Below are 72,089 nucleotides of genomic sequence, written 5' to 3'. Positions count from 1 at the left end.
AAGGGCTCATGGGAAGGGGAGGAAGTCTGCTGACCTCAGAAGGCTCATGGGGGAGGACCAGTGATAGATAATAGGAAAGGCTATGCTCCAATCGGAATGTACATCCTGTGTATAGGCACTCCCCATTGCATTGTTCGGTGGGAGGGGATTGACTTTATTCATGTGGGGGGGCGTGTGTGTATTTTTAATAAAACCAGGGGCTGAGTCTGAAACCGGGCCTTATGTGAATTCAACCATCATCCTGAGAGTGTCGTGTGATCATTCTAGGGTAACAGAGCTCTAATTCCCCATATCTCAACAGAAGCTAAAAGTAGCTGGATGGGCAGGAATCGTGTAGTTTAGCTGCAGTCATGGTAAGCGAGATTCGCACAGCTTTAAGGGGGATTTCTGCGCATCCAACTGCGAGTACTCACGGTAAGGAGAAATTCGTTAAAGCGAATTTCCAAGACAGGCATATCGAGGAATCAATTGGGCAGTCCACCCTCGGGCGGAGCCAAGTGATGTCATTTCCTGCCTGGAACTGACACAGAAAGTGGTCCTGGTGAGCGATATCTCCTGCCCAATCAGGTGCTTGATAGGCGGACATATTATTGATTGTCAGAGCATTTATTATAAATAATATTATTAATATTAATATAATAATACAATTATTTTGAAGGACGTACTTCAGTATTGCTGACATTTGTGTTTTGTTTGGAGTTCTCTATCCAGCCAATCAGGAGGTGGAAGATCTGCCCTCCAGAGGATTCCCTCCCCTCCTCCTGACCAGGCCATTTTTTGCATTATGGCCCTGCGTTACTTTAACTGACAATTGCGCACTCATGCAACGCTGCACCCAAATTAAATTTACGTCCTTTTTCCCCACTAATTGAGCTTTCTTTCAGTGATATTTGGTCGCCTGTGTGTTTTTATTTCTTTTTTGTGCAATAAAAAAAGACCAACAGTTTTGAGAAAAAAACAATATTTTGGACTTTAACATTAAACATGTCCAGTAAAAAAATGTAAAAATCAAATTTCATCATAAATTTAGGCCAAAATATATTCTGCTCCGTGTTTTTGCTGAGAAACCTGAATACGTGTAAATGAATTGGTTTACGTGAAAGTTATAACGTTTACAAATGGCGGGATAGATACTGGGACTTTGTTAGATTTCAGACACATAATACTTCTTTAGTGTCTTGAGGCGATTATGAATGAAGAGCCGTTGAAATAAAAAATGAAGTGTGATTTTATTCTATCACACAATGGCTTAAAATGACAATGTAAAGCGTATCACGAACAGTTCCATGTAGATAAAACTATTGTAGAAATATCAAGCAGAAGTTTAAAGAAAAAGTCACTATTGTCATAACTGTCTGACCATGTGCAACGTCCATCTTCTTCTTGTCCTTCACGAGACTTTCGGGAAGAAGCTGGAAATAGACGGAAGTGACGGTCTTGTCTTTCAACAAGCACCTGTTCCAGCTTCTCATACGTGTGTGTGTGTTATGTATGAAAGAGTGTCAGTGTTAGCGTGTGTCCCCCAACTGTCCCTTATGGACCTTTTATACAGGAACAAGCGTCATACCTAGTGATCTCAATACCTTTTATGGAAATCAGTACTGCTAGCAAAGCAATATCATAGAAGGGAGGGGACGCTACACACATGATGTTTTTGATTGACAGGTACAGATGCTGATGTACATAATACTATAAGCTGATGATGTAACCTCAGCTATTCATATTTAAATAATATAACTTAAGAACATATCAATGTATAATCACTATTCTATATATGTATCAATGTTAGAAGCGTATACTAAATACACACAGTTACTATTAAAATACATAATGTAATAGTAAGTCTATAATGAGTACTCCCAATACCCTTGACATATTACTAGAGACTTCTAACCAGCTATGCCTAAATCTAGTCTTCAGCTGGTTTAGCTGGTCTCAGCTAACTCATTCATATTTACTGTCTCAGCTTAACTTATATCTCAGCTATTTTACTGAAGAATTAAATAATATCATCGGTTTAAGGCGACAATTCACACATTTAAATATTATGATTAATCATAAAAACCAAATATTTTGCAAGCTTGCCATCGATATAAGTGCCGAATCATAAATTTGATTTCTTACAGACTTTTTTAAAAATCATTTTTATTAGCAATGGTGGCATTCAGCAACTTACAGCGGGTCTGTGGTGGACATTCTGACACTGGGGGGGAACTAACTTAGCGTCACAGACATCCCCTGTGACACCAATACAGTGATCAGTGCTAACAAAAAAGGCCCGACGCTGTACTAGAGGCACTGGGCAGGAAGGGGTTAACATCTGGGACAATCAAAGGGTTAACTGCTGTGTTACTCTGTGCTGTGCAGAGCCATCCAAAGCAGTGTGCACAAGCTGACAGGGAGGAGAACTGTTTTGTTTACAAACAGTTCTCCTCCCCGCCGGAGATCCTCAGCATTCACCGGGCAAAATCATGCACATATATATGTGTGTGTGTGTGTGTGTGTGTGATTTTGCCCGGTGAATGCTGAGGATCTCCGGTAGTAAACCCTTTGATTGTCCCCAGATGTTAACCACTTCCTGCCCAGAGCCACTAGTACAGCGTCAGACCTTTTAATTAGCACTGATCACTGTATTGGTGTCACTGGGGATGTCACACACACACACAGTGAAGGAAATGTGTATTTGCTCCCCTGCTGATTTTGAATGTTTGCCCCTCACAAAGAAATGATCGGTCTAAAAATGGAATGTTCGGTGTATTGTAACACTGAGAGACAGAATACAGTTGCAAGAAAATGTATGTGAACCCCTCCCCGCCGGAGATCCTCAGCATTCACCGGGCAAAATCACATATATATACAGTGAAGGAAATGCATATTTGCTCCCCGGCTGATGCTGAATGTTCGCCCCTCACAAAGAAATGATCAGTCTAAATATCAAATGTTCAGTGTATTGTAACACTGAGAGACAGAATACAACAACAAATTCAGCAGAAATCCTTCTAACAAATGATGACTGATCTGGATGTTCATGAGGGAAAGAAGGATTTGATCCCTTATCATTCAGCAGGATTTCTGGCTCCCAGGTGTCTTTCATACAGGTAACAAGCTGAGATTAGAAGCAGTCTCTTAAAGGGAGTGCTGCTAATCTCATTGTGTTACCTGTATAATAGACACCTGTCCACAGGAGCCATCAAACCATCAGATTCCAAACTCTCCACCATGGCAAAGACCAAAGAGCTGTCCAAGGATGTCAGGGACAAGATGGTAGACCTACACAAGGCTGGACTGGGCTACCAAACTATGGCCAAGCAGCTTGGTGAGAAGGTGACAACTAGAGATGAGCGAATCGAAGTAGGCGAAGTGGAATTCGAGTCGAATATTGGAAAATGTTCGATTCACGCCGAATCCGAAAAATAGCCTACTTCGGACGCGCGAATCGAAATTTTTCCTAAAATGGCGGCGGACATGTGCGGCGACGGAGCGGGGATGTCTGGGAAGGCGCGCAGACAAGGCGCGCTGACCCATAATGCATTCCTTAATGACATGTGATCGCATTAGCCAATCAGCAGCCAGCCAGCCAGCACTGTGTAATGGTCGAGCTATAAATAGCGGCCATTTTAGAATTCTTCATTTGCCTCCAGTCATTCAAGAGAGGCAGACCTCTCTGTATTAGGGACAGAGTTAGGGCCACAGAAACGTTACTTGGGGACAGAGAAGCATTACTCAGGGACACAAAATTGTTACTGAGGGCCACAGAACCGTTACTTAGGGCCAAAGAAACGCTAGTTAGGGCCACAGAATTGTTACTCAGGGACAGACACAGAATTGTTACTGAGGGCCACAGAACTGTTACTTAGGGCCACAGAAACGTTATTAGGGCCACAGAATTGTTACTCAGGGACAGACAGAATTTTTACTGAGTGCCAGAGAATTGTTACTTAGGGCCACAGAAACGTTAGTTAGGGCCACATAATTGTTACTCAGGGACAGACACAGAATTGTTACAGAGGGCCACAGAACTGTTACTTAGGGCCACAGAAACGTTATTAGGGCCACAGAATTGTTACTCAGGGACAGACAGAATTGTTACTGAGTGCCAGAGAATTGTTACTTAGGGCCACAGAAACGTTAGTTAGGGCCACAGAATTGTTACTCAGGGACAGACACAGAATTGTTACTGAGGGCCACAGAACTGTTACTTAGGGCCACAGAAACATTATTTAGGGCCACAGAATTGTTACTCAGGAACAGACACAGAATTGTTACTGAGGGCCACAGAATTGTTACTTAGGGCCACAGAACGTTACTCAGGGACACAGAATTGTTACTGAGGGCCACAGAACTGTTACTTAGGGCCACAGAAACGTTAGTTAGGGCCACAGAATTGTTACTCAGGGACAGACACAGAATTGTTACTGAGGGCCACATAATTGTTACTTAGGGCCACAGAAACGTTACTCAGGGACACATAATTGTTACTGAGGGCCACAGAACCGTTACTTAGGGCCACAGAATTGTTACTCAGGGACAGACACAGAATTGTTACTCAGGGACACAGAATTGTTACTGAGGGCCACAGAACCGTTACTTAGGGCCACAGAAACGTTACTCAGGGACACAGAATTGTTACTGAGGGCCACATAACCGTTACTTAGGGCCACAGAAACGTTACTCAGGGACACAGAATTGTTACTGAGGGCCACATAACCGTTACTTAGGGCCACAGAATTGTTACTCAGGGACAGACACAGAATTGTTACTGAGGGCCACAGAACCGTTACTTAGGGCCACAGAATTGTTACTCAGGGACACAGAATTGTTACTGAGGGCCACAGAACTGTTACTTAGGGCCACAGAATTGTTACTCGGACAGACACAGAATTGTTACTCAGGGACACAGAATTGTTACTGAGGGCCACAGAACCGTTACTTAGGGCCACATAAACGTTAATCAGGGACACAGAATTGTTACTGAGGGCTACAGAACCGTTACTTAGGGCCACATAAACGTTAATCAGGGACAGACACAGAATTGTTACTGAGGGACACAGAATTGTTACTCAGGGACACAGAATCGTTGAATTAAAGAGTATGTCAGACAACATGCAGAGGAGTGGCAGAGGAGGAAATGTTTTAGGAGCGAGCAGACGTGGCAGCAGAGGAAGGGGTCGAGGCAGCACTAGTCGCAGCTAGAGGCCAGTGCTCCCGGTGTCATCCAGCTGTCGTGTCTCCACCGACAACCCTGCCGTCATCGATTGGTTGGCTCGGTCGTCTTCCTCTTCCCAGGTCACCTCTGACACCTACAGCCAACGGTCGGTGGGTACGTCAGACACAACCATTAGTTGGCATGGCCCGGGAGCAAGCCCACTGAAATCACGTGTCCTCTACCTGCCCCTGTCCTTTGCTGTTCCCTCACCAAGCGAAGTATCGCATGCTGTGGGCTCAGCCCCACTGTACAGTGAGGAAGAGCTAACAGAGGGCGGTCAGGAACGGGGGGAGACATCCGCCTTTTCAGCAGCCAGGCGAAGAAGTACTGGCGAGGAGAGTGGCTCGGTAGCCGGTCTAGAGACAGGTCTGTCTCCTGACCCAGACGCAACCGAGGGGGCTAGTAGTGAGGCGGAGACCCTACTTGATGATGAGGAGGTTGATCGCACTTGGCAGCCTCGTCGTCATCAGGTAATTTCTTCCGCATCATCAGGAGAAGAGGGTGCCAGCTTGGCAGCGAGCGAAACAGTCGGTGGGTTGCCCAGGAGGCAGCAGGGTCGCATCAGTGTCAGTGGAGCCAAACGTCCACGGAGTAGAGCACCAGCTCCACTGCAGCCTACCACCACGGCCAGTAGTGGTGCCGATGCGCACGGAGGAAGTAGCAGTCAGCCAGTGAGGAGTAGCGGGGGCAAAGTTTCCTACTCGGATGTGTGGCAATTTTTTGTCAAGCCGCCCGAGGAAGTAAACGTAGCCGTATGTCGACTATGTGGCCAGAAAGTCAAGCGTGGCCAGGGGGCCCATGTTGGGACTACAGCGTTGCGTCAGCATATGCAGCGTCGCCATTTGGTGGCCTGGGAAAACCGTGATAAAGATACGGCGGTTCTGCCTGCCCCAGCCCCCGCTCCATCACCCGCTCCGTTACTTGCTCCGTCACCCGACGTCAATCACCCTCTATCAGCCAGTCAAGGCTCCGACACCTCTGCTGAGGGGAGTTGTCGCTCGTTGGCATCTTCCGCTCGTTCAGATGCTCCTTCTCCTGCTACTCCTCTTCTCGGATTCCGTCAGCAGTCTTTCTTGGAATCCGTTTCCAAGAGACAACAGTTTGCGAGCACGCACCCGACGGTGCAAAAGCTGAACGTCCTCCTGTCCAAGTTGCTGGTGCTGCAGTCCCTCCCTTTCCAACTGGTGGACTCAGCACCTTTCCGAGAAATGATGGCTTGTGCCGTGCCGCGGTGGAGAGTGCCAAGCCGTCATTTCTTCGCCAAAAAGGCAGTGCCAGCCCTGCATTCACATGTAGAAGAGATGGTGGGCCAGTCTTTGAGCATGTCGGTCTCTGCCAAAGTGCACGGCAGCGCCGACGTGTGGAGCTGTAACTACGGTCAGGGACAGTACATGTCATTTATGGCCCACTGGGTGAACGTGGTGCCGGCACAGCCGCACCAGCAACTTGGACAGGTCACAACGCTTTTGCCTCCACGTTTGCACGTCCTTGGTCCAGCAAACATGTCCGCCTCTACCACCTCTTCTTCCGCCGTGTCCTCAGCCGCCACCCCCGTGCCAAGTCCCATTACCCGACCGGCATATCACATGTGCAGGGCGCAACGGTGTCACGCTGTGCTGCACCTGGTATGCCTTGGCGAACGTAGTCACACAGGGGAGGAACTTCTGAGTGTAATGAACAGAGAAATCGACATATGGCTGTCTCCGCACAAACTGAAAATCGGAACCATGTTGACCGACAACGGAAAGAACATGGTGTCTGCTCTGCGTCAAGGAAGGTTGTGCCATGCGCCATGCATGGCTCACGTGTTCAATCTGGTTGTCAAGCGGTTCCTAAAATCCACCATCCCACTGCAAGACATCCTTAAAATGTCACGTAAACTTTGCATGCATTTCAGCCATTCCTACACCGCAAAGAACACCCTCATTGAGCTGCAGCGGCAGAACGGAATTCCACATCATCGCCTGATCTGCGACGTTGCAACAAGGTGGAATTCAACCCTACACATGTTAGACCGCCTTTACGAACAGCGAAAGGCCATCACCGATTTCCTGATGTTACAAGCGGATAAAGGTACTCCCCTGTGTAACTTCGATGTCAGCCATTGGCAGCTCATGCGTGACACCTGCCGCTTGCTCAGGCCCTTTGAGGAGGCCACGCTATTCGTGAGTCGGCAGGACTATGGGATGAACGACGTCATTCCTCTGTTGCACGTCCTGGAACAAATGCTGTTAACAATGGCTGGTCAGGGTGCGGTAGACGTGGCGCACAGATCTCAACGCCACATGACCCCTGTGGGGGCAGGACAGGAAGAAGAGGAGGAGGTAGAGGAGGACATTTGTGCTCAGGAATTATTGAGTGAAATGGGTGGTTTTTCCACTCAGCGGACAGGAGTGGAGGAGCAGGAGCATCTGGTAGAGGAGGAGGAGGAGGAGACAGAAGACCCAGACGCACCGTGGCAGTATGCTGTGGAGATGGAGGCAGGGAGTCCCTCGCATTCCTTGGCACAAATGGCCCATAGCATGCTCGCTTGCTTGCGTAGCGACAGCCGAATAATAACCATCAGACAGAGGGATGACTTTTGGCTGTCCACCTTGTTGGACCCTCGCTACCGTTCCAAAATGGTGGCCTTTTTCACACCTGCTGACAGGGAGGGCAAAATTACGTACTATAAAAACCACCTATGTAGTCAGTTGGTCTCTGCCTTTGTGCGCCAACGTCCATCCTCAGACACTGTGGGCCCTGTGCGCTCGCGTTCCGCTGCCATGGCAGCAGGGGAGGGGTGGGGTGGTAGGAGCAGTGGCAGCTCCACCAGCAGCGGCTGCCTCAGTCTGCAGTCGATGATGAGTAGCTTTCTTCACCAGCGCAGTGAGGAAACTACGAACCAGCCGCAGCAGCAGCAGCAGCAGCATCAGGTGGACCTGGAGCAGGAGCTCAAACAACAGGCTTGGGCCTACTTGGACAGCACCCTGCCAACCGAGGTAGACAATCCCCTTGACTACTGGGCAACGAAACTTGACCTTTGGCCCCAACTAGCTGAATTTGCCCTTGAAAGGCTGTCATGCCCGGCCAGTAGCGTGGCATCGGAGCGCGTGTTTAGTGCGGCAGGAGGTATTGTAACTCCGCGGAGGACACGACTGTCCACCCAAAGTGTGGAGAGACTCACGTTTGTGAAAATGAATCAGGCGTGGATTAGTCTGGATTTCAAACCACCAGTTCCTGACACAACTGACTAAATCCGCCATGAATCATGCCCCTGCCATGTGCCACTTTCAGGTCTCCTCACACACTGCTGGTGTGTTCAATTTTTTGTCATAGGGTGCTGGCAGATTACGGGCCTCCCATAGCTGCTGCCAGGCCCCTAATCTGCCATGGGCCCCTATTCCGCCTCCTCATGCTGCTGCCAGGTCCACAGTCTCTCATGGGTCCCTGTACGGCCTCCCATTGCTGCTGTCTCCATCGCCACACTCTGCCATGTGCCACTTTCAGGTCTCCTCACACTGCTGGTGTGTTACATTTTTTGTCATAGGGTGCTGGCAGATTACGGGCCTCACATAGCTGCTGCCAGGCCCCTAATCTGCCATGGGTCCCTATACCGCCTCCTCATGCTGCTGCCAGGTCCACAGTCTCTCATGGGTCCCTGTACGGCCTCCCATTGCTGCTGTCTCCATCGCCTCACTCTGCCATGTGCCACTTTCAGGTCTCCTCACACACTGCTGGTGTGTTCAATTTTTTGTCATAGGGTGCTGGCAGATTACGGGCCTCCCATAGCTGCTGCCAGGCCCCTAATCTGCCATGGGCCCCTATACCGCCTCCTCATGCTGCTGCCAGGTCCACAGTCTCTCATGGGTCCCTGTACGGCCTCCCATTGCTGCTGTCTCCATCGCCTCACTCTGCCATGTGCCACTTTCAGGTCTCCTCACACACTGCTGGTGTGTTCAATTTTTTGTCATAGGGTGCTGGCAGATTACGGGCCTCCCATAGCTGCTGCCAGGCCCCTAATCTGCCATGGGCCCCTATACCGCCTCCTCATGCTGCTGCCAGGTCCACAGTCTCTCATGCCATGTGCCACTTTCAGGTCTCCTCACACTCCTGCGTTTTTCCATTTTGTCATAGGTTGCTGGCAGATTAAAGGCCTCCCATAGGTGCCGCCAGGCCCCAAATCGGCCATGGGCCCCCGTACCTCCTGGTCACGCTGCTGCTGGTCCCACAGTGTGACCTGGGTCCCTGTACCGCCTCCCATTGCTCCCACTCTACCATGTGCCACTTTGAGGTCTCCTCACACTCCTGCGTTTTTCCATTTTGTCATAGGTTGCTGGCAGATTAAAGGCCTCCCATAGGTGCCGCCAGGCCCCAAATCGGCCATGGGCCCCCGTACCGCCTGGTCACGCTGCTGCTGGTCCCACAGTGTGACCTGGGTCCCTGTACCGCCTCCCATTGCTCCCACTCTACCATGTGCCACTTTGAGGTCTCCTCACACTCCTGCGGTTTTCCTTTTTGTCATAGGTTGCTGGCAGATTACAGGCCTCCCATAGGTGCCGCCAGGCCCCAAATCGGCCATGGGCCCCCGTAACGCCTGGTCACGCTGCTGCTGGGCCCACAGTGTGACCTGGGTCCCTGTACCGCCTCCCATTGCTCCCACTCTGCCATGTGCCACTTTGAGGTCTCCTCACACTCCTGCGTTTTTCCATTTTGTCATAGGTTGCTGGCAGATTACAGGCCTCCCATAGGTGCCGCCAGGCCCCAAATCGGCCATGGGCCCCCGTAATGCCTGGTCACGCTGCTGCTGGTCCCACAGTGTGACCTGGGTCCCTGTACCGCCTCCCATTGCTCCCACTCTGCCATGTGCCACTTTGAGGTCTCCTCACACTCCTGCGTTTTTCCATTTTGTCATAGGTTGCTGGCAGATTAAAGGCCTCCCATAGGTGCCGCCAGGCCCCAAATCGGCCATGGGCCCCCGTAACGCCTGGTCACGCTGCTGCTGGGCCCACAGTGTGACCTGGGTCCCTGTACCGCCTCCCATTGCTCCCACTCTACCATGTGCCACTTTGAGGTCTCCTCACACTCCTGCGTTTTTCCTTTTTGTCATAGGTTGCTGGCAGATTAAAAGCCTCCCATAGGTGCCGCCAGGCCCCAAATCGGCCATGGGCCCCCGTAACGCCTGGTCACGCTGCTGCTGGGCCCACAGTGTGACCTGGGTCCCTGTACCGCCTCCCATTGCTCCCACTCTGCCATGTGCCACTTTGAGGTCTCCTCACACTCCTGCGTTTTTCCATTTTGTCATAGGTTGCTGGCAGATTAAAGGCCTCCCATAGGTGCCGCCAGGCCCCAAATCGGCCATGGGCCCCCGTAACGCCTGGTCACGCTGCTGCTGGTCCCACAGTGTGACCTGGGTCCCTGTACCGCCTCCCATTGCTCCCACTCTGCCATGTGCCACTTTGAGGTCTCCTCACACTCCTGCTGGTTTCCATTTTGTCATAGGTTGCTGTATGGCCTCCCATTGCTGCTGCCTCCACCGCCACACTGTGGCTCCAAACTCTGGTTTTGGCCCCGTGACTGGCCAAATGAGTGAAGTGTGCGGTGATTCTAAGATCGACGGCATTCATCTGCATGTCATACTGACTGACAGTATTATTTCTCTTCCCCAGCAGACTCCAAGGGCATTTAAATTAAAGGTACAGTGTTCTGCACTAATATTAAGTCTCTCTGAAGCCTAGAAACACCCTTTTTTAAGTTAAATTCACAGCGAATATATTCGACTCGAATCGAATATTTTCCACGAATTCGCCGAATCAGTCGAATCAAATTTTTGAATACTTCGCTCATCTCTAGTGACAACAGTTGGTGCAATCATTCACAAATGGAAGAAACACAAAACAAGTGTCAGTCTCCCTAGGTCTGGTGCACCATGCAAGATCTCACCTCGTGGAGTGTCAATGATCATGAGAACAGTGAGGAATCATCCCAGAACTACACGTGAGGATCTTGTCAATGATCTCCAGGCAGCTGGGACCACAGTCACCAAGAAAACAATTGATAACACACTACGCCGACAAGGACTGAAATCCTGCAGTGCCCGCAAGGTCCCTCTGCTCAAGAAAGCACATGTCCAGGCCCGTCTGAAGTCTGCCACTGAACATCTGAATGATGCAGAGGAGGACTGGTGGGAAGTGTTGTGGTCAGAAGAGACCAAAATCAAAGTCTGTCTTTGTATAACTGTCATCTAGGGAACATGTCTGGATCCCTCACAAAAGGTTTTAAACCAAAACCCAGCAGAATAAAAGATGATTTATAGTAGAATTCTCCCCTCATCTCTTGGATCTCGGAGTCCCTCACATAGTAGATATATATCAGAGTCCTCCAGAATATGAGATCATTTATAGTAGAATTCCCCCCTCATCTCCTGGATCTCGGAGTCCCTCACATAGAAGATATATATCAGAGTCCTGCAGAATATGAGATCATTTATAGTAGAATTCTCACCTCAGCTCCTGCAGAGTACAGCCAGGATGTTGGAGTCCCTCACACAGACGTCTCATTCCAGAGTCTTGGAGATCATTATCTGATAAATCCAGGCTGGTGAGGGATCGGTTAGTGATAAGAATGGAGCGGAGATCATCAGAGCAGGAGGAAGTCAGACCACAGTCATCAAACCTGCAGAGACAAATACAGACACATGAGAGTATATTAGGGAAAGAACCAACAACTCTTAGGGTATGGTCATCATAAAACTCATAGAAAAGAAAGAAGGAAGAAGATAATGGGGTCCCATCATCAAGGTGAGAAAAGTCAGTAAATCCCCTTCTGATGATCCATGGAAGGGGGAGGGGTGTAAATCTCTCCAGCAGTCCATTCACTCTGTAGGAAGCTTGTCTCTGGAGTAGAATGTCTCCCATATCATTACTGAGATCACACAGAGAAATGATGAGCAGATACTGAACAGGAGCAGACAAGGCCTGACATAGGGGGACTCAGGGGGAACTTGGTCAGTGTTGTCATAACATTAATGTAACAACTAATCTGGGTCACGGCACCAATGTTGTCCTAAATTATGAACACAACTATAGCAATCCATAAAACAGAGCGGATGAAGATATTTGCAACAGACAGTTCATATCAAACATGGAGATCCAGCCCTTCTCCGGAGGACCAGGGTGCATTTATATATGTACTTTTCCCGCAGCAACTAATAGTTGTATTCCAGAGAGATGCATTTATTCGGATAAAGATATTTGTTACAGATGACAGAAATCCGGCTGAATACTTGTAAATATTACAATGAACAACACCCCTCAGAGTCCCATGTAAGATCCTTCATATCAAGCATAGAGATCCGACACCGTCCATCATATGTCCGATCTGTAATATGCACCGAGGTCACTTCCATGCATGCAATAATGGGAGTTATGATCTATACCTGTGCTCCCATATTAATGACAGGAAGAAGCTCCTCTCCCAGCGGAGGTACAGACGAGGCAGATGACAGGCAATCATTAGAACCCTTCAGAGAACCTTCCTGTGTCCTGTCATCTGTGTCTCTTAACCAAAAAGAAGCTTCCTTGATATACACATTTTTCCCATTCAGTACAATGGCAAGCACTCTGATTGGCCACTTTTAGTAGCATGTTTGATCTCATGTGTCTAGACCTAGAACAGCTGTATGCATAGATTTTAATTAAAAGGTTAAATAGATACTACTTGTCTTGTTTATGGCAAATCTGCTCTCCTCACCATAAACAAGCACACCATGAATATGTGAGACCTTTCCCAATCTATTTGCAGATAACCTGCTCTGAAACTTCCCCCGACTCTCCACATATGTACCCAAACACAGGTTACCCCAACACAACAAAGGGAAGGTCATTACCGGGTACATATATTAACATAGTAAGGAGTCCTTGGCTATCCTTTTGGTGTGTAAAATATGCACTTCATCTGGCCCACTATGAATGCCAACCTCACATCCATGAATGTATATACAGTACATTTCCTCATATTATATATATATAGTTATATCTATGATACACACATTTTATATGCCTACAACATGTAGGCAGTAAGTCTCATTTCTCAGGAATGACTCTCATTTCTCTGTAAGCGGATGCACTTTATATGGCACCTCTCAGCCATTTGCAGTTTCTGTTCTTCACGTAACTATACTGATGTAAGGGAACAAGAAGATCTCCGCAGCGCATGAATGTGCACATGCGCAGGATCCCGACAAGGCATACAGGCAGGCGGGCACTAGGACCCAGACGTGCCTGTCACCAATGACGACGCCGGGCAGGCACTAGGACCCAGGTGCGCCTGTCGGTGCTGGGCGGGCTATTTAAAGAGCACCTTGATGATGATTCAGTGCTGACTGGTCTTCAGCTCCCCCCGTGTCCTGCTTGTTTCCTGTGAGATTTCCTTTAGTTCTGACCCGGCTTGTTCCTGACCCAACTCTGAGTACTCTCCTGCCTCCCCCCCCCCCCCCGGTTCCTGATTTCGGCTCTGTTCCTGACTCTGGCATTTCCTCCTGATCCTGTACTGCGCTGCCCGATTGTTATAACCCTGGCTATCCTACGACTCCGTTCCAGTTCTGTGTCCTGGCTACATACCTTGCTCTGCTGTGCATCTGGCAATCCACTGTACCTGCCTGGTCTATCTCCACAGTACCCAAATCAGAGGATATCCTGCTTGTCAGGGTCATCATCTGCAAGAGCCGCAAGCAAAACTGGCGCTCTTGTCCCCCTGGTCCTTAGACGCCCTCTGTTCCAACCTCAGCGGGCTCAGGATTAGTGACACAAGTGAGGCCGACCTCGTCAATTCAGTCTCCCATCAGGTATGTGACAGTACCAGTCAGCCAATGATGGAGTCTGAAAGGGAGGCCTCACAACTGGGGGACATTCGCCAAACTGTGACTTCCTTGTCCAGCATCATACAGGACCTGCAGAGGAACTTCCAATACCTGGAGAGCAAACTGCGAACCGATCCTAATGTCCTCTCAGACACAGTAACCTGTGGTACAGCCACTCAAACCGAGATCAGCATGTTCCCTGAGACCTCTGTCCTACCGGAACCCCGGGTCCCTACGCCTGAGTTCTTTTCTGGAGATAGACAGCAGTTCAGGACTTTTCATAACTCCTGTGAGTTATATTTTTCTCTGCTCCCCAGGACCTTCTCCTCACCAATTACTAAAGTGAGGTTTGTCATCACCCTTCTGAGAAAGGAACCCCAGTCCTGGGCATACCATCTCCGTGAACAGCATGATCCAGCCCTAACCTCTGTGGATTCATTCTTTTCAGCAATGGCACAAGTTTATGCAGACCCCTTCCAGCGCCAAACTGCAGAGTCTATGATCAGCAAACTACAACAAGGCCAAAGGCCTGTGGAGGATTATGTCACTGACTTCCGTATCTGGAGTTCTGATACTCAGTGGAACGAGTCTGCTCTCTGTCATCAGTTCCGCCTTGGTCTTTCTGACACCCTAAAGGATGAACTGGCCCGAGTGGGGGTACCAACAAGACTGGAGAGTCTGATAGACCTAACGATCAATATCTATCGTTGGATTCGGGAAAGGTTAAATGAAAGGACCAGTGGGAAACTTCTGTTATGCCCTAAGGTTGGGCCAGCTATGAATATGGTCCCGTCTGAGTTGCCCACCAAGCCAGCTAGAAGGAGCTTCTGGAGACCACAGTTATCCACAGCAGAACGTCTCCGTCAGCAGAAGTCCAATCTCTGCCTCTACTGTGGTGAAGCGGGACATTTCGTGGCTACCTGCCTGATCAAACCTCACAAAACTTCTCCAAACTGCTGCTACATGATGCACCCTCAGGGTACTGACCGAACGCACTTCTCCTTCCAGCTGCAATTACAACTGGCCGAAAGGACTATCACGGTCCCGGCTATCATTGACTCAGGTGCCTGTAGCTGCTTCATGGATTCTCGTTTTACTACACAGAATCAGATTCCCTTCGCATGAAAACACAGAGGCTTGCAGTTCATCTGGCAGACGGGTCTGGTATTAGTTCTGGTCCGATAACAAAATAAACCTTGCCAATCTTTTGTTATTCTCAGTCGGGACACCAAGAATTCTTATGTATGGACATTATCACTTCCCCAATTTTTCCAATCATCCTCGGTATGCCTTGGCTAAAAGCGCATAACCCAACCATCAATTGGTTGACCGGAGAGATCTCTTTTCCTTCTGAATATTTTCAGATTCACTGCACCCTCAAAGAGACAGGTGGGACAACCCATCTCCTAAGCATTCATTCTGACCCTGAAACCATGAAGCTTGTCCCTACGGCTTACCACAAATACCTGGATGTGGTTAATAAGAAGAGTGCCAACACCCTTCCTCCACATAGGCCCTCTTGAGACCCTATATAGACTATCGGGACCTGAACAAAATCACGGTCAAGAACCGTTATCCTCTTCCTCTAATCCCTGAGTTGTTCCAAAGATTGTGAGGAGCATGCTTTTTCTCAAAGTTGGATCTGAGGGGTGCTTACAATTTAGTGAGAATTCGAGAGGGAGACGAATGGAAGACAGCTTTCCGGACCAGATTTGGGCACTTTGAGTATCTGGTAATGCCCTTTGGTCTCAGCAACGCATCAGCAACCTTCCAACACCTGGTAAACAATGTTTTTCGGGACTACCTGGATATATTTCTAATCGTGTATCTGGACAATATCTTGTTTTTCTCATGTTCCATCGAAAGTCATCGTGATCATATAAAAAAAGGCACTGCATAGACTACACCAACACCATCTCTATGCAAAAGCTGAAAAATGCGAGTTCGAGAAACAGTGTATCCAATTCCTCGGGCTGGTGCTCACTCCTGAAGGCATCTCCATGGACCCTCAGAAGGTGTCCGCCATCTTGGAATGGCCCATACCTGAAGACAGGAAAGCTGTGCAGCGCTTTATAGGCTTCACAAACTTCTATAGGAAGTTTATCAAGGACTTCTCGGGAATCCTAGCGCCAGTGACACAGCTCACTAGGCAACATGTGCCCTTCAAGTGGACTCCTGAGGCCCAAGCAGCCTTTGAACAGCTAAAAACCATGTTCACAACTGCACCCATCCTGAAACATCCTGATCCTGCCCTAGTCTTCATCCTCAAAGTTGATGCTTCAGAAAATGCGGTAGGGGCCATCCTGTCACAAAGGCAGGGGCCCAAATCCCTTCTGCATTCTGTTGCCTTCTTCCCCCTGGAAATTGAACATTTCTGAAAGAAATTACAATGTGGGAGACAGGGAATTACTAGCCATCAAAGCAACATTGGAAGAATGGCACTATTTACTAGAGGGAGCAGCCCATCCTATTCTCATCTTTACCGATCACAAAATCTAGAGTACCTGAGAACTGCAAAATGACTCTTGCCAGCCAAGAACTTTCTACTTCTGCAAACGGATCTTGTAACTCAAATACAAGAAGCCATGGACAATCTCCCACCTCCTGCAATTATAAATCTACAATTTAAGGATGGCCTGTACTTCCACAAAGGACAGATCTTTGTGCCCAAAGGACTTTGAGCACTTATTCTCCAGAGATGTCATGACCACCCCTTAGCAGGTCACTTTGGAATTTGCAAAACATCAGAGTTAGTATCTCACTCCTTTTGGTGGCCTAATGCAGCAAGAGATTGCCAGGACTATGTGAAATTGTGCACAGTTTGTCTGAGGAATAAGTCTGATAAAGCCAAAACTTGGGGCCTGCTGGAATCCCTGCCTGTACCAGAAAAACTTTGGAGCATGATCTCCATGGATTTTATTGTGGAACTCCCCCATCTGAGGAGTTCACCACTATTTTAGTGGTAGTTGATCGTTTGTCCAAGATGGCCCACTTCATTCCCTTGAAAGGGACTCCTTCCACTACAGAAACAGCTTCTGCTTTCATCAGGGAAATTGTAAGGCTTCATGGTGTTCCCTTAAATATTTTATGGGATCGAGGGGTACAATTTACATCTAAAGTTTGGAAGGCTCTGTGTGAGGCATTAGAGATCGAGTTACACTTCTCCTCTGCTTATCATCCTCAAACAAATGGACAAATGAAGAGACAAATCAAACGCTGGAGCAATATCTCCGATGCTTCTTCTCATATTCACAGGATGACTGGGCATCACTCCTTCCTCTAGCAGAGTTTGCATATAATAATTCCATCCACTCAATCCCCCTTTTACTCTAACTACGGATACCACCCCTCCTTTCTTCCAGAAATACCAGTGGAGGCCGCTGTCCCGGCGGTAGAAGAAAGGATGGAGTTTCTCAGGAGGAACAGCAAAATTTTACAAGAAACTATTTCTGAGGCCCAAGGGAGTAACAAAAAGTTTTTTCATAGAAAGAGAAGGGGCAACTTGAAACTTAAACAAGGGGATAAAGTCTGGCTGTCCACAGCTAATCTGAAATTAAATTGTCTATCCAAAAAGCTGGGTCCGAGATACCTGGGACCATTTTCCGTCAAGAGAAAGGTCAATCCTGTAGCATTTGAATTGGAACTACCAGCTAACCTAAAGATCCACCCGGTATTTCACTGCTCTTTACTAAAACCACATGTCCCAAGTGGGTTCCCCAACCGGAATTCTGAGGCACCTGCTCCACTGTTGGTGGATGGAAATAAAGAATACGAAGTGGAGGCTAGCTTGAGCTATAGGAAGAGGGGTGGACAGACCCAGTTCCTCATCAAGTGGAAGGGTTATGGACCTGAAGATAACTCCTGGGAACCATCCACTAATGTCCATGCCCCACGAATAATTCAAGTCTACCTCCATCGTCATCCTGAGAAACGAGCCCTAGTGGGCATCCGTAGGCTGCCCATAAGGGGGGGGCAATGTAAGGAAACAAGAAGATCACCGCAGCACATGAATCTGCACATGCGCAGGATCCCGACAAGGCATACAGGCAGGCGGGCACTAGGACCCAGGCGCGCCTGTCACCAATGACGATGCCGGGCAGGCACTAGGACCCAGGCGCACCTGTCGGCACTGGGCGGGCTATTTAAAGAGCACCTTGAGGATGATGCAGTGCTGACTGGTCTTCAGCTCCCCCTGTGTCCTGCTTGTTTCCTGTGTGATTGTTCCTGACCCGATTCCGAGTACTCTCCTGCCCCCCCTGTTCCTGACTTCGGCTCTGTTCCTGACTCTGGCATTTCCTCCTGATCCTGTACCGTGCTGCCCGATTGTTATAACCCTGGCTATCCTATGACTCCGTTCCAGTCCTGTGTCCTGGCTACATAGCTGGCTCTGCTGTGCATCTGGCAATCCACTGTACCTGCCTGGTCTATCTCCACAGTACCCAAATCAGAGAATATCCTGCTTTTCAAGGTCATCATCTGCAAGAGCCGCAAGCAAAACTCTGGCGCTCTTGTCCCCCTGGTCCTTAGACGCCCTCTGTTCCAACCTCAGCGGGCTCAGGATTAGCGACACAAGTGAGGCCGACCTCGTCAATTCAGTCTCCCATCAGGTACGTGACAACTGAGAAGAGTAGAATGTTTCATTGGTTATCCTGGTTTAGAAACACCTGTTGTGTTTCTGTATATTTTCTCTTGCTTTATATTAAACCTTTAGAAATACTTCTTTTACACTTCTGTGTGGAGAGCTTTATTTCCCCGGATCTGGTGGTAAGAGATAAACAAAGACAGGTTGGGCTACAAACAGACAGAAATTGATTGTATCCCCTCGTAAATCACCTTATGATGTCTATACTCCCCAACAGAACTTCTGCCTAGATGAGTCCCTCAATAATTTTTCTGGCCTCCTTGCATTCAAACAGAATCTCCCCAACAAGAGTGCCAGATCTGGGGTCAATATGTAGAAGACCTATGAGGGGGGGCGTGGTCTGCCGCGGCTGGAAGATGGCCGCTTAGCTTGAGAGCTCCCCCCGGCCGGAACCCTCTTCACCACCACGCAGAGGAGCTGGGTGAGAGAGGGCTGTCTCACAATGGGGAAGACGGACCGGACATCATCTGGTGCCAGATCACGATCCCCACGGGGCCAGGGTGTGCAGGGGAGACATATACAGGAGCTCTTCCTCTCCCAGCAGCAAAGAGAGGGGCCGCAGCCATCTCTTTCTCCCTCTGCATCCCCCTCCCCCCTCCTTCTACAGCCGCTGACATGGCTAATTCCTCCTGCTCTGCCATGCACGCTGCTCCGGACACAGTGCCCCAGCATGACATCCCTTCTGCCTCCCAGTCCCTGTCCTTAAGGGATCTTCAGGCTGTGGCCACGAACATCAAGGCCACCCTGACTGCTACACTCACTGCCGCTCTTGGTGATTTGCGTGAGGATATACGGGCAATGGGTTCACGATTTTTGGTGATTTGCGTGAGGATATACAGGCAATGGGTTCATGATTGGATCAGGTGGAATCTGCCTCCAGGCAAAACAGGTCCGCCATACTTGATATACAGCAAAAATCAGCGATACACGCTTCTACTATCAGGGAATTTTACAGGCATATTGAGAATTTAGACAACCGTGGCCGCAGACATGACATTAGAATCCGCGGTCTCCCAGAATCAGTGGAAACTACCGATATCCCCAAAGCAGTAATGGCCATATTTAATGACCTCCTCGGTCGACCGCCAGCAACCCCGATTGACATAGAACGTGTGCACAGAGCGATCCGCCCTAGGAGGGGAGACGCAGACCCACCCAGGTATATCGTTTGCTGCCTTGTAAGTTTTCTGCTCAAAGTGGATATCCTCAGATGTGCTAGAGACAGAAGGCATCTTTTATATGGGGGAGCAGAAATACAACTATTTCAGGACTTCTCCAGCATTACCCTACGACAACGGTTATGCCCCCTTTTGGATACGCTCCGATCACGTAACATTCCTTACAGATGGAGGTTTCCCTTCTGCCTCCCTGTACAAGCTAACGGATGTTCCTACAACTTGCGAATCCCTGAAGAATTGCCATCTTTCTGTACCTCCATGGACATCCCACTGATCGACCTGCCTGATTGGTACAGCTCCATGAGATTGCCACCAGCTCAGGATTTGGGATCTGAGGACAGCGCTATGGATTGGCACGGTCAATCTCATCGTAGGGGTCGGATGTCCCCATCGACTCCTCCGAGACTCCCCACAGGGGGCGTGTCAAGAGAACCAGAGAGCACACAGAGACAGATTGCACGGAACCCAACGTGATTTTATTTGGGAGGTTTTTGGGGCACAGACAACAGTTCCTTTAGTCCACAGATCCACACCAGACACAGCAACACAGTACAGTTCTCTGGAAGGCAATATGGAACAACAGGGGTATTGTAATCCACAGGGTTAGTCCACACAGGAGGCTCCAGGCAAAGATGGGTTAAGTCCAGGCAGGTTCACGGAGAACAAAGGGTTAAATCCAGGTAGGTTCACAGAGAACGAGGGGTTAAGTCCAGGCAGGGAATAGATCCAGGCAGGTTCACGGGGACAGCAGAAGATCCCTCCACAGTGCAGGGATTCGAGGCAGCACAGACAGTCCAGGAGATGAGGAGGAGGACGGGGGATTTTCGGATGAGAGAAGCTGGCCCTCAGCCAGCCTTCCCTCACACACCCAGCCAGGAGAACACAATGGAGGTTTTCCTGCTCACCCTTAAGAATAGAGCTGGTAACCGGATACTTCCTATCGGGTTACCATGGCGACGGGCCCTGTCTCTCAGGTCTCCAGACCTGCCCAGGAATTCATGCATGAGGGGGAAGGGAGGAGATGGCCTGTTTGTGGATTCCTCCAGCAGGAGGCCAGGCTGAAAGCCAGGGGGGTGAGGGGCTGCTGAGGTCTGCCTGTGTCAGGGACAAAGAGGACTAGAAGTCCCAGCATGGATGGGACAGAAGGGTGGCAGCCGGCAAACCTGGAGGATGGGGAAGGAAGGACCAGCTCCGTGACAGGGCGCAACAGCCACCTTCAGCCCGACGGCCTCTCCGGCGCACAGGAAGCCACGGCACAAAATCTAATAGTCTACGATCCTCACTCAATACTGACTTTCCGGTGCACACTTTGCCGAGTGACTACGTTCTGCCACTGTTTCGCACATTTTCTCACCATTTTGCCCCGAGAGTTCCAGTTATTCACTCACTCACTGATCAATTCTCGTTGGACTTATACTTTGCAGCACATACTGCTTACCCGCCAAGATTGTAGCCAATGCTCCATGGGATTCACCTACAGTCATTGACCTGTATGCAATTATCGGGCCTCTACACTTCTTCCCTGCCTGACGAGCATTGACCACACTCCAATCGGCTCAACCTCCCATGATGGGGAACAGTTTCATGGCTCCACCTCGGTTACCGTCACCAAGTACTCCGCATCCCACAGCAGGTCCTCTGACTCTAGTTGGTTCTCGATCCGCACCTTTTCCCAGCCTCCTATATCCTCTTACCATCCGAACGCATCCTGGACGATCACCATCCTTCAGCCTCGGCTTCCTTGCAATACCTGAACTTCGCCCTCACATCTCTGAAGACGTCCTGCTGCTCACATGAGACTGCTCAGAAGTATACTGCTCACCCTCTGCATGCTTCGGAACGCTCGGCCCATCTTGATCCTTCGGAAGAGACCTCTGCCTAATTCGTAAAGTATACTCTATGTGGGAATGTGACAGAGGCCCCATATCTCTCCTGGGGGGTGGTTTGAGGGGACAAGGATACTGAATGCTGGGACAGGTAGCAGCCTTTTAGGGGATTGTAGCAGCTATTACTATATACAGAGTTTAGCTTTGTGGATGAGCATCACCTCTCCCCGCCACTTGCTAGACCATCCTGACTGGAGTCATGTCTTTCTCTCCGGCCCGTCTCTACTTCCTAACCTGGCTGACGAGGTTAACCTGAGGGTTCTTGTGCCTTCGACCACCCCCATACGCATTCTCCCTCCGCCTCCTCGTCCCCTCTATTATGCCAATCTGAGAGAGGTAATGCTCGTCCCCTCTGCTACCCTGAGGGCTTCAGATACTATATTTGTGTGTTTTTTTTTTTTTTTCTTTATGTATATTATTTAGCCCTTTTTATATTCTTAGGTAAAATGACTGGTTTTGATCCTAAGGAGCTTAGACGGTTGCTGTTTGTTGACCGGGGGCTTATTAGTATTTTGCCTGTTTCTGTCATGATTTCACCTGTATTGCTATTGTTGACTCGTTATACTTTTGCCTCGTGATACGGTTTGCCTGTAATATTTGAGAGGGCCCTTCACCACTCTACTCTTAGTGATGAGTCCCTTACCAGTCTTGATTTCACCTTAGCATAGGCTGTCCTTTGTAACGCATTTGTCCTATATGCGCCCTGGCACTTCTTATATACAAAGTGTAGCGATGCTTCCTGACTGGTAGCCTCCCACTCATGTTGCACCCATTCCCATCATCCTGGTCTTCACCCTCTGAACGTTACATCCCACTCCATCCCCTCAGCTCTACCTCTGAAGAAGTGCGTGCGCACGAAACGCGTCAGTGGAGCCCAGGACGCCATTGACACTACGCCGCCGGTGCCACGTGGAGGCCCGGCAGTCATCTTTAATCTTAAAGGGTCAGTCATTTGATTAAACCTGGCACCATTGTGAGTTTTTTTCTGAGCACTCCTGTTTTTCTTGAATAAAATCATTTTCATCAACCTACTACACTATGGGTTCTATCCTGTGTCTTCTGCGATGAGCCTTTTCAGCTTCTGCAGACCCAGATTGATCCCTGTACCAGCCTTTGAGAGGAGGAATTTTCCACTTCACACACTTCTGTAAGGATTTCTGTGACCTGCTGGACCTCCATTTCGCCACACGAGGGCGTTTCATCTCTACTATCTTCAGATCCTGCCCATTACCAGACCAGAAAAGAGAGGGGAATCTCCATGATATCATATACACATGCGTATTATTAATACGTTTCTGGTTAGTGCGCATTTCTAACTTTTGCACTGGGAATCAGCGAGCACCATTACTGGACTGTGATTTATTTATTGATTTATTTATTCATTTATTCATTTGCTTTGGTTTCATTTATTATTTATATCTGCCCACAATATAGTAACATCACACAGCGCTGCATTTTCTTTATATATATTTTTGGGACTTTTATTTGTTTTCCTTGAATGTTCAGCTGCTGACTATTGGAGCGCTCACTGTATTTTTTATACTCTCATAGAAAATGCATGCTCACCCTTACCCCTGGCTTCAATCCCTTGGCTTCTACCGGAGCACACGCCCCATGTTCTTTTCACTCACCCTTTGGTGGGGCCTACTTTAAAAATTTTCCGCTCGGCTTGTAAATCTGCATCCATCTCTGAAACACCCAACCCCCTAACCTCCATCCGCCTCAACCCTGACTTCCCCCCCGGAATGCACAAAGACTTTTTATTTAAACACTGGCCACATAAACAGATCTTAGTGAAACATTTTCTCCACAAAGGCAAAGTGAAAACACTCCAAGAACTGCTTGAAAGCCTGGGTATCCGCAAATTCCCTTTCTAGGCATATTTCCAGATTAGACATTATCTGCTTAAACATAAACCCCCTCATAACTGGAGCCGTTCTCTTACTCCTTTTGAATCTATATGCGGGAAGGCTGAACCACGAAAACATCTGATCTCGGAGATCTACCCCCTCCTAGTATAACTCCCTTCCCTCATGTCGGGCCTGGAATAGAGATCATGAAGCTAACCTATCGGACTCAGACTGGGACCTGGTATTTCAGTACTCTCCTAAATGTTCCCTCAATGTCTCGATACAGGAAAACGGCTACAAAATAGCCTCTAGATGGTACCGAACCCCCTGGAGAATTCATTTTTCAACCCCTCCTTTCCCAACAGTTGTTGAAAATGCAGGACTTCAGATGGGTCATTTCTCCACATCTGGTGGTCTTGCCTGGTTCTTCAACCATTTTAGCAAGAGGTCCATAGGCTAGTGGTGTCCGTAACCACCTTACCATTAGCTCTCTCTCAGGCTCAATTCCTCCTCCACCACTCTTCCCTTCCCAGGGGACAGTACTTCAAATCATTAGCCATGCATATGGTCAACGCAGCCAGACTCTGTATTCCTGTTCTATGGGGCTCCACACGCCCCCCCCTCCATATGTGATTGGCTTATCCAAGTGGGTAAAATGGCGGACATGGAAGAACTGATTGCGACTGCACTCGACACCCCTACAAAATTCTCCCACATATGGGCCCGTTGGACCCACTTTCTGACTACCCCTGCATATCGATCCCTCATGGACCAATCTGTCTGAATTGACTTAGACTTCCTGATGGTGTTACTCAGTTACATCTGACCCGTTGGCGGTCATCATACTCCCCCCCTGTGTTCAACCCACAATCACTTGACACTGATGACAGTTTAAACTCCAAACGCATCTGCTATTGTCTGCATTGATGATAAAACAATTTTGGTAGTCACTCCTTCCCTTACTTTAACCTTTCCATGTGCTTCCCTCCCCTCCCCCCTCCCCTTTCTTTTTTTTTTCTCTTTCTCTCTCTCTTTCCTTCTTTCTGGCTTTTCTATTTTCTCCTCTTCTTCTCCTCTCATATGCTTGTACAAGTTTTAGATAATCATTCAGAAGAACATTAGGTATGCTGACAGCATCATCTCCCTCTCTCCATTAGCGGTTCCCACGACAATTTACTCCCACATTCACACTCAGATACCTCCAACATCTCAGACCTGTAGCATTGACTTCTGCTTAGACGTCATATACATCCTCCTTTCCTCTACAGATCCACACTTCGAGACATCACTATAGGAGGCCCGGCACCTCTTTATTTCAATCGTTTGATAAGAATACCTGAATATTACAGGCACAACCCTGTCGTGGTCTAGTTCATCCACATTGATCATTCTTGCGTTGGACTTCATTTTCTTTTGTTTGATATATGCATTGCCACATGTCTTATGTACACTTCACTTGCACATTTTCTTGTGTCAATCTGTATTTTTTTCAATAAACTTTTTTGGAAAAAAAATTAAGACCTGCGATATGGCAACAGGCTATACATGTCATTTTCAGATTTATGAGGGAAAAGATAGTCACGTGGAGTCCCCCAGATGCCCAGACTACATGGGGAGAAGTGGCAACATAGTTTGGGACTTGGTGTCCAGGCAGCAGGTAGGAACATAGTCCAAAAAAGTCCTGGGTCATTACAGGCAGCAGGCAGAGATATGGTCAGCACAGCCAAAGTACTGGTTCAGGTAGCAGGCAGGAACATGGTCCATAAAAAGTCCTGGGTCCATACAGGCAGCAGGCAGAGATATGGTCAGCACAGTATGGGTCCAGGCAGCAGGAAGGAACAGCAGGCGTAAGGCCTCTGTCAGGTAAGACCCGGCCACAGGGGTAGAGGCTTTATCCTACCCAATCACTTCGAAGCTTCAGGACTAACAGACCCTGATCCAGGAATTACAAATCCCGGTTGTAAGGAGATGTATCTTTAACCCCTTCCCTACGGGGCACTTATACCCCCTTCCTGCCCAGCCCAATTTTCAGCTTTCAGCACTGTCGCACTTTGTTTGACAATTGTGCGGTCATGCAACATTGTACCCATATGAAATTTTTATCTTTTTTCACACAAATAGAGCTTTCTTTTGGTGGTATTTACTCGCCACTGGGGTTTTTTTTTGCGCTATAAACAAAAAAAAGCAAAACATTTGAAAAAAAAAAAGGTTTTCCTTTGTTTCTATTATAAAATTTTGCAAACAGTTAATTTTTCTCCTTCACTGATGTGCGTTGATGAGGCTGCACTGATAGGCAGCACTGATAAGCGGCACTGATAGGCAGCACTGATAAGCGGCACTGTTGAGCTGGCACTGATGGGCACTAATGGGTGGCACTGACTGATGGCACTGACTGGCGGCACTGCTGGACAGCACTGAAGGGCACTGGTGATCATTGATGGGCACAGGTGGGTGGCACTGCTGGGCACCAATCATCACTGCCCTGATGATTGGTGTTGATCCCTCCTCTGACAATTGCTGGTTATCAGCAGTACTTTCCTCATGCTTTGAAAGTGTGAGGAAAGTGCAGTCGATAACTGGCAGCTGTATTTGCGGGTGATCTGCTGTGTCATTGGACATGGCTGATCACATGGTAAAAGGCCGCTGTGATTGGTAAAAGATTGCCAGGGGCACGCGGGAGGGCGTGTTCTGGGAGGACGTCATATGACACCCTTCCAGAACTGGCCAGCCGCAGTGAAGCCGTCATTCAGCAAGTGGTTAAACTGGCATCCATTCTCCATGTTAGATATGGAACAGCTTAGGTTTTGTTTCTCAGGAATTTGCTCTCATTTCTGTGTGAAGGGAAATATCTTATATGGGGCCCCTGAGCTTCTGTAGTTTCTGTTTTCACATAACTATACTGATAAGAGTGTAATGCTTTGTTGGATATCCTGACTAAGAGACGTCTATTTTGTTTCTGTATATCACCCCGAACACATCGGATTACACTTCAGAAATACGGCTTACAACACTTCTGTGTCAATGGCTTTATCTCCCCGGATCCGGTGCTAAAGAGGAGCGAGGACAGGTTGGCTACAGACAGACATCAGTCCTATCACCGGTGACAACCAAAAACTGGTTCTCTCTACTCTGAAGCCCCTCACATATGTGACACCCCGGAGTTATCTTGCACCCATTACTACAGTAGCAGGGCAAGAGATCAGTTCAAGCGGCAGGCAAAAAACATGGCCGATTAACAGGCCGAGGTCAGTGCAGGTGGATGGCAGAAACGCGGTTTAGAAACAATCCAGACGGCAGGCAGAGGCATAGTCGGTAACCAGGCCAGGGTCAGTCAACGTGGAAGGCAGAGGCATGGTCCATCAAGGCTGCAGACAAATGATCAGCATGGATTTTACAAACTGGGAAATGGCAGGGTGGTAAAAATAAGGGGAACTAATATTTTAGTGACGTGTGATAATGTTGGAAGCAGTCTCCGATGTATAGGCCCGGTTGGGAGGGACATTGGGGACAATGAACACTGGGGTCTCCTAACTCCTCTTCTGCTGCATACCCAACTTTCTTTCTTCTTCCTGATTCTGCGGATGGAATGTTTTCTGGTAAATGTTGCTGGTGAAGTCTGCTCACACAATCAGAGCGAATGTTTTCTGGGGGGATCCTTGCTGGTAGATCAGGGCAGTGATCATTTCTTCTATATATTTGAGGAAGGTGGTGGGTCTTTCCGTTGACTTTTCATAGATGACAAAACGCATTGCAAATAGCCGAATGGAAAAAATAAACTGCAACTTTGTTATACCAGAAGAGGGACTTTCTTGCTGACAAACAGGGCTGTAGAATCTGATCATTTAAATCCCCCCCCATGAACCGACTATAATCGTGGATGCATTCAGGTTATTGGATGGGACCGCGTCTTCCATGAATTTCCACCGAGGTGTCATTGTGGATGGTGGACAGGATGTAAACATCTCTCTTATTCCTCCACTTCATGGCCAACACTTCCTTGTTTATTATAGCTCGTCCGGGTGTTTACTGATATTGTCATCGTGTTTTATTCCTGACATACATTTCACTTATTTATTACTGTTCTTGTTGGTTCTTACACTATGTTCTTCAGCTCAGCCGGGTGTTTATTGTAGGTTGGCCAGGCATTTATTGCTACTTGAATATGGTTTATTTTTGATATGTTTCATATATTTAGATTTAGTGGCTCAGACACTTTTCTTATTTACTATTGACTGATTTATTTCACAGATTTATTCATTTACACATTGAGTTTGATGCTCAGGGTTGTGTTTATTTATTATTAGTTTCTTTTTTGGTCACTAGGGGCAGCGCAGCACTATTCTCATCTAGTAATATAATACTATTAATATATCATTTAAGTGACAACTTTGTGTAAAAAGGAGAACAATTGTAATTTTCCAAAAACTTGTGGAAAAAATGATATCTTCCATGGACTCAACATGCCTCTCAGCAAATATCTTGGGGTGTCTACTTTCTGAAAAGGGGTCATTTGGGGGGTTGTACTGCCCGGGCATTTTAGTGTCTCAAGAAATGTGATGGGCAGTCAGTAAGTAAAAGCTGTGTAAATTCCAGTATGTATACCACAGTCTGTAGACGCTATAACTGTCACACAAACCAATTAATATACACTTACTGGGAGTTATTGTATCAAAGTCATGTAACAGAATATATTCTGGCCAAAATGTATGACAAATTTTAGTTTATTTGATTTTTTTTTTATAACAGAAAGTAGAAAATATATTTTTTTTTTATTTTAAGATTTTATAATCTAGATCACAAAAAATACCCAGTGGAGATGAAATACCACCAAAAGAAAGCTCTATTTGTCTGAAAAAATGATATAAATTTCATTTGGGTACAGCGTTACATGACCTTGGAATTACCAGGTAAAGTAGCACAGTGATGAATAGCAAACTATGTCCTGATCAGGAAGGGGGTAAAAGCTTGGAGGTGGAGTGGTTAAACAATCAATGTGTGCACAACACAAATATACAGGAATATTACAATGTTATAAAAACAATATAAACAAGATATCTTCAAAGTGAGTAATTTTGCAGCATGATGAGTGAGACCACCCAAACTTTCGCAACCTATGCACATGCAAAAAACCTACCTTGTGGTTGGCTAGTTATGATTGGTGATGTGCAGTGACACCTTCCTTACAGGATAGATGTAAAGATAGCTGTGCAGCACTAGAAGTGAGACTCTCTAAACCTAAAGTGGTAATATTTACACTTTTCAAACAAACAACATGTGGTTCAGCACAAACAGACACGATGAAGCCCAGCATAGGACGTAACCTCTAAGGTGGAGACGTCATCACGCCTGTCAGATACACGAGGAGAACCGCTGCTATACTGTCATTATGAAGGAGAGGAGGATGGCCGGGTGCTCTGTGCATTCTAGAAGCCATATATTGTGGTTCTATGTGAGTATATATTACATGCTATTTATCAGAAACCATTAATGACCCGAATATCCCCAGATATTATGACCCCGACAAAGAACACTGATCTGGGAACAAGTCACCAAGCTGGGACTATCCTCAGACTGGGAGGTCTGTCCTCCAGGGGGCAGGAGAGCAATAGTGAGAGCGACGGCGCGGCCATAGTGAGAGCGACGACGCGGCGATAGTGAGAGCGATGACATGGTGATGGTGAGAGCGATGACGCGGCAATAGTGAGAGCGACGACGCGGCGATAGTGAGAGCGATGACATGGTGATGGTGAGAGCGATGACGCGGCAATAGTGAGAGCGACGACGCGGCCATAGTGAGAGCGACGACACGGCGATAGTGAGAGCGAGGACGTGGCCATAGTGAGTGTTATTTATTTATCCAGCATTCATACACACAATGAAAAGACGTCATCATGCCAGAGGAGTGTTAGTGAGCATTGCTTCCTCCTTCAGAATCACACGTGAGAACGAGCCCTAAGGGTTTGTATTGGATCCTATTTCCTGCTTGTTATGGATAGGGATGTTCATTCCATATGTACAAAGCCTGCTCACAGGTCTACTTCAAGGAGAAGCCCAAATCCCATGGAGGAGATCACAGAGAGAAAGATTCCCTCAGAGAGGAGAAGACATGAGAAGAGGAAGGTGATGGAAGATTCTACATCGGTGAGGATGGAGGACACCCAGAGATATCAGGAAACACCGAGAGACGGGAACAATCACAAGACGTCACATTTCCCGATCACTGCAGGATCACAGATCTCACTTACCGTAATGTCTGAATTTTACTCTCCGGGTTCATCAGAAAGGAAAGATCAGGAGGAGCCATTTTATGTTCCCTATAGATGGACAATTCATCTTCTGAGGAGGAGGACACTTCATCTTCTTCTGCTCTGTCCTCTCCCGGACAATCTTTACTGGAAATAATACATATATGAAACCTAAACCAACAATGAGACAATAATTACCACCAGGAATGTATGACCTCTGACAACATGACAACAATGTAACACCCAACATTTCCCTCCCACATGGCTGCCTTCCCTCCGGCTCTACACTCTCATGCTGGTCCTGATGTCATTGGTAGCTATGACCGATCTTTGAAGTCACACTCTAGACAAAACGTTCGATGTCCCTGATATATATATATGTACTGTATATACAGGATCTCCGGACTACCTACACAAGAGGTTCCATTCATCAACACATTCTGGGAAATCCTGGAACACCACTTTGGTTAACATATACAATGCAGTCCAGACATTCCCATCTCCGCCCACTTCTGCAGACAATTGGTCCCTCCAAAGTTGGGGTGATGATGTCACACCCCTGGAATCATTTCCCTCCCCCAGATCTCCATTGGCTGGACACACCCATTCCTGTCCACCAATGAATGACTGGCAGCTCACACCTGACCCGTCCGGAGGAGGGCGATAGGTCAGTCGGCACCACTGCTGAACACTGGACAACCTCTATGAGGTGCAGACACACTGGGGAGGTCATAGAATCTATTGATGGGACATAATATCCCAATACTGGGGGCTATGAAGTGAGATGGGAGGGATTGCAGTCATCATTCCCCTCCCCCACTCATCTCCCCCCATACAGGTTTAGGGGAACCCTCTATATGTGTCCTGATAATAACAAGACCCCCGCTATCATCCTTTCATGTTGGGGGTCTGTGCTGTATATTGGAAGATAGGAAAAGGGGGAATGAAGAGGGAACCTTCCGGATGAGTTTCTCACCATTTCACAAGAGATCGACCTTTGGACAGATTTGTGATTTATTATCTCCACACAGCCTCGTCCTTTATACTGGATTTAATGGAGAGATTGGAGATTGGATGGTGTGTGTGCCCTAGAAATCATTGTCGGGGCGATTTATAGAAGGGCCCTGTGAATGGCTCAATATTCACACAAAAGTCACAAATCATCTCTGTGATGTGTGGAATCTGTGTGAATGTTGCCTTTTATAGGGTGAATCTGACATTCCCTAACATTCGATCAGAAGAGGAAATCGTCCCAATTACATTCAACCTGAAGAGTTAGAGAAGATTTTATCTCCAGTCATAAGAAGAGAGTGAATCCGGAAAATACTGCATTATGGCCACTAGATGGAGCTGATGGTGAGAAGACATAAATATTAAGTGTACTGAATCGTCTACTACAGAGATCGATCTCCTATACAGGACATACAATGTACAGAGATCGATCTCCTATACGGGACATACAATGTACAGAGATCGATCTCCTATACAGGACATACAATGTACAGAGATCGATCTCCTATACAGGACATACGACGTACAGAGATCGATCTCCTATACAGGACATACAATGTACAGAGATCGATCTCCTATACAGGACGTACAATGTACAGAGATCGATCTCCTATACAGGACATACAATGTACAGAGATCGATCTCCTATACAGGACATACAATGTACAGAGATCGATCTCCTATACAGAACATACAATGTACAGAGATCGATCTCCTATACAGGACGTACAATGTACAGAGATCGATCTCCTATACAGGACATACAATGTACAGAGATCGATCTCCTATACAGGACATACAATGTACAGAGATCGATCTCCTATACAGAACATACAATGTACAGAGATCGATCTCCTATACAGAACATACAATGTACAGAGATCGATCTCCTATACAGGACATACAACGTACAGAGATCGATCTACTTTACAGAACATACAATGTACACAGATCGATCTCCTGGATTCGGTATGGCGGTTCCCTCTGCAGTATGGGATCCATGACACTGCCAGTGGGGAGCTCAGGAATCTCCATACACGGAGCTCAGCTCTTCCACACATTATTCGCTCTTCTGGTTGAATGTTCTTAGGACGATGTTGTCTTAGGATGGAATGTCAGGGAATGTTACATTCACCCTGTGAAAGGCCACAGATGGAAGCTGACATCTCACACATATTACAAACATTGCCGGGAATTTTGGTGACTTCGGCACAAATTGTAAATCCTTCACACAAAGACCATCTTTTTCTCCTCCAGATCCTCTGCTACAAGTACATGTAGAGTTTTGGGGGATGGGGTACATGTGGGTGTCACGGATCCCTCACACACCACGCCCACAGCGACTAGCTAACCGAGTCGCGCACGTGTGGCCGTGACTTGGGGTAATAGGGAATAAAGGGGACCTAACTTTGAATATATAAAACCGTATATAAGATCAGCCCTGATACCTTTTCACAGCCCGTACTACCTCTGGCCACCACCAGAGGGAGACTCCACTCCAAGCCAGCTGCTCGACCACACACTGGCAGATACAAATCTTACATACAATCTGGTGCACTGAGTAGATTTGAGGAGCAGCTTAGTAATCACACACCCTTCTAGAGTCCCTCCAGCTATCCTACAGCTTGAACCCCGGTGTTAATCACTCTTCCACTGTCCTCACCCCCACACCAGACACACCACAAAAGGTAGCCTGCCACTACCCAACAGTTTATCCGCAGAATGGTCTGCTGGGACCCCCCCCCCCACACACACACAGATCTCTGTCTGGCCAATCTGTTACCTTTTCAATCTGCATACAATCTGCCCACACACAGTGCAGTTGCATACAGATTGGCAATGAGCCGACCGAGTGTTTAAAGGCACTAAAATACAATACAATCTAATCCAATCTAATCTCTCCAATCTAATCTCTCCGGAGATATGAGCCCGAGCTTAAATACACAGAAGTCACTAATTAATGTTAAGATGTAATTTCCCAAAGTGGGCGGGGCATAACATATGTACAAAATATAAAAAGTTACAGAAATACAAAAAATACAAGAAGACACACAAATGACTTCACTATAAAATAAAAGGGAATAAAAGACAGAATACAACTTTACCCTACGACTGGAGCAAGTCAGAGATTCAGCAATCGGTTAGTCGATCGACCAGCTCCGCACGAATTACAAATGTCCCAATGTCCGGGTACTCCTTTTATGGGGATATGGAAATAGGCGGGACATTAGTCCTCGGCCAATTGACCCGGAGGGGTGGTCCTGACCTGCTCACAGGATGTACTGTGTGCTGACCTGCCCAAGTTCAATCGGGCCAAGGCTGAACACCAAGTCAGGGATTGGATTTCCGACACCAGCACATCAGTCCAATCACGACAGTACCAAACACCATTAGACTGTCACAACCCAGCGCCACCTAACCATTCCCTGCATTTTCCTGGCATTCTCCCCAATCCACAAATATGATTTTTATATGCAGATGTAGCCTACAGAATGCCCTACAAGAAGGGAGTACGTTCATCTCTCTGCAACTAATTTTTCAGCTTTTATGAGAGATTAAACATACTTCTTTTGATGGATGAATATATCTTTAGCTTTCAATGTCGGGCACACACCCTGTCTGCTGGCATCTCCTCTCAAACTGGTTTTCCCAAACTTTGACAACCTGTTTATCACAAAAGGTGTCACCTCCAGGAAGCTGGGCTTTTCAGACTAATTGATGCTAATTGTCTGAGTATCTGTGACTGAATACACATCTGTAATGACGAGGGCTGAATCTACATCTAATCTAATCTTTACATTTATGTCACATGTGAATGCACTATGGTTACGATTACAGCTTGCCACTGATCATATCCTATCCACTCAAATCTTACATGTACGTTACATTGGGTGACATGTGATCGTGTGTGATGAATGGTATAATTGGGGGAGGGGCAGGGAAAGGGTAATCCGATGTAAATGGTGGGATTCTCCCAGAAGTCCTGTATCAGGTGATATCTGTGGATCGGCCATTTAGCTCTGGTTCTCACTCTCCTGACATGAAAGTCGCAGCGACTTCCAGCTCCACTTTGCTCTCCAACTTCCCGGTGACCAGGGGCCACTTCAGGGCCACTTTACTGAGAAGAAGCCTTCCCAAGTGACTTTGATGGGTCAGGGTTGTTGTTGTTTAACCCTCACCTCTCCTCCCTGGTCATGCCGAATAACTTCCTCCCAAGCACATTCCATTCACAGCTGAGCATAGCAGACACGCGTGTTCTCACTTACATGTTTGCAGTGTTTTCAAGAATGAACACGCATGACCTTCACCTGATTGGGCTGCCCTGTGTGCAACAAACACCCCAAAGTCACTCTAGAACATTTCAGTCATGGGGTGTGGCATGTTGTTTCAGAATGCGAGTGTCCAATCCAAACGCACACGTTCCTGTGTTACAAATGGCGGTGTGTATAAGTGGGCGGGGCAGCAACAGTCTGCTGGAAGCCAACAGAGTCAGCGAGGGAGAATGTCACCAGCACACCGAGGATCACCAATACGGCTCCAAACATTTTACTGATCCATCACATAGTTCCAGCAAAGAGACATTTCCGAGTCACGCAGGACCCCTTCATCAGGGACAGACTGGAGAAAACCATCCACCAATCAGAGAGAAGGAAAATGGCCCCGCCCCATGATGTCATATTCCCTCCAATAATACATTCCAATCAATGTAACCAGACACATTATAACCGCTTCCCCACCGTCGTATGTCCGATACACTGCTACAGGGCGGCACGGGGCGCGAAATCATGTATGTATACACGGGACTTTGAAGTTCCGAGTACGGGGTGTATACATGAGCCGCACACACGCCCTACCCATGCAGCCATTCATGGTAACACCCCCACCCCCTTGTAACACATACCCCACCCCCTAGTAATACACCCCCACCCCCTAATAACATCCCCCACCCCCTAGTAACACACCCCCACCCCCTAATAACATCCCCCACCCCCTAGTAACACATCCCACCCCCTACTAACACATCCCGCACCCTAATAACACACACTCGCCCCCTAGTTACACACACCCCGCCCCTTAGTAACACACCCCACCCCTTAGAAACATCCACCCACCCCCTAGTAACACACACCCCTCCCCCTAGCAACACACCCCACCCCTAGTAATACCTCCCCACTCCCTAGTAACACACACCCCAACCCCTAGTGTCACGGTTTATGTTTAGTGCCAATATTCCCTAAATCACATTTCTGTCAGCCCATAAGCAATTCATCCACATTCCATTGCTTATGCTTCCCCCCCGGCCCGCTCCTTAATCACCCCCCTCTGCCTCTCATTCTGCCACGGCTCTTTGAAGCACCACTGTGCAGGACAAGAGGTGTGACTTCTGTCACCTCCGTCACTATCTTCTCCCCATCCGGCTCGGCCAGAGGGAAGAAGATGGTTTCCCCACAGTGAGGTTCATCGCTCTCCGTGGAGAGGTGCGAACCTCCCGCGGGGATGTTCCGGGCCGCGGCAGTCAGCCCGGCATCTGCAGCGCAGGCACGAAAGTTCCAGTGTTTGTGGATACCACCAGACAAAAGCCATGCTCTCGAGAGCGCGGCCCATGTCCAGGGAGGGCGTGCCTCGTTGCCGGGCGATGAGGCACGTCGCCCACTGTTGCCAGGATGACCAGGGAGCGTCTTGCATCAGCTTAAGAAGTCTGATACCGGGCTCCCCAATCATTCGTTCTGCTGCCAAGGCACTGAGAGGTCTCTGCTGTGGCGAGACTCTCATGGCCACCCTGCAATTACCCCAGGGATTTGGGAGGAGAAATAATGCCAGCTGCAACTCTGCAAGTACCTAGGATTTGGGGGAGAGATACGCCAGCTGCCACTTTGCAATTACCCTGGATTTGGGGGAGAATTGCTACCCGCTGACACCCTGCATTAGCCCAGGCCTGGGAGGATTATTACCCACTGACTATGCTACGCATACTCAGGACTCAGGGCAAGTACTTGCTGTTATACTGCCCCTGCTTTGCACCCAGGAGTGCTGGCATACTGCTTGCTGGAGAATCAAGCCTGGTCCCTGCTGCTAGGACCCTCTGCTGTGGGCTGAGAAGGGTCGCCCCCCTGACTGCCATCTGCTGTGAACTGGGCATCCCTGCCGGAGCCCTGTGTTACCCCCTGAACTGTTCCTGTACTCTATCCCAGTTTCCCTGTTGTAGAGACTCTAACCTTGCCCCTGGGGCTGGACTACAATTAGTTTGAGTCCTCTCCTTGCTACTTCCCCATACCGGGTACTGCCACACCCCCTGCAGATCCCAATTCAGTGACTGTCATTTTCTTTAACAAAGCTTTGTGTGTTTGCCATCTGTTTTGTGTGTTCTGTCCCCACCCCCTAGTAACATCCCACACCCCCTAGTAACACACACCCCACCCCCTAATGACACTCACCCGCCCCCCTAATAACACCCACCCCTTAGTAACACACCCCCTACCCCTAGTAACACACCCCGCACCCTAATAACATACACCCGCCCCCAAATAACACAACCCACCCCCTAGTAACACACACCCCACCCCCTAGTAACACACCCCCACCACTAGTAACACACCACCACCCCCTAGTAACACCCCATCCCTAGTAACATCCCACACCACCTAGCAACTCACAACACACCCCTAGTAACACACACCCCACCCCCTAGTAACATACCCCCACCCCTTAGTAACACCCCCCACCCCCTAGTAACTCACAACCCGTCCCTTGTAACACCCCCCACCCCTAGTAAAAACACACTCCGCCCCCTAGTAACACATACCCCACCCCCTAGTAACACACCCCTCACCCCCTAGTAACACATACCCCACCCCCTAGTAACACCCCCCCACCCTCTAGCAACTCACAACCAGCCCCTAGTAACACCTCCCACCCCCTAGTAACACCCCCCACCCCCTAGAAACACACACCACACCCTCTAGTAACACACACCCCATCACTTAGAACAGTGGTTCTTAACCTGGGTTCGATCGAACCCCAGGGGTTCGGTGAGTCAGTCTCGGGGGTTCGGCGGAGGTGACCCACACCCGACTCATATGATTTGTGATGACATGCCCCGCTTGTCCATCATTGGCTGCAGGTGGTCACGCAACATCGCTTAGCCCAGTGGTCGGCAAGCCACGGCTCTTGTGTGCCGGGCGCCCGCTCCCCTCCCTCCTCTCGGGCGGCAGGGACTCAAATGCAATGATTGGCCAGTCTCGCTGCCACTCACATCCTGATAGCCAGTGATTGGCTGTCAGGATGTGTGTAGGCGGGGCAGCGTGACGAACGTGAGAGGAGCTAGGCTCCTCTCACAGTCCGCCCTGAAGACCGGAACGGCGCGGGAATACAGCGAGAGGAACGCGCGGAGCAAAGGTAAGTGAATTGACACAGGGGGGACTTGGGGACTTAATATGGGGGATGAATTAATATGGGGAATGAATTACTATATGGGGGATGTATTACTATATGGGGGATGTATTACTATATGGGGGATGAATTACTATATGGGGGATGAATTACTATATGGGGGATGTATTACTATGGGGGATGAATTACTATATGGGGGATTAATTATTATATGGGGGATGAATTACTATATGGGGGATGTATTACTATATGGGGGATGTATTACTATATGGGGGATGAATTACTATATGGGGGATGTATTACTATGGGGGATGAATTACTATATGGGGGATGAATTACTATGGGGGATGAATTACTATATGGGGGATGAATTACTATATGGGGGATGAATTACTATATGGGGGATGAATTACTATATGGGGAAGGAATTACTATATGGGGGATGAATTACTATATGGGGGATGAATTACTATATGGGGGATGAATTACTATATGGGGGATGAATTACTATGGGGGATGAATTTTCATACCGTTTGTTACAACATATCTTTGCGAGCAATCCTTTTCGAGGATGCTGGACATAAAGACGAAGAAAAGGAACAGACTTTGTTGCGAAAATGACATGAGAGTGGCACTTGCCAAGGTAATGCCGCGCATTTCTGAACTGGCCTCTGAAAGACAACAGCAGAAGTCACACTGATTTGCGGTAAATATTCATTATTTTGTTTTTGTGTGAAAATCATGTTTTAATGGTTTTGTTCTTTGTTCTTAATGGTTTTGTTCATTTTGTGCACCTATGTATAAATATATACCTATGTTTTGAATTTTAAAAATCATATTTTATTTTTCCAATTAAGAAGGGTTCGGTGAATGTGCATATGAAACTGGTGGGGTTCAGTACCTCCAAAAAGGTTAAGAACCACTGCCTTAGAACAACTCCCCACCTCCTAGAAACACACACCTTGCCCCCTAGTAACACCCCCCACCCAATAGTAACACACACCCCGCCCCCTAGTAACACCCCCCCACCCCCTAGTAACACACATCCTGCCCCCTAGTAACATACACCCCACCCCCCAGTAACACACACCCCACCCCCTAGTAACACACACCCCACGCCCCAAGTAACACACATCCTGCCCCCTAGTAACACACACCCCACCCCCAAGTAACACATTCTGCCCCCGAGTAGCACACCCCACCCCCAAGTAACACACATTCTGCCCCCTAGTAACACACACCCCACCCCCAAGTAACACACATTCTGCCCCCTAGTAATACTCCCAGCACAGTTAAATCTTTGATCGCCCCTCATGTTAACCCCTTCCTGCCCAGAGCCATTAGTACAGTGTTGGGGCTTCTTATTAGCACTGATCACTGTATTGGTGTCACTGGGGATGTCAGTGACCCCAAGTCAGTCCCCCCCCCCAGTGTCAGAATGCCACCGCAGTCCCGCTATAAGTCGCTGATCGCCACCATTACTAGTAAAAAAAAATAATATCCCAGTATCTATCCCGCCATTTGTAAACGCTATAACTTTCACATAAACCAATTAATTTACACGTATCGGGATTTCTCAGCAAATACACGGAGCGGGAGACACGGAGCGGGGGACACGGAGCGGGAGACACGGAGCGGGGGACACGGAGCGGGGGACACGGAGCGGGGGACACGGAACGGGGGACACGGAGCGGGGGACACAGAGCGCGAGACACGGAGCGGGAGACACGGAGCGGGAGACACGGAACGGGAGACACGGAGCGGCAATTTTTTTACTGGACGTATTTTATAGCAAGAAGTAAAAAATACTGTTTTGTTTCTCAAAATTTTCATTTTTCTTTTGCTTATAGCACAAAAAATAAAAACTGCACTGGGGATCAAATACCACCGAAATAACGCTCAATTTGTGGGGGAAAAAAGGATTTGAATTTCATCTGGGAGCGGTCAGGAAGAGGGGGGGTGGAATCCTTTGGAGGGGGAGGGGGGAATCCTCTGGAGGGGGAGGGGTTAATCTAGGAAAAAGAAATAAAGCATAAAGCAATAATCAGATGACATCACCTGCATTCCCGGGATATAGACATTGTGGTCACATGATATCATAGTCCTCCCCGGATTGGAGCAAAGTGTCAGCTGAAAGCAGCGCTGGATTATGGAAACAATGACCAGCAGCAGAAATGTCCCCGACAGAAGCTGAAAGCTGTTGCTGAGAGATGTGGGGGGCGGGGTCTCCTATTGTCACATGACTTGTGAGGAGGACACACCTACAGTGGTCCTATTGGTGCAGCCGCCCACAGTGTCATGGTAACCCATGTCACCTGCGCATGCACCATGCCAGTTTACTGCTCACGCATGCGCTCAAAGTCATTCCTGCACCAGCCACTGTTATCATGGAAACGCATGATGTCAGTGCCGGGCAGGGCGAGGCGGAGTCAGGTCGCCGGTGTCATGGAAATGCATAATGTCAGTGGCAGGCAGGTTGCTGGTGTAATGGAAACGCATGACATCAGCAACGGGCAGGATGAGCTGGAGGCAGGTCGCCGGTGTCATGGAAATGCATAATGTCAGTGGCAGGCAGGACAAGGCAGAGGCAGGTCACTGGTGTCATGGAAACGCATGATGTCAGCGCCAGGCAGGACAAAGTGGAGGCAAGTTGCTGTTGTCATGGAAACACATGACACCGATGCCACACAAGCCAATGGGCAGGCAGGGTTGCAGAGATGAGCTGAAGAAAGAAGAACAGAAAGGAAGCAGATTGAGGGACGGTTCACACTCCATGTGTTTCAGTTACTTTTCATCTCCATCCAAAATGCACAGAAAGTATGTTACATGGTGGTCAATGTCATAGTTCACATCAGCGCTTGCAGTTCCAGTGAGTTCCAGCCGCAGAAAAAAGCAGAACACGCCGCATCTCCTCCGCACAGAACTGCACTGGAACGCTGCAAAAAGCATAACAAATGCACTTTTTGACGCATTCCGATGCATTTTATTTTTATACATTCCAGTTCATTTTCCCTTCTCTCTTTTTCTTCAATTCAGATTGGGACATTTGTGTGTCAGTGCGTTTTTGATGCGTTTTGCTACAATCCGCAGAAAAATGTGAGCGGGCACATGCGTTTCTGCTACAATCAGGTGTGAATGGGATGTGCTTGAGAGGACATTGTTAGACAAGGATGACCAGGGAGGAGAGGTGAGGGGTAAATAAAGCACTGCCTCAGAAGTCGCAGCAATTAAGAGAGAACCCCTTAAAATCTGTGTGTTTTAATTTCACCTGCGACTTTACATGTCACCAGAATGTCGCTGGAAAGATCCCACCAGTGTGACCCAGGGCAGAGGACTGAGGAAAGAATGAGTTCCCAGGACTTCTAACAAGTGTGGTAGATGGAGAACATGTCTGATAATCCCCGTTATACTGTATGCAGGTTCCTGCCCATTCTCTACATTCAGTTAGGATATCCTCACACTCACTTACCTGACCTCCTGACACCTGTGTAGGAATGGAGACAGGAGTTTCTGGCACTCCGGATCCACAGGGAGCCACGCAAAAGATAAAGACTGAAAAGTTTCTCTCTTCGAAGCCTTCAAGCAATAGCTCAGCTGCTTGGAATAATTACTTTTCTTCAAGAAGTGATCAGTAGGTGAACCCCACAACCTCAGACGTGAACAACCAGACATGACGCTCCTAATGAAGTCCTCATCCTGAGTCTCATACAGACAGAAGATGGTCTGAATATAGAGATCCTGATCAATGTCCTTCATGGCCCATTCCATCATGGCAGGTCTGGCTCGGAGTGAGATGTTGATTCCTGTGATCTCTGAGAATGTCTTCACCTGATTTTTATTTAGGACACCAAACAGGAATTGTACAGCTAATGCTAAATGTGAGTAACGGAAACTGAAGTCACGGAGTGATTCCCCTTTACAGATCTCCGGGAGGAAAGTACCTTTCATAAATGCCAACCAATCATCCAACACATAATACAGAGCAGCAAGGAACTCCTGTACACTCAGGTGGATGAAGCTGTAGCAGGTCTGGGTGCCGATGTCCCAATGAAAGATGTTCTCATTCAGAAATACAGACTCCACCTCAGACAGAGAAAGTCCATGTCTTTCTAGATCTTTCTTCTCAAATAAGATTTGTTGCTGCAGAACTCCCTGATTGGCCAGAGCACACAGCTTCTTCAGACAGGTTTGTTTCCTGCGTACAGACTGCTCCTTGCTGTGATGGGTTATTAGAACCTCCAGGTAGAGAAGGTAAATTGAAGTCGTCGTTTTACACTGAATTAAACCCAAATCTTTTCCTATTTCTTGTTTCATTACAGTGCAGACAATCCAGCATGTGATGGGGACGGCACACATGGTGTACAGAACTTCATTGTCTTTTATTATACTGAGAACCTTGTCTGCATCTTCCTTATTTCCAAAGAATTGATGGACATATTCCTCTCGATCGTTCCTTGTAAATCCCTGGATTTCCACATTGCGAGGATCATCAATGAATGTGTTAAGTTTCTTCATGGCCAGGGACCTTGTGGTGATGATCAGAGAAGAATGTGGGAGAACCTGTCTCCTGAGCAATCTTTGGAGAATTATTTCCTTGTGGTTTTCTTTTAAAACGTCATGACAAACCTCAGATTTCTCCTCCAGAGTCCAACTCAGCTCATCAAACCCATCAACTAGAAAGAGAACTTTTCTTTGACTTTCAGGATCCTCTAGAAGAGACACCAAGTCATATGAACTCTCTAGTCCGCAGGCTCTGGATAAAAGTCCCACAAGGCTTATGTTTCCAGGGATGGTGTTGATTTCTCTACAGCTCAGATAAAACAGAAAGTCAAACTTGTCTTGGTAGAGATTCCCAGAGGCCCAGTCCAGCATGATCTTCTTGGAGGTCATAGTTTTACCAATCCCAGCAGGTCCTTCTAACACCACAATCTTAGGGATACAACCAACTTCATCAGGGTCAAAGAGGGCCTGGATTGTGGTTGGGGAGGATCCATCAGAAGGTCTTTTCTCCATGGTCTGTAGATGTCTTCTGCCTGAACTCCTTAATTCTTGTTCTTTCCCTTTTTTTTTCTGGGGTCCTTTTCTCATCGGTAACTTGATGTATCTTTTCTGTAGGTGAACTGTTTCCCCCCTACAGGAATTATATTCTTTAATCTTCTGGAATGCCTCTTTCATAGACACTTTGTGTTCCTTTCTGAAGTCTTTATGAGAGAAAGGAAAATATTTTATTCCTCATAAACACATGAAATAGTATTTATAAGACAGAGCTGGAAATATTATATTCTAACTAGAAACCCGAAGAATGGAACCCTAACAGAAGATATCTCATGAAATACTGAAGGATTGTGGAAGCATCCAAACTATGGACACACCATCCAGACCAGAGGAGAAAAGAGAAACCATGAAGGGTTCCCCTGACCACTGGGGCCCTTTCTATTGGCCTTGGGGCCCTTTCTATTGGTCCTGGGGCATTTTCCACTAACTCCCATCATTGGGCCTTTTATAAGCCCCGGTTCACACTGCTGCCACTTATGTGCCGTATGACACAAAGTCACATGACCAATCAAAACACATTTATTTCAGTGGGTGCCATCCTAATCAATGTGACTCAAGCTGCTAGTACAACCTTTGTGACCCTGGTAGTTCCACCACTGATCCTGACTACAACAGAACAAAATGTTCATCCAGAAGAGATTCCATATGAAAAGTTGATGTCCTACTAACCTGATAATCTGTTGTGTGTCATCTTCTTTGGTTTGGCTGGAAATAAGATGAGGGAAGTGATTAGTCCTGACAAACCTCTGAAATGTATAAAATAATAACTAAGAGAGTTATTAGTGTAGCAGATCCTCCCCGACACCATCATCCCACCAACCCTCTGTAGATTGAAGTCCCCCCTTCTCCTATTTCTCCATGCAGGTGATGTGGAGTGTCTATGTCTGCCTGGTAACATCTCAGCACACTGCAGTGACATGTGACCATGGTGGGGGGACCAGAACCCCCCAATTCTCCATGCAGGTGATGGGGAGTGTCTAAGGCTGCCTGGTAACATCTCAGCACATTGCAGTGACATGTGACCATGGTGGGGGGACCAGAACCCCCCAATTCTCTATGCAGGTTTTACAGGCACACGCCTGGAATCTGGAGCCATGACTCCTCTTTCTGATGGAGGTTCAGGTGGATGCATTGGGTACAAGGCTCAGAACATCAAGCAACAGTCATGAGGGTCTCCCCATAATACAACTATAAATATGGAGGACTTATTCCAAAAAATACCACTCCTAATATTAGTGATAATTAGCGGCGCACTATATATATATATATGTGTCACACTAATTCCTTTTGATGATCTCTATGTGCAAACTTATTTACACAAATATTAAGTGACATAAAATTATATGTGACAAAAAATAAACAAATTATATATGTTATAATAGTGCCCACAAAACACCATAAATATATATCTCTAGTGTAATCAATAATGAATGACAAAAAAAAAAAAAATTGTCCAAAAAAATCTTCCACTATGTGAATCCTTTGTGACTCCTGGTGCAGAAATAAATAAACCACGTGCTGTGCTTCTCATACACCCCTCTTAGGTGCGCACTCACCAGAACATAGCCTGTAATGAGCCTTATTGCATAAATTCCAGAAATCAGGGTCATCAGAACACGGTCTTTTTTCCACTTTATACAGACTCCAAATTGTTAAAACTGGGAGGTTCCTCCAATAATCATCCATGATAAGAATGGTAGCCAAGATCATAATATATATTCCTCTCCATAGTTACATAGAAAGAGAAAAAATATATAACTATGGAGAGGAATATATTATGATCTTGGCTACCATTCTTATCATGGATGATTATTGGAGGAACCTCCCAGTTTTAACAATTTGGAGTCTGTATAAAGTGGAAAAAAGACCGTGTTCTGATGACCCTGATTTCTGGAATTTATGCAATAAGGCTCATTAACCCCTCGCCTACCGGGCACTTCTACACCCTTCCTGCCTACAGGGCACTTCTACCCCCTTCCTGCCTACAGGGCACTTCTACCCCCTTCCTGCCTACAGGGCACTTCTACCCCCTTCCTGCCTACCGGACACTTCTACCCCCTTCCTGCCCACAGGACACTTCTACCCCCTTCCTGCCTACAGGGCACTTCTACCCCCTTCCTGCCTAGAGGACACTTCTACCCCCTTCCTGCCTACAGGGCACTTCTACCCCCTTCCTGCCTACAGGACACTTCTACCCCCTTCCTGCCTACAGGACACTTCTACCCCCTTCCTGCCTACAGGGCGCTTCTACCCCCTTCCTGCCTACCGGACACTTCTACCCCCTTCCTGCCTACAGGGCACTTCTACCCCCTTCCTGCCTACAGGGCACTTCTACCCCCTTCCTGCCTACCAGGCACATCTACCCCCTTCCTGCCTACAGGACACTTCTACCCCCTTCCTGCCTACAGGGCACTTCTACCCCCTTCCTGCCTACAGGGCACTTCTACCTCCTTCCTGCCTACAGGGCACTTCTACCTCCTTCCTGCCTACAGGGCACTTCTACCCCCTTCCTGCCTACAGGGCACTTATACCCCCTTCCTGCCTACAGGGCACTTATACCCCCTTCCTGCCCCCCCGGGCACTTCTACCCCCTTCCTGCCCAGGCCAATTTTCAGCGCTATCACATTTTGAATGACAATTGCGCGGTCATGCAACACTGTACCCATATGAATTTTTGATCTTTTTTTATGCGATAGAGCATTATTTTGGTAGTATTTAATCACCTTGGGTTTTTTTTTCTCTTAAACAAACCAAAAACCACTAAAACTTAAAAAAAAAAAAAAAAAAAAAAAAAATTTCTTAGTTATTGTTACAAAATTTTGTAAATAAGTGATTTTTCTCCTTCACTGATGTGCGCTAATGAGGCTGCAGTGATGGGCACTGATAGGTCGCACTGATAGACACTGATGAGGAGGCACTGGTAGGTGGCACTGATGGGCATTGACAGGCATCACTGATGGACACTGAAAGGCAGCACTCATATATGTCACTGATAGGTTGCACTGACTGGCAATGTTAGGTGGCACTGATAGGTAGTAGTGACGGGCACTGATAGGCGGCACCGATGCATACTGATAGGCGGCACTGACTGGCGCTGATAGGCAGCACTAATGCATACTGATAGGCAGCACTGACTGGCACTGATAGGCGGCACTGGTGTCCTTTCAGTTTGCCTGCCCGCAGAGCCGCGCAGCAGCACGATCTGTCACCGGCCGTGTACCTCGGACACGGCCGATGACAGATCTGCGTACCGGCCCCTGTTGCCAGTACCATGTGACCTGCTGTGACCAATCACAGCAAGTCACATGACAGTTGTATACAATGGATGGTTTCCATTCATGCCAACCATTGTATACAACTGTGTCTAGATGTGAATGGTCACAGCGATCACATGCACAGGCTGGGCCAATCACAGCCCATCTGTGTCATGTGATTAGCCATGGCCAATCACAGCTAATCACAACAAAAAAAAAACCTGAATGAATTGATTTCATTCAGGTAAATGCTTGCTTATAGCAAAGTAATTCTTTGCTATAAGCAAATTATGTAAAAAAAAAATACTGATCACTTCCCCAAAGTAGTACAATGTTACTATGGTAACATTATACTACTTTGGTCATAGTGAAACAGAAAAAAAAAAAAGAGAAAAAAAATGTAATAAAAATAAAAAAATTAAAAATTAAAAAAAAAATGTAAAAAAAATCTTTTTTTTTTTCGTACTGTCACCAATCAGTGTTCCTGATCAACGCCATGCCAGTTATATGATGACGCTGTACTGCACTGGTGATGGTATGTAAAAAAGAAAAAAAGTGAAAATCATTTTGCCCCCCGGCAATCTAGCCATAGGAGCTTTGACTCCCCTGCCAGGAGACCCTGGCGGGGGGCCGCCGGGAGGTCTCCGTGCGCCCTCGCGGACACAGCTTGGGCACAGGGCTTCCCGGATGCTGCGCCCACCAGTGATAAAGGCCGTGCTCACGAGAGCGTGGCCCGAGTCAAGGGGCGTGCCTCGTTGCCCAGGAAATGCAGCGCTGGGCCGGCAGTTGCTGGGGGCAACCCGGAAGCATCCTGCCCAGCTTTAAAAGGATGGCGCAGGATCCAGCCTCGCGCTCTCTGCCTGCAGCCACTGCTGTCGTGGGAGGTCCGGGTGGGGACTGGACCTCCACCGATGTAACCGCTGGGCACTCTGCAGGAGACCAACCCCCCCAAAGGTCAGGACTGTTATCCGCTGCCACCCTGCTAAATACTCCAAGGTTGGGAGTACCCACTGTGCTGTGTGCTAGAACTGCTTTGCTGTGGGCCCCACAATATCCTGCCTAATACTCTGGGGCCCGGATTACCTGCTGTGCTGTGTGCTAGAACTGCTTTGCTGTGGGCCCCACAATACCCTGCCTAATACTCTGGGGCCCAGATTACCCGCTGTGCTGTGTGCTAGAACTGCTTTGCTGTGGACCCCACAATACCCTGCCTAATACTCTGGGGCCCGGATTACCCGCTGTGCTATGTGCTAGAACTGCTTTGATGTGGGCCCCCTGATACCCTGCCTACTACTCTGGGGCCCAGGTTATCCGCTCTGCTGTGTGATGAGGAGGTTCACCCCCCCTTTCTGTCACCTGCTGTGAGCCAGGACACCCCTTCCGGAACCGTGAGTTTCTGCAAGCCGCCTACCTTCCTGGAAGCCCCCTGCTGCAGAGTGTCTGCAAGCCGCCTATCGTGAGTGTCCCTAGAAGCCATGAAATGCCCCTATTGTGTGCTCAGACTACCCTTGTCAGGAACTGCCCCTATTGTGTGCTCAGACTACCCTTGTCAGGAACTGCCCCTATTGTGTGCTCAGACTACCCTTGTCATGAACTGCCCCTATTGTGTGCTCAGACTACCCTTGTCATGAACTGCCCCTATTGTGTGCTCAGACTACCCTTGTCAGGAACTGCCCCTATTGTGTGCTCAGACTACCCTTGTCATGAACTGCCCCTATTGTGTGCTCAGACTACCCTTGTCATGAACCGCCCCTATTGTGTTCTCAGACTACCCTTATCATGAACCGCCCCTAGTGTGTGCTCAGACCGCCCTTGTCATGAACTGCCCCTATTGTGTGCTCAGACTACCCTTGTCATGAACCGCCCCTATTCTGTGCTCAGACTACCCTTGTCATGAACCGCCCCTATTGTGTGCTCAGACCACCCTTGTCATGAACCGCCCCTATTGTGTGCTCAGACTACTCTTGTCATGAACTGCCCCTATTGTGTGCTCAGACTACCCTTGTCATGAACCGCCCCTATTGTGTGCTCAAACTACCCTTGTCATGAACTGCCCCTATTGTGTGCTCAGCCCACCCTTGTCATGAACTGCCCCTATTGTGTGCTCAGACCACCCTTGTCATGAACCGCCCCTATTGTGTGCTCAGACTACCCTTATCATGAACTGCCCCAATTGTGTGCTCAGACTACCCTTGTTTGAAGTGCCCCTATTGTGTGCTCAGACTACCCTTGCCTTGAACCACCCCTATTGTGTGCTCAGACTACCCTTGTTTGAAGTGCCCCATGGCATGCCTAGATTACAGCTACCTGGACTGCCCCCCTGAGGGCTTGAGCCATCGCTACCTGAATCAGACCCAATCGCCAAGGTCCCGCTAAGTCCCTGTGCTCCTTATGTTGTCCCTAGAAAGCTGTGTGGGAGCTGTGCTGAGGCCAGACCCCATAGCCAAGGTCCTGCTGAGTCCCAGTGAGCCTGATGTTGTCCCTAGAAAGCTATGTGGGAGCTGTGCTGATGCCAGACCCCATAGCCAAGGTCCTGCTGAGTCCCAATGAGCCTGATGTTGTCCCTAGAAAGCTATGTGGGAGCTGTGCTGATGCCAGACCCCATAGCCATGGTCCTGCTGAGTCCCAGTGAGCCTGATGTCTTCCCTAGAAAGCTGTGTGGGAGCTGTGCTGAGGTCAGACCCCACAGACAAGGTCGCTGAGTCCCCGTGAGCCTGATGTTATCCCTAGAAAGCTGTGTGGGAGCTGTGCTGAGGGCAGACCCCCAGCCAAAGTCCCGCTGAGTCCCCCGTGAGCCCGCTTATCGTAAGTGTCCCTACAAGTCGTATGTTGCGGAGTGCCATGAACTGTCCTGATTTTTTATTATTATTATACAGGATTTATATAGCGCCAACAGTTTGCTCAGCTCTGTACATTATAATTTCATGTATTTCATAGTTCAATAAAGGTTTGTGTGCTTACCATCTACTTTGTGTGTTCTGTCCTGCCTGCGCTTCCATCACAGGGGGATATCTGTCCTGCCCTGACATTTGGGGGATATCTGTACCATCCTGACATTTGGGGGATATCTGTACTGTCCTGACATTTGGGGGATATCTGTACTGTCCTGATATTTGGGGGATATCTGTCCTGTCCTGATATTTGGGGGATATCTGTCCTGTTCTGACATTTGGGGGATATCTGTACTGTCCTGACATTTGGGGGATACATGTACTGTCCTGATATTTGGGGGATATCTGTACTGTCCTGACATTTGGGGGATACATGTACTGTCCTGATATTTGGGGGATATCTGTACTGTCCTGACATTTGGGGGATACATGTACTGTCCTGATATTTGGGGGATATCTGTACTGTCCTGACATTTGGGGGATATCTGTACTGTCCTGACATTTGGGGGATATCTGTACTGCCCTGATATTTGGGGGATATCTGTACTGTCCTGATATTTAGAGGATATCTGTCCTCTCCTGACATTTAGGGGATATCTGGACTGTCCTGACATTTGGGGGGTATCTGTCCTGTTCTTACATTTGGGGATATCTGTCCTGACATTATGGGGGATACATGTACCGTTCTGACATTTGGGGGATATGTGTACTGTTCTGACATTTGGAGGATATCTGTACTGTCCTGACATTTGGGGGATACATGTACTGTCCTGACATTTGGGGGATATCTGTACTGTTCTGACATTTGGGGGATATCTGTACTGTCCTGACATTTGGGGGATATCTGTACTGTTCTGACATTTGGGAATTATCTGAACTGTTCTGACATTTGGGGGATATCTGGAGATATCTGTACTTTTCTGACATTTGGGGGATATCTGTACTGTCCTGACATTTGGGAGATATCTGTACTGTTCTGAAATTTGGGGGATATCTGCACTGTTCTGACATTTGGGAGATATCTGCACTGTTCTGACATTTGGGGGATATCTGTCCTGTATTGAAATTTGGGGGATATCTGTCCTGTTCTGCCATTTGGGGGATATCTGTCCTGTCCTGATATTTGGGGGATATCTGTCCTGTTCTGACATTTGGGGGATATCTGTACTGTCCTGAAATTTGGGGGATACATGTACTGTCCTGATATTTGGGGGATATATGTACCGTTCTGACATTTGGGTGATATGTGTACTGTTCTGACATTTGGAGGATATCTGTACTGTCCTGACTAGAGATGAGCGAATCGAAGTAGGCGAAGTGGAATTCGTTTTGAATATTGGAAAAATTTTGATTCGCGCCAAATCCGAAAATTTTTCCTAAAATGGCGGCGACATGTGCGGCGACGGAGCGGGGATGTCTGGGAAGGCGCGCAGACAAGGCGCGCTGACCCATAATGCATTCATTAATGACATGTGATCGCATTAGCCAATCAGCAGCCAGCCAGCCAGCACTGTGTAATGGTCGAGCTATAAATGGCGGCCATTTTAGAATTCTCCATTTGCCTCCAGTCATTCAAGAGAGGCAGACCTCTCTGTATTAGGGACAGAGTTAGGGCCACAGAAACGTTACTTAGGGACAGAAAAAAGTTACTTAGGGCCACAGAAACATTACTTAGGGACAGAGAAACGTTACTTAGGGCCACAGAAACGTTACTTAGGGACAGAGAAACGTTACTTAGGGCCACAGAAATGTTACTTAGGGACAGAGAAACGTTACTTAGGGCCACAGAAACGTTACTTAGGGCCACAGAATCGTTACTTAGGGCCACAGAAACGTTACTTAGGGCCACAGAAATGTTACTTAGGGTCACAGAACCGTTACTTAGGGCAACAGAAACGTTACTCAGGGACAGACACAGAATTGTTACTCAGGGACAGACACAGAATTGTTACTGAGGGACACAGAATTGTTACTGAGGGACACAGAATTGTTACTCAGGGACAGACACAGAATTGTTACTCAGGGACAGACACAGAATTGTTACTGAGGGACACAGAATTGTTACTGAGGGACACAGAATTGTTACTGAGGGACACAGAACTGTTACTCAGGGACACAGAACTGTTACTCAGGGACAGACACAGAATTGTTACTGAGGGACACAGAATTGTTACTGAGGGACACAGAATTGTTACTGAGGGACACAGAACTGTTACTCAGGGACACAGAACTGTTACTCAGGGACACAGAACTGTTACTCTGGGACAGACACAGAATTGTTACTGAGGGACACAGAATTGTTACTCAGGGACACAGAATTGTTACTCAGGGACACAGAATTGTTACTGAGGGACAGACACAGAATTGTTACTGAGGGACACAGAACTGTTACTCAGGGACACATAATTGTTACTCAGGGACACAGAATTGTTACTGAGGGACACAGAATTGTTACTCAGGGACACAGAATTGTTACTCAGGGACAGACACATAATTGTTACTCAGGGACACATAATTGTTACTGAGGGACACAGAATTTTTACTGAGGGACACAGAATTGTTACTGAGGGACACAGAATTGTTACTCAGGGACACAGATTTACTGAGGGACACAGAATTGTTACTCAGGGACACATAATTGTTACTCGGGGACAGACACAGAATTGTTACTGAGGGACACAGAATTGTTACTCAGGGACACAGAATTGTTACTGAGGGACACAGAATTGTTACTCAGGGACACATAATTGTTACTCAGGGACACATAATTGTTACTCAGGGACAGACACAGAATTGTTACTGAGGGACACAGAATTGTTACTTAGGGACACAGAATTGTTACTCAGGGACACAGAATTACTGAGGGACACAGAATTGTTACTGAGGGACACAGAATTGTTACTGAGGGACACAGAATTGTTACTCAGGGACAGACACATAATTGTTACTGAGGGACACAGAATTGTTACTCAGGGACACAGAATTGTTACTGAGGGACACATAATTGTTACTCAGGGACAGACACATAATTGTTACTCAGGGACACAGAACTGTTACTCAGGGACACAGAACTGTTACTGAGGGACACAGAATTGTTACTCAGGGACAGACACATAATTGTTACTGAGGGACACAGAATTGTTACTGAGGGACACAGAATTGTTACTGAGGGACACAGAAGTGTTACTTAGGGACACAGAATTGTTACTCAGGGACAGACACAGAATTGTTACTGAGGGACACAGAATTGTTACTGAGGGACACAGAATTGTTACTCAGGGACACAGAAGTGTTACTTAGGGACACAGAATTGTTACTCAGGGACAGACACAGAATTGTTACTCAGGGACACAGAATTGTTACTCAGGGACACATAATCGTTGAATTAAAGAGTATGTCAGACAACATGCAGAGGAGTGGCAGAGGAGGCAATGTTTTAGGAGCGAGCAGACGTGGCAGCAGAGGAAGGGGTCGAGGCAGCACTAGTCGCAGCCAGAGGCCAGTGCTCCCGGTGTCATCCAGTGGTCGTGTCTCCACCGACAACCCTGCCGTCATTGATTGGTTGGCTCGGTCGTCTTCCTCTTCCCAGGTCACCTCTGACACCTACAGCCAACGGTCGGTGTGTACGTCAGACACAACCGTTAGTTGGCATGGCCCGGGAGCAAGCCCACTGAAATCACGTGTCCTCTACCTGCCCCTGTCCTTTGCTGTTCCCTCACCAAGCGAAGTATCGCATGCTGTGGGCTCAGCCCCACTGTACAGTGAGGAAGAGCTAACAGAGGGCGGTCAGGAACGGGGGGAGACATCCGCCTCTTCAGCAGCCAGGCGAAGAAGTACTGGCGAGGAGAGTGGCTCTGTAGCCGGTCTAGAGACAGGTCTGTCTCCTGACCCAGACGCAGCCGAGGGGGCTAGTAGTGAGGCGGAGACCCTACTTGATGATGAGGAGGTTGATCGCACTTGGCAGCCTCGTCGTCATCAGGCAATTTCTTCCGCATCATCAGGAGAAGAGGGTGCCAGTTTGGCAGCGAGCAAAACAGTCGGTGGGTTGCCCAGGAGGCAGCAGGGTCGCAGCAGTGTCAGTGGAGGCAAACGGCCACGGAGTAGAGCACCAGCTCCACTGCAGCCTACCACCACGGCCAGTAGTGGTGCCGGTGTGCACGGAGGAAGTAGCAGTCAGCCAGTGAGGAGTAGCGGGGGCAAAGTTTCCTACTCGGCGGTGTGGCAATTTTTCGTCAAGCCGCCCGAGGAAGTAAACGTAGCCGTATGTCGACTATGTGGCCAGAAAGTCAAGCGTGGCCAGGGGGCCCATGTTGGGACTACAGCGTTGCGTCAGCATATGCAGCGTCGCCATTTGGTGGCCTGGGAAAACCGTGATAAAGATACGGCGGTTCTGCCTGCCCCAGCCCCCGCTCCATCACCCGCTCCGTTACTTGCTCCGTCACCCGACGTCAATCGCCCTCTATCAGCCAGTCAAGGCTCCAACACCTCTGCTGAGGGGAGTTGTTCCGCTCGTTCAGATGCTCCTTCTGCTGCTACTCCTCTTCACGGATTCCGTCAGCAGTCTTTTTTGGAATCCGTTTCCAAGAGACAACGATTGCGAGCACGCACCCGACGGTGCAAAAGCTGAACGTCCTCCTGTCCAAGTTGCTGGTGCTGCAGTCCCTCCCTTTCCAACTGGTGGACTCAGCACCTTTCCGAGAAATGATGGCTTGTGCCGCGCCGCGGTGGAGAGTGCCAAGCCGTCATTTCTTCGCCAAAAAGGCAGTGCCAGCCCTGCATTCACATGTAGAAGAGATGGTGGGCCAGTCTTTGAGCATGTCGGTCTCTGCCAAAGTTCACGGCAGCGCCGACGTGTGGAGCTGTAACTACGGTCAGGGACAGTACATGTCATTTACGGCCCACTGGGTGAACGTGGTGCCGGCACAGCAGCACCAGCAACTTGGACAGGTCACGCCGCTTTTGCCTCCACGTTTGCACGTCCTTGGTCCAGCAAAGATGTCCGCCTCTACCACCTCTTCTTCCGCCGTGTCCTCAGCCGCCACCCCCGTGCCAAGTCCCATTACCCGACCGGCATATCACATGTGCAGGGCGCAACGGTGTCACGCTGTGCTGCACCTGGTATGCCTTGGCGAACGTAGTCACACAGGGGAGGAACTTCTGAGTGTAATGAACAGAGAAATCGACAGATGGCTGTCTCCGCGCAAACTGAAAATCGGAACCATGTTGACCGACAACGGAAAGAACATGGTGTCTGCTCTGCGTCAAGGAAGGTTGTGCATTCGCCATGCATGGCTCACGTGTTCAATCTGGTTGTCAAGCGGTTCCTAAAATCCACCATCCCACTGCAAGACATCCTTAAAATGTCACGTAAACTTTGCATGCATTTCAGCCATTCCTACACCGCAAAGCACACCCTCCTTGAGCTGCAGCGGCAGAACGGAATTCCACAGCATCGCCTGATCTGCGACGTTGCAACAAGGTGGAATTCAACCCTACACATGTTAGACCGCCTTTACGAGTAGCAAAAGGCCATCACCGATTTCCTGATGTTACAAGCGGATAAAGGTACTCCCCTGTGTAACTTCGATGTCAGCCATTGGCAGCTCATGCTTGACACCTGCCGCTTGCTCAGGCCCTTTGAGGAGGCCACGCTATTCGTGAGTCGGCAGGACTATGGGATGAACGACGTCATTCCTCTGTTGCACGTCCTGGAACAAATGCTGTTAACAATGGCTGGTCAGGGTGCGGTAGACGTGGCGCACAGATCTCAACGCCACATGACCCCTGTGGGGGCAGGACAGGAAGAAGAGGAGGAGGTAGAGGAGGACATTGGTGCTCAGGAATTATTGAGTGAAATGGGTGGTTTTTCCACTCAGCGGACAGGAGTGGAGGAGCAGGAGCATCTGGTAGAGGAGGAGGAGGAGGAGACAGAGGACCCAGACGCACCGTGGCAGTATGCTGTGGAGATGGAGGCAGGGAGTCCCTCGCATTCCTTGGCACAAATGGCCCATAGCATGCTCGCTTGCTTGCGCAGCGACAGCCGAATAATAACCATCAGACAGAGGGATGACTTTTGGCTGTCCACCTTGTTGGACCCTCGCTACCGTTCCAAAATGGTGGCCTTTTTCACACCTGCTGAGAGGGAGGCCAAAATAACGTACTATAAAAACCACCTATGTAGTCAGCTGGTCTCTGCCTTTCTGCGCCAACGTCCATCCTCAGACACTGTGGGCCCTGTGCGCTCGCGTTCCACTGCCATGGCAGCAGGGGAGGGGTGGGGTGGTAGGAGCAGTGGCAGCTCCACCAGCAGCGGCTGCCTCAGTCTGCAGTCGATGATGAGTAGCTTTCTTCACCAGCGCAGTGAGGAAACTACTAACCAGCCGCAGCAGCAGCAGCAGCATCAGGTGGACCTGGAGCAGGAGCTCAAACAACAGGCTTGGGCCTACTTGGACAGCACCCTGCCAACCGAGGTAGACAATCCCCTTGACTACTGGGCAACGAAACTTGACCTTTGGCCCCAACTAGCTGAATTTGCCCTTGAAAGGCTGTCATGCCCGGCCAGTAGCGTGGCATCGGAGCGCGTGTTTAGTGCGGCAGGAGGTATTGTAACTCCGCGGAGGACACGACTGTCCACCCAAAGTGTGGAGAGACTCACGTTTGTGAAAATGAATCAGGCGTGGATTAGTCTGGATTTCAAACCACCAGTTCCTGACACAACTGACTAAATCCGCCATGAATTATGCCCCAAACATGTGCCACTTTCAGGTCTCCGCACACTGCTGCTGGTGTGTTTCATTTTGTCATAGGGTGCTGGCAGATTACGGGCCTCCCATAGCTGCTGCCAGGCCCCTAATCTGCCATGGGCCCCTGTACCGCCTCCTCACGCTGCTGCAAGGTCCACAGTGTGTCATGCCATGTGCCACTTTCAGGTCTCCTCACACTGCTGGTGTGTTTCATTTTGTCATAGGGTGCTGGCAGATTACGGGCCTCACATTGCTGCGGCCAGGCCCCCAATCTGCCATGGGCCCCCGTACCGCCTCCTCACGCTGCTGCAAGGTCCACAGTGTGTCATGCCATGTGCCACTTTCAGGTCTCCTCACACTGCTGGTGTGTTTCATTTTGTCATAGGGTGCTGGCAGATTACGGGCCTCACATTGCTGCGGCCAGGCCCCTAATCTGCCATGGGCCCCTGTACCGCCTCCTCACGCTGCTGCAAGGTCCACAGTGTGTCATGCCATGTGCCACTTTCAGGTCTCCTCACACTGCTGGTGTGTTTCATTTTGTCATAGGGTGCTGGCAGATTACGGGCCTCACATTGCTGCGGCCAGGCCCCTAATCTGCCATGGGCCCCCGTACTGCCTCCTCACGCTGCTGCAAGGTCCACAGTGTGTCATGCCATGTGCCACTTTCAGGTCTCCTCACACTGCTGGTGTGTTTCATTTTGTCATAGGGTGCTGGCAGATTACGGGCCTCACATTGCTGCGGCCAGGCCCCTAATCTGCCATGGGCCCCTGTACCGCCTCCTCACGCTGCTGCCAGGTCCACAGTGTGTCATGGGTCCCTGTACCGCCTCCCATTGCTGCTATCTCCAATGCCACACTCTGCCATGTGCCACTATCAGGTCTCCTCACACTGCTGCTGGGTTCCATTTTGTCATAGGATGCTGGCAGATTACGGGCCTCACATTGCTGCTGCCAGGCCCCAAATCTGCCATGGGCCCCCGTACCGCCTGGTCACGCTGCTGCTGGGTCCACAGTGTGTCATGGGTCCCTGTACCGCCTCCCATTGCTCCCACTCTGCCATGTGCCACTTTGAGGTCTCCTCACACTCCTGCGGTTTTCCATTTTGTCATAGGTTGCTGGCAGATTAAAGGCCTCCCATAGGTGCCGCCAGGCCCCAAATCGGCCATGGGCCCCCATACCGCCTGGTCACGCTGCTGCTGGTCCCACAGTGTGACCTGGGTCCCTGTACCGCCTCCCATTGCTCCCACTCTGCCATGTGCCACTTTGAGGTCTCCTCACACTCCTGCGGTTTTCCATTTTGTCATAGGTTGCTGGCAGATTACAGGCCTCCCATAGGTGCCGCCAGGCCCCAAATCGGCCATGGGCCCCCGTACCGCCTGGTCACGCTGCTGCTGGTCCCACAGTGTGACCTGGGTCCCTGTACCGCCTCCCATTGCTCCCACTCTGCCATGTGCCACTTTGAGGTCTCCTCACACTCCTGCGGTTTTCCATTTTGTCATAGGTTGCTGGCAGATTACAGGCCTCCCATAGGTGCCACCAGGCCCCAAATCGGCCATGGGCCCCCGTACCGCCTGGTCACGCTGCTGCTGGTCCCAAAGTGTGACCTGGGTCCCTGTACCGCCTCCCATTGCTCCCACTCTGCCATGTGCCACTTTGAGGTCTCCTCACACTCCTGCGGTTTTCCATTTTGTCATAGGTTGCTGGCAGATTACAGGCCTCCCATAGGTGCTGCCAGGCCCCAAATCGGCCATGGGCCCCCGTACCACCTGGTCACGCTGCTGCTGGTCCCACAGTGTGACCTGGGTCCCTGTACCGCCTCCCATTGCTCCCACTCTGCCATGTGCCACTTTGAGGTCTCCTCACACTCCTGCGGTTTTCCATTTTGTCATAGGTTGCTGGCAGATTACAGGCCTCCCATAGGTGCCGCCAGGCCCCAAATCGGCCATGGGCCCCCGTAACGCCTGGTCACGCTGCTGCTGGTCCCACAGTGTGACCTGGGTCCCTGTACCGCCTCCCATTGCTCCCACTCTGCCATGTGCCACTTTGAGGTCTCCTCACACTCCTGCGGTTTTCCATTTTGTCATAGGTTGCTGGCAGATTATAGGCCTCCCATAGGTGCCGCCAGGCCCCAAATCGGCTATGGGCCCCCGTACCGCCTGGTCACGCTGCTGCTGGTCCCACAGTGTGACATGGGTCCCTGTACCGCCTCCCATTGCTCCCACTCTGCCATGTGCCACTTTCAGGTCTCCTCACACTCCTGCGGTTTTCCATTTTGTCATAGGTTGCTGGCAGATTACAGGCCTCCCATAGGTGCCGCCAGGCCCCAAATCGGCCATGGGCCCCTGTACCACCTGGTCACGCTGCTGCTGGGCCCACAGTGTGACCTGGGTCCCTATACCGCCTCCCATTGCTCCCACTCTGCCATGTGCCACTTTGAGGTCTCCTCACACTCCTGCGGTTTTCCATTTTGTCATAGGTTGCTGGCAGATTACAGGCCTCCCATAGGTGCCGCCAGGCCCCAAATCGGCCATGGGCCCCCGTACCGCCTGGTCACGCTGCTGCTGGTCCCACAGTGTGACCTGGGTCCCTGTACCGCCTCCCATTGCTCCCACTCTGCCATGTGCCACTTTGAGGTCTCCTCACACTCCTGCGGTTTTCCATTTTGTCATAGGTTGCTGGCAGATTACAGGCCTCCCATAGGTGCCGCCAGGCCCCAAATCGGCCATGGGCCCCCATACCGCCTGGTCACGCTGCTGCTGGTCCCACAGTGTGACCTGGGTCCCTGTACCGCCTCCCATTGCTCCCACTCTGCCATGTGCCACTTTGAGGTCTCCTCACACTCCTGCGGTTTTCCATTTTGTCATAGGTTGCTGGCAGATTACAGGCCTCCCATAGGTGCCGCCAGGCCTCAAATCGGCCATGGGCCCCCGTACCGCCTGGTCACGCTGCTGCTGGGCCCACAGTGTGACCTGGGTCCCTGTACCGCCTCCCATTGCTCCCACTCTGCCATGTGCCACTTTGAGGTCTCCTCACACTCCTGCGGTTTTCCATTTTGTCATAGGTTGCTGGCAGATTACAGGCCTCCCATAGGTGCCGCCAGGCCCCAAATCTGCCATGGGCCCCCGTACCGCCTGGTCACGCTGCTGCTGGTCCCACAGTGTGACCTGGGTCCCTGTACCGCCTCCCATTGCTCCCACTCTGCCATGTGCCACTTTGAGGTCTCCTCACACTCCTGCGGTTTTCCATTTTGTCATAGGTTGCTGGCAGATTACAGGCCTCCCATAGGTGCCGCCAGGCCCCAAAACTGCCATGGGCCCCCGTTCCGCCTGGTCACGCTGCTGCTGGGTCCACAGTGTGACCTGGGTCCCTGTACCGCCTCCCATTGCTCCCACTCTGCCATGTGCCACTTTGAGGTCTCCTCACACTCCTGCGGTTTTCCATTTTGTCATAGGTTGCTGGCAGATTACAGGCCTCCCATAGGTGCTGCCAGGCCCCAAATCTGCCATGGGCCCCCGTACCGCCTGGTCACGCTGCTGCTGGGTCCATTGTGTGACATGGGTCCCTGTACCGCCTCCCATTGCTCCCACTCTGCCATGTGCCACTTTCAGGTCTCCTCACACTCCTGCTGGTTTCCATTTTGTCATAGGTTGCTGTATGGCCTCCCATTGCTGCTGCCTCCACCGCCACACTGTGGCTCCAAACACTGGTTTTGGCCCCGTGACTGGCCAAATGAGTGAAGTGTGCGGTGATTCTAAGATCGACGGCACTCATCTGCATGTCATACTGACTGACAGTATTATTTCTCTTCCCCAGCAGACTCCAAGGGCATTTAAATTAAAGGTACAGTGTTCTGCACTAATATTAAGTCTATCTGAAGCCTAGAAACACCCTTTTTTAAGTTAAATTCACAGCGAATATATTCGACTCGAATCGAATATTTTCCAAGAATTCGCCGAATCAGTCGAATCAAATTTTTGAATACTTCGCTCATCTCTATATACAATGTATGATATAATGGATCCTGTATGTATACAATGTTTCTTTCTCTCCATTCATAAAGAAAAAAAAACATAGAGGCGGGCTGCACAATGCCTGATCAATTTGTTTGCCAATCAGATGCTATCACAGCGATCAGGTGACCGGGAAGTGTTCATTAGTATGATACCCGGGGATCTTGGTGAGATCCTAGTCTCTGTGCAGCGCTCCCAGCACAAAGAGAGGTTCACAGATATGGGGCCCCCAGGATAAAGACCCACTTCTGTGAGGTCCCATATGTGCGCACTGTCAGTGGGATGGGGTTCATCCATTTGGAAGCTCCTGACTGGTCGCTGGCTTTCCCTGGATGACATTCCTTGTTCTTCCTCACACAGATATTGACCAGGAATTGGTAGGAAATGGTCATTATAGATGGGAACTCACCATTCTGGGCTCTCCTCTCCTGGAGGTCATTTGCAGGTCCCATCAGACCGATCAGTGTAAAGACTTTAATGGTGACATCCAGAGCCCCTTCTTCTCCATATGTGCCTATCAGGATGTCCTTGGTGGAGATGCAGTCAGCATTTTCTAGTCTTCCTCGGGGGATGGGAAGTTTATCTCCATAGGAGAAATCAGACAATTTGTCCCTAAATCTCTTGAAGTCACATCCTTTCAGATCCTCCAGAGAATATATGAGAAGATCCCCGGGGGTTTGTTTCTGCTTTCCTCCAATATCAGGAGCCAACCCTGCAGAGAGGACAATCAGCAACCATAAACATTCATCCTGATTGGATGATTTCTGACACATGACAGCTGATAAGTCTGTACTGGCAGCTGGTTTTGATATAAAGAGCATATAGATGAGGAAGGAAATCCCCCAATATGTCTATATGTACATTATCCTATGGAATGATTGGCTTCCCTGTGATAATGTCACATGACCTCTTCCAGGATGGTGTGTTGCCTCTCTGATGGATGAATATTGAATGCAAAAACCTAGGGGTCTATTTATAGAAAAGAAATCACCTTCATGAATAATCCCCATAATATGTCAAATATGTTTATTTCCTTTCATCATCAGCTCCATCTAGTGGCCATAATGTCATATCTTACTAGTTGAGGTATTTCAAGAAAAATACTGTTTATGGCCACTAGATGGAGCTGATGATCATAGGAAGTAACCTATTAGACACATTACAGGGATTATTAGTGATGGCTGTGCAAATGACACAAACTCATAATACATATTTTATATATAGACCTCCTAATGTATATGTGGGGTGACCATTTTAAACATCACGTTTATTTGTTGTTTGATAGTAAACTAAAAAAAACCTATAAATCCTGTAAAAAATGTTACCCCCATAAAATGATATGTGTGATCAGTGTGAACTAAGAACGATTACCCCCAAATCTCCCAGCAATACGTGTCATCTACCACAGGGCTGTGTTCTCCTTATGATTATAGACAAAGGATTCCCCCAACCACTGCACAGCTAACCATACAATTTGGGGTCATTCAGTCATTATGGATCACTGGGCCATCTCAGAAGATCATTTCCATTGATGATAAATAAAATTTGAAAACAAGGGAATGTGATTGAGGAATTGATGGAATCTTCTGAACTCTTCTAATGGGAGGACTGACCAGATGTCTACAGGAAATGTCCAGACTACAGAGACAGAAGATGCCCTATCATCTAATTCCAATCTCTGGAGATGTGAGATGGAGGAAACCATTGGAAAGGATTGTCAGGATCAGCAGTCATACCTTGTGAGGAGGAGGATGAGAAGGAAGAGGTCGCCATGACATCAGGAGATGACCGGAGATGACATCACCTGGAAGGAGCACAAACAATCATAAACTCATTTGTGGTGCGATGAACAGAACCAATAAGAAGGATTTTGTTCTCTTATGTGAATCACGATTGGCCACCTGGTTGTCTAATCAGAGAAGATCCTAATTGGATTGACTTCTGTCATTTACAACCCATAACTCTGAAGGTCAATCAGAACCTTCATCCTGGCATTCATCTGATTGGTATATCGAGAATTTTACCCTGTTTAGGGCCACAATTTATACAGACCTGTACTTTTCGGTGTGACCTCCACAAATCGGTGCCATTTATAGCCAAGTGGATCCAAGTAGATTCTTCAAGTATTTATTGACCGTAAAAACAGGCTAAGACATCATCATCATGTTTCTTGGCACTTCAGTGGCCACTTTGTCAGCAAAAGGTGTACAGTACATGTCATGGCCCCCCCTCCCTCGCTCACTCTCTTCCCCCCTTCCCCTTTACATGTCCCTGCACCCACCCACCTCTCCTAGGCAACTACATCGAACTTCCCCCACCTCCCAGAGAATGGGTGACCTAAACAAAGGCCAGTACATCCTGGGAGTATACAGTGTTCATCCACTTGTCCCTTCCTATCCTGAGCAGAGGCAGCGCCACCTGCAAGCAGTCCTGATTGATGGGCAAAGTACCACAGGTTTCTGAAACACTGGGGCCTTCCTCACCATCGCTGATCCCCGCGTGGTAAAACTGGAAGCCATCAAACCAGGCCCTTGGGTTCTCCATCAAACTAGCAGGTGGTGCCAGGCAGCACATTCCCAGGGCTTCAGTACATCTCGACTATGGATTTGGGGAAAAGCGCTGCCAGATTGGAGTTATGAGCGGGCTCCCCGCAGATGTCCTGCTTGGAAATGATCTAGGGGAGCTGCAGTGCCAGTACGTCAGGGTTGTGACCAGGAGCCAAGCCAGTCAAGGTCTTCCAGGTGAAGAGGCCCACCCGGAACCCCCTCCCACCCTGGATCCAGTGAGTGCTCCCTACCCTGGCCTAAATACCACTCTGACCTGGGACCAGGAAAATGTAAAGGGGAACTGGACTTCGACCCCACTCTGAGTATATTTAGGGCACAGGCAGATGCCGGATCAGTAAGGAAATGTGGGGAGCAACTCCTTTGGGAGCAAGGACTACTGTACCCCCTGATGAACTCAAGATGCCCAGGCCAGTCTCAAACTGCAACTAAACAGCTTATAATTCCCCAATTGTTTAGGTTCCCACTGCTCCAAATTGCCAACATTCCCTTAACTAGCTATCTGGGGAAGAGGAGAACAGAAAAAAGACTGACCCAAGCATTTTACTGGCCGGGCATCTCCTAGTTTGTTGCTAACTTCTGCCGGACCTGTGATCGCCCCAGAGCTCCACTCCGTACCCTACCCATCAACAAGGAGCCCTTTCAGAGAATGTCAGTAGCTATCATCAGCCCTCTGACCCACCCATATGATCCCGATCACTCCGGCATGGAGCAATTCCTTCTGCCGATGCCGGCCGGCTCCGGTCCCGCCATGAGGGGAGAGGGATGCAGCTCTCCCCCTCCTGCAGCCAAGATGGCCGCCGATAACAGCTACTCAATATACACAGGCACAGAGGCTGACAGAAATGCTGAAGCAGGTACAAACATCCTCCCTGCTCACACTGTCACAATGCTCCCAGCTCTGCTCACTACCCCTGGCACTACTCCTGGCACTTGTAGTCGCACTGATCTTTATGAAAAGATTGCACAAGCAGCCGCCTCCATCTTACTGCCCAAAATCACTCAAGCTGTGGATAATGTTGTAGCCACTGGCATTGACCAGATTAGGAGGGATATGGGTGATCACTCCAAACACTTAACTGAGGTGGAGCAGCATTTGTCACATTTAGAAGATGACATTCAATCACTACGTACAGGTACATCTCAGACCAATCGTACACACCAAACCAACCTAGACAAGTTGGATTTAGAAAACCGCTCACAAAAAAATAAAATTGCAAATTGTGGGCCTTCCGGAATCTTTTCCATCAGGGGTACTTCCAGAATTATGTTCCACACGTATACCCTCAGCTTTGGGCATAACCACACCATGCCAAATCGAGAGAGCAGATCGCCTAGGGCTGCCCTCGAATGACCGTCGCACACCGCGCTCGGTGATCGTCAAATATCTCAATTATGCTGATCGAGTGTCTATTCTCAATTCTTTCTGTAACTCACGGTCCCTGCAAATAGATGGTCACAAATTACTCCTATTTGCTGATTATTCGCAAGAGGTTTCCCGCAAACGTAAGGCCTTTCAGCAAATATGTGCCACGCTATACCAAAGGGGTTACAAGTTCACCCTGGCTTATCCGGCTACTCTCCGCTTCACTACACCCTCTGGTGATACAAAGACTTTCATCCACCCAGAAGAAGCCACTCAATATCTCTAAGATTCTTTGGGGGACATGGAAGCTTTAACGTCTCCCCATCATCCCACCTGACACTCGAGCCCTAGAGATCAACAAAGCCCCCGCAAAGATCCACCAAAACGCCAACTTTGCCTCCTCCAAATCTCGCCAATCCTGAGTTGACGCAGCCATACAGGTGCTATATGGATAGCTCCTCACATTAATCTACCTGCTCCACTCATTTACATATAAGTCTTCTAGGCCTTTAGATATTACCTCGATTTGAGTCCACGGGTAGATCTAACTGCCGCTAGATAGTGACAACACTCTTGGTTTTGTGGTTACTTAATTGTCACTCTGTTTGATCATTTATACATGCATTTATTGTGACACCCCTTTTCTGTGCCTTGCCTCGACCAAAAGTTCTGCTTTGGCCACTCGATTTCTTGAGTCCACTCCCCCTCGGTGCTGCCAAATAGGTCAGGGGGCTATGCTCCTCTGTCCTCTCAACAATTCCAATGAGCTCCTGTTGCAGATCATTTATTCTGCTACTACCCGGATACGCTGGTTGTAGCATAGGGACAGCATGCAGAAATACGTGAAGTCCAGTATATAGCTATGGTTTACTGTTTATTTTGCCAATCAGTTAGGCCCCAGTTGGGCCATCCTGCTCTACTCTCTCTCTTTCCCTTTTTACTTTCCTTCATCACATTTCTCTGGAGACTTTTCCCCTCCCTGGGAGTCAATCATATTCCATCAGAGATGGGGTAGTGATGGGCTGCTAGATTGTTGCACTCAGCAAACCTGCAAGTCTATCACCTCGGTACACATCACCTTTCATGTGACACAATGATACGTATTTCCTGGAATGTCAAGGGCTTGAGATCACCACATAAATGCATGGCGATACGTCGTCATCTCCACAGACTCAGAGCAGATGTAGCACTACTCCAAGATACACATCTAGGTCAAACCGACTTTGCTCGTATGAAGAAACTCTGGGTAGGGCACATTATAGGTCAAACCGACTTTGCTCGCATGAAGAAACTCTGGGTAGGGCACATTATAGGCTCCCTTCACTCAACAATAAAGCTGGAGTCCTTATTCTGATACACAAAAGACTCACTCCCAAAATATTCTCAGTAAACACTGATGAAGCAGGCAGATTCCTAGCAACACATCTTAACCTCCTCGGCGGTCTGATTATTTCCGATTTTTTGTGCTGAAAGCGGTACCATTTTTTTGTGCATGGAAATATGTAGTTTTTTTATTGTAGGCTGTAATTTTTAGGAATAACTCACTGAAATCTGTCCGAACAAGAGTCTAGTAAACATCCCGGGTAGGATAAAATTTTAAACACAAAATCATAAATTATAATTTAATAAATAATCATAAAAAATAATAATATAATAATAATACATTTAATTCAATAATATAATCAAACCAAAAACACTGAAATTTGAAATACAGAGGCAAATTTGCACATCGCTGAGCAAAGTCGCAACATCATTTTCAGTGTCTGATGAGGAATTTCCCCCACAAATCATTACCACTCAATTCTGCAAGTGGTTCTGATTTACTATCGCTGTTCTCTAGCCGGTCTAAAACCGCTTTTGACCTAAAGGGACGCTTTTTGGACGCCATGGACTTTTCTAAGTTTCCAGGCAGCAAAAACAGTCAAAATGCAGGCAGGGCGCCGGACAAAGCACTCGGGACAACATGTATGTGAAATGCATTGAAACAGCAATGTTTTACTATGTACTGTAATAGTAATTTTTTTAAAAATTTCAAATTTGCCTCCGGTTCCGGCGCCCGTACGTCCCGACGTCACAGGGACCGGAACACGGAAGCCGGATGCCGGCATCGGCCGGAGGAGATGGCCGGGGACGCTGCAGGGGACACATCGTGGGAGCGAAGGACAAGGTAAGTGCTGCAGGGACTCCCAGAGCAACACCGCATGGTAAGCCCGAGTGTAGCTCGGGGATACCGCTTTTGGTACTGACATTTTACCCCGAGCTACACTCGGGAATACCGCTAAGGAGGTTAAAGTAGGGTCTCAATCCCTGGTCCTCACCAACACATATGCTCTGAATTCACCATCTAAACAGTTTTTCCAGGACTTGTCTTCAAGACAGGCCGGCTACATTCATCTCCCTTTAGTAGTTGGAGGGGACTTCAACTCATTCATGAACGCCCTTGAAGACAAGTCAAAGTCCCTGGATCTTAACCATCGTTCACCCTCGGAGTCCCACCCTACACATACTCTCTTATCTTCCTTTGCGGAAGCAATGCAATTAACAGATATTTGGCACTTGGCCCATCCAGTGGGGAAGGAATTCACCTTCTTTTCCTGATACATCACTCGCTTTCTAGAATAGATTATTTTTTCTGCAATTCCATTGCACCGCAACTCACTTCATCTTCAGACATACATGATATTGCTATCTCGGACCATTCTCCCATCTCCATTTCTCTCAACTATCTTAATAACACACAACACAAAATGTGGCGCTTTCCTTCCTTCTTAGCAAATAATCAGGAGCTGTTACGACAACTCCAAGACACATGGGCGGACTTCCAGTTCACTAATGCAGCTCACCTATCTAACCCAAATCTATTCTGGGAAGTGGGTAAGGCGGTCTTATGTGGTAAAATCATTGCTTTTACATCCGCTTACAAGAAAAAGCTCACTCTCAAATACACAGAAGTTAGTAATCGACTCCGACTGACTCAAAAAAATTTGGCGGAATCCAACACACATGAACACAGGAAAGCCTGGCTAGATGCAAAACATCACTTTGAAACATGGGCAACAGCCCAAGAATCTATGTACCAATCCTATCTAGATCTACAGTACCATAAATTTGGCAACAAACATGGTAAATTGCTAGCCCGCTTGTGCCGTAAACCGTTTACACCTACACACTTCACCTCCCTCAAAGACTCTCAGGGCACGCTAAAACACTCCCCTGAGGAAATTATTTCCATATTGGAAAATTTCTATGCTAAACTTTATGGATCCAAACCCATTGATCAATCACAGGCCATCTCCTTCCTAGACGGTATTGCTCTTCCCCAAATTGACCCCGTAGCACTCCAATCCCTCAATGCTCCTATCTCACAATCCGGTATTCACTCTACCATAAAAACCCTAGCAAATGGTAAAGGTCCCGGCCCAGACGGATACATTTCCGAATTTTATAAACTCATGGATACAACCCTTTCTACAACCTTACAATCAGTGTACTGTTCAATACAAGCAGGGGGAGCGTACCTTCCGTCAGCCTTCCAAGCACATATAAAACTAATAGCAAAAAAAGACAAGGACCCATCTGACCCGGGTTTCCTATAGACCAATTTTCCGTCTAAATTTAGACGGCAAAATTCTCAAAAATTATAGTGAATCTGTCACAATATGAGTCTCTGCCAGTCCCAGGTATTAATTCCTTGTTCCTAATCCTTCCTGGTCATAGGAAGAGCTTCCTCCAATTAGTATTTACTCCTGTGTGCCAAAGACCCCTAGCTGTAATTAACTCGCCACTCCACAAAAGGTCCCAAATTTAGGAAGAGCTTCCTCCAATTAGTATTCACTCCTGTGTGCCAAAGGCCCCTAGCTGTAATTAACTCGCCCCTCCACAAAAGGTCCCAAATTCAATTGGTGTATACATCCCTAATTAGTGCCTTACTTTTGTATTAATGTATTTCCCCCACTAATTATCCTGCCCAACCAGTCCTTTCTGTGTACACCCACAAATTAAATTACTGTAGTTTCATTCTCTTCATTGTCACCTGCTAATTACCCCTCCACCTCTCTTCCTGCTCAGGGGGTTTAAGAGGTCAGTGCTGGTCTCTCTTGTTGTGCCATTCTGCTGGGCAACCACTGAGGGGTCCAGCTGGACTCTAGTGGCCCCCCGGCTCTGCCTGAGCTCCATTGGAAGAAGGGGGATCCCAGAAGCTACATCAGCCCTGCCTGGAATGCTGTCAGCTCTGCCTGAGACTATCGCATCAGCTTTGCATGAGTGTATGCTCCCTTTGTGCTATCGGACTGCTTATGAACTGCCTCTTGGATTATAAATTGCTGTAGAGCCTTTAACATTGCCCATCGGGGCTGAATTACAAGTATTTTGGACTCTCTCTCCCTGCACTACTCCCCATTGAGTGACTGTTGTCTGTTTTAATAAAGCTTTAAGCGTTTTCCGTCTGCCTTGTGTTTTCTGTCCCGATTACCCTCCGTCACAGAATCGTTTAGCCATCATCCACCCTTCACAAGCAGGCTTCATACAGGGTCGCTCTGCCGCTTCAAACTTCAGCAAAGTACTAGCTGTATTAAACCATGCAATAAATCAATCCTCTCCAGGATATAGCGATAATTTCCCTTGACGCCGAGAAGGCCTTTGATAATGTTAATTTTCAGTGGCTACAGATGGTTTTACATAGATTCGGTTCTTGGGCCCTTTCACTCATTTAGTCCAAGTTATGTACTCGGCTCCCACGGCACAGGTGATTGCTGCAGGGCACATATCTCCCCCTATAAAACTTCATAAAGGAACAAGACAAGGCTGCCCCCTATCCCCCTTGCTCTTCAACCTGGCACTAGAACCCTTAGCCCGCTTCCTACTGTTCCATTCACAACTGCACAGAGTTCAAATTGCACAGCAGGATCTACGTCTAGCATTGTTTGCTGACGATATTTTGATTTTCATGGCTGACCCAACCCACGACTTGCCTTATATGCACAATATTTTCACGGCCTTCCGGCACTGTTCGGGTCTCCGCATTAATTTCACGTAAAGCAAAGTCCTCCCGCTATTCCATGCCTGCACTCCCTCATGGGCTCTCAATTCTCTTTTCAAAATTACCTCACGTCACATTACATATTTAGGAATAAAGATTGGAAAACTTGCTTCTTCTCTTTACTCGCTTAATTATTCACCGACAATTCAAAAAATTATAGGCAAATTGGAGCTATGGAAAGAGCTGCCCTTGTCACTTTCGGGGCGGGCACATCTCTTCAAGATGGCGAGCTTCCCGAAATTGTTATACCCTCTTCAAACTATCCCTCTACTGCTTAAACATACGGACATAATTAGAATAAACAAGGCGATCTCCAACTTTTTATGGAAAGGTTGTTGCTTACGCATTGCCCTGTAGAAGCTATATCTGCCTAGATGTGAGGGAGGATGTCAGGAATGGACTGGCCAGCAATAGTGGGACTCAGCTGCCTTATGAGCTGCAGTACCAGGGCTGGCCAGCGGGTGCTCCCAGCAATCAGAGACTCAACCTTGCAGCCAGTCAAACACCTGGAACTAATTATACTGGTGTATTTAAGGGACATTCAGACCTGCAGACTCTGCCTTGGTGTGTGTTTCTCCTGGGCCCTGTATCTTGTTCCTGCATCCTGTTCCTGTTCCTGTCCCTGTCCCTGTTCCTGTCTTGTTGCTGACCCGGCTTGATTCTGACCTCTGCTGACTTCTCCTGTTCTGATCCCTGGCTTGTGACCCCGACCATTCTCTGCCTGACCCCCTGTACCTACCTGCCTGTTAGTTGCTGTACCCTGCTCATGTACCCTGACTATTCTCCGCTTACTCCCCCTGTACCACGCTGCCCGCACGATATTGACCCGGCCTGCCTGACGACGCTTGCACTGCATGTACTGTTATCTGTGGGTGGTTTGGTTTGGTTCGTTTTCACTGTGTTATGTTTTAGTATTGCACTGCGTTTATGTTTGTATTGTTAGTGTTAATAAATTGTTTATAACTTATCTGAAGTCTGCGTTTCCCTGCGTCAGTCACACACCTCTGGTCATACCCGGGAGTCCTGACATTACACCAAGGCCAATCCTGACCAGAAGTGGCTGCACAGGGAAGCCATCTTGGTTTGTTGATGGGAAGGATGGATCTGGATGAGGTTGCGTATTTATATCTGCTAGTGTTTGATGACAGGGAGTATGCTTATCAAACTCTGAAGGAGTATACCCGGGATGAACTGCTAGAGTGTATACGGCTCGCTCATGTTCTAGTAGATCAGGGCACAGAGTTCTCTGAGGTGCAGTCATTGATTGAGGTTTGTGCTGAGTTGGTTTCATCTGGTTCCCCCGAATGCAGGGATGAATTTTTGCCACCATTTAGTGCAGACCAGGTAGAGTCCCTGGTGTGGTTATTAGAGGATGATGTGGGTTACTTTCTGGAGCGTTATTCTGCATGTTCACCACTGACACTAAGAGATTGTATAAACGCAGTGCAGTCATTGGTCAGACAGGCTTTGTGTAAGCTCAGCTTTGTTCAACCCCTACTGCAGACATGCACAGACTTGTTGCACCCAGCCTCAGTCAGCTTACAAAGACCCAGTCCTGCTTCTAATCTATTTCCTCAAAGCTCTACTCCTGTATTCCCAACAGCTCCTCCAGTTACAGCCCAGTATACTTGGCTATCTACCGCATGTCAGTACCCTGTTCCCACTCGCTGCACCTATCCTGCCTTTAACCCTGTAAAAAAGCCCTCTGTAGCGACTGCTCCCTCCCCTGTTCCATCCTCCAGCTCTTCTCTGTCTCCAGCTGCTCCATTCGTTTGCAGACCTGCTTTTACTTGCAGTGCTCCAGTAGTTAAAACCAGAAAAAAGCGAAAATTCTTTCCAACCAATACCATCCTGCCAGTATCCAAACCGGTGAACCTGCCTTCCGTGGTTCAGCCTGAAGCCTCTACTCAGCCTGATGCCTGTACTCAGCCTGAAGCCTCTACTCGGCCTGAAGCCCCTACTCGGCCTGAAGCCTCTACTCGGCCTGAAGCCTCTACTCGGCCTGATGCCTCTACTCGGCCTGATGCCTGTACTCAGCCTGATGCCTGTACTCAGCCTGATGCCTCTCTTCAGCCTGATGCCTCTCTTCAGCCTGATGCCTCTACTCGGCCTGAAGCCTCTACTCAGCCTGAAGCCTCTACTCAGCCTGAAGCCTCTACTCAGCCTGATGCCTCTACTCAGCCTGATGCCTCTACTCAGCCTGATGCCTTTACTCAGCCGGATGCCTGCATTCAGCCTGATGCCTCTACCCAGCATGATGAACTGATCCAGCCTGACGATCCTATTAGGCCTGGTGACCTGATGCCCGCTGTCATACCTGGTGACCCGATACCCGCGGTTGAGCCAGACAATCCGGTACCTGATGACCCGGTGCCCGCTGTCGTGCCAATTGACTCAGAGCCCGCTGTCGTACCTGGTGACTCGATGCCCACTTCCTTGCCAGATGACGCGGTGCCCGCTGGCGAGCCAAATGACCTGATGCCTTGTGACCCAGTGCCCGCTGTCATACCTGGTGACCCGATGCCCGCTGTCGAGCCAGACAATCCGGTACCTGATGACCCGGTGCCCGCTGTCGTGCCAATTGACTCAGAGCCCACTGTCGTGCCTGTTGACTCGGAGCCCACTGCCTTGCCAGATGACGCGGTGCCCGCTGTCGAGCCAAATAACCTGATGCCTGGTGACCCGATGCCCGCTGTCCAGCCAGACGATTCAATGTCTGCCCCAGTGCCCGCGGTCATGCCAGTTGACTCGGAGCCCACTGCCTTGCCAGATGACGCGGTGCTCGCTGTCGAGCCAAATGACTTGATGCCTGGTGACCCGATGCCCGCTGTCCAGTCAGACGATCCAATGTCTGACCCAGTGCCCGCGGTCATACCAGTTGACTCGGAGCCCACTGCCTTGCCAGATGACGCGGTGCCCGCTGTCGAGCCAAATGACCTGATGCCTGGTGACCCGATGCCCGCTGTCCAGCCAGACGATCCAATGTCTGACCCAGTGCCAGCGGTCATGCCAGTTGACTTGGAGCCCACTGTCGTGCCTGGTGACTCGGTGCCCGCCGCTTCGCCTGGGGGCCCGAGACCTGTCGCTCCGCCTGGGGGTCCGGCGCCCGCCGCTCCGCCTGGGGGTCCGGCGCCCCCCGCTCCGCCTGGGGGTCTGGCGCCCGCCGCCCCGCCTAGGGGCCTGAGACCTGTCGCTCCGCCTGAGGGCCCGAGACCTGTCGCTCCACCTGGGGGTCCGGGGCCCGCCGCTCCGCCTGAGGGCCCGAGACCTGTCGCTCCACCTGGGGGTCCGGCGCCCGCCGCTCCGCCTGAGGGCCCGAGACCTGTCGCTCCGCCTGGGGGTCCGGCGCCCGCCGCTCCGCCTGAGGGCCCGATGCCTGTCGCCCCGCCTGGGGGCCCGATGCCTGTCGCCCCGCCTGGGAGCCCGATGCCTGTCGGCTCGCCTGGGGGCCCGATGCCTGTCACCCCGCCTGGGGGCCCGACGCCTGTCGCCCCGCCTGGGGGCCCGATGCCTGTCGCCCCTCCTGGGGGCCCAGCGCCCGCCGCTCCGCCTGGGGGCCCGATGCCGGTCGCCCCACCTGGGGACCCAATGCCGGTCGCCCCGCCCGGGGGCCCGATGCCTGCTGCTCCGCCTGGTGGCCCGCTGCCTGCTGCTTCGCCTGGTAATCCGATGTGCCTCTGCCCAGAGTCCGGCCCAATGTGCCTCTGCCCGGAGTCCTGCCCGATGTGCCTCTGCCCGGAGTCCAGCCCGATGTGCCTCTGCCCGATGTGCCTCTGCCCGGTGTGCCTCTGCCCGGAGTCCAGCCCAATGTGCCTCTGCCCGGAGTCCAGCCCGATGTGCCTCTGCCCGGAGTCCTGCCCGATGTGCCTCTGCCCGGAGTCCAGCCCGGTGTGCCTCTGCCCGATGTGCCGCTGCCCGGAG

At 49.0% G+C, this 72,089-nt stretch overlaps 2 protein-coding genes across 2 annotated transcripts in view; both read right to left on the bottom strand.

Moving 5' to 3' along the window:
* Positions 1-12,593, bottom strand: part of LOC149451887 (ribonuclease inhibitor-like) — an 18,682-nt gene extending 6,089 nt beyond the window's left edge. The window contains exons 1-2 of the mRNA XM_089690039.1: positions 12,484-12,593; positions 11,690-11,860 (exon numbers count right to left, since the gene is read on the bottom strand). Of these exons, the coding sequence (XP_089546165.1) occupies positions 11,690-11,860; positions 12,484-12,593 (281 nt within the window). The remainder of the gene's footprint in view (positions 1-11,689; positions 11,861-12,483) is intronic.
* A 13,997-nt stretch (positions 12,594-26,590) lies between these two features.
* On the bottom strand, positions 26,591-43,988 carry LOC149451886 (NACHT, LRR and PYD domains-containing protein 3-like). Its single transcript, XM_089690038.1, has 4 exons — positions 43,859-43,988; positions 40,717-42,448; positions 29,847-30,017; positions 26,591-26,648 (listed from the first exon to the last, which is right to left on the bottom strand). Exons 1-4 carry the CDS (start codon positions 43,986-43,988, stop codon positions 26,591-26,593), a joined length of 2,091 nt encoding a protein of 696 aa, XP_089546164.1.
* Between the last annotated feature and the right edge of the window lie 28,101 nt (positions 43,989-72,089).

Source organism: Staurois parvus, unplaced genomic scaffold, assembly GCF_062004578.1.
Source record: "Staurois parvus isolate SC_StPar_1 unplaced genomic scaffold, SC_StPar_1.0 ptg000512l, whole genome shotgun sequence".
NCBI classification, from domain to species: domain Eukaryota; kingdom Metazoa; phylum Chordata; class Amphibia; order Anura; family Ranidae; genus Staurois; species Staurois parvus.
Note: the sequence above shows the minus strand (reverse complement) of the source record. Positions and strands in the feature narration are given on the sequence as shown.

Coding starts and splice junctions, on each gene's coding strand:
- LOC149451886 (XM_089690038.1), bottom strand. CDS start 43,988: ATGGATGATTATTGGAGGAACCTCCCAGTTTTAACAATTTGGAGTCTG. Junction 42,449..43,858: donor TCATTACAGGCTATGTTCTG/GTGAGTGCGCAC, acceptor TCTCTCATAAAG/ACTTCAGAAAGGAACACAAA. Junction 26,649..29,846: donor AGTAAAATTCAGACATTACG/GTAAGTGAGATC, acceptor GCTCCTCTTTAG/CACCGGATCCGGGGAGATAA.